Raw genomic sequence first — 72,089 nt, 5'->3', positions numbered from 1 at the left:
TCATATATTTACTTATTTATACTAGGGTAGATAATGCAGAAATGGTCAAGCTTTTCATTTCTGACCCTTGGTTCTTACAGAAGGAAGATAATAATGCACTATTATATAATTTTGTTACGCAAAGATTTGCTTATCTTTGTTCTTATAATGTTTATAACACTCTGTTTGATACTTGATTCTTTAAGATTGATCTAGACAATCTATTTTGCGGAAAGGCTATTAAATAAACATATTAACACATCTACGTACTGATTCTGATAAAATAAAACTTATTTGTCAAATATTAGGACCTACATCATTCATATATGGAATTGTCTATCGATTTCTAAAAATCTATCTAGTGCAGAAATAATTTTCATTCACTTATCTGGACCATCGTTTCCATATTATTCCATACCAGAATTGACTTCTGGTTTTTACTCTTCCTCCCAACCTTGAGACTATTATTCCAACTGTCTCCCCCGAGCCATTTCCTGTAAAACTCAAGAACCTCTGCTATGAGAACTTTCGATCCTCATTGTTATCTAGTCCTAACCAGACATAGCCATTTCCACACTACCTGACTCTTCAGCACAGTTCCTCCTTCTTCTAGATCTTAGATACCCCTATCCTCTTGATCCTTGGAATAAATCTTTTTAGAAATTGTTTCTACAGGTAACTGATTCTCAAGTAAAAAAAAAAATTGTTTACCAACAACTGTATGTTTTATTACAACATAATAAAAATACTCAAAACAGTAACTTTTTCTAGATAAAATTAAATAGTAGGTGTTTTCTGCAGTAAAAATAAAATATTCACAAGATTTGGGGATATCCCATCTTCCCCCCCAAGATGTAACATCTTCCTGATGTTTTTCCTTCTAAAACAATCCTGGAAAGGTTTCCTTCATAACCTGCTCGTCCTCCCAGGTGGCCTCGTCTGGGCCAAAGTGTTGCCATTGCACTTTAACCTGGGTGATAACTCGTTTCCGCAACATTACTTCTCTCCGATCGAGTATACCCTGAGGTTCAACCAGGAACTTGCCTTTCGGTTCGACCTACACATATCAGTAACAATGCCAATTATTATTTAATTTTGTTTTTAATAAACTCATAATAAGAGAAACTTTCACAAATATCTTACTTGAATGTCTTGCCAATTGATAACGTGTTTAGGGTCATAAATGTATTTCTTAAGTAAAGAAACATGAAATACATTGTGCACACGAATATGGCTGGGTAAGGCCAGCTGATAAGCTACTGGTCCGATTCGAGCTAAAATTTGGAAGGGCCCGCAAAATTGGGGTGCTAATTTAGCATATCCGTTCCATTGCAAGGTGCTCTTCTTTGCTCGAACTCTAATATAAACATGGTCTCCCACTTGGAATTCTCGGAAGCTTCGCTTCCGATCAGCAAAGTTCTTTTGTCAGTCTTGAGTGGCTTTCAAATTAGCTCTGACCTTTTTCACCATTCCTTCCATTTCCTCCAACATATTGGGTCCTAACATCAACTTGTCTTCTGGTCCACTCCAACTTAGGGGTGTCCTACATTTTTGGCCATAAAACACTTCAAAAGGGCTCATCTTTAATGATGTATGGTACCCGTTGTTATAGGCAAATTCTACCAAGTGCAGGTAGTCCTCCTAGTTTGATGGTTGTTGCATTACATAAGTTCATAACATATCTTCAACTACCTAATTCACTCGCTCCATTTTTCCATCTGTTTGAGGGTGGTAGGCGGTGCTAAAGTGTAGTTGAGTACCCAATCCTTCAAATAGAGCCTTCCAAAAGGCATATGTGAATTTCACATCACGATCAGAGATAATCATCTTGAGGATCCAATGCAATTTAAAAATATTTTTCATAAAAATATTAGCAATATACACTGCTTTATAAGTCGATTGAACCGGTATGAAATGGGTAGATTTGCGCAGTTTTTCTACCACCACCATAATGGAGTCATTTTTCTTCCTAAACTTTGGTAGTCCGGTAATGAAATTGAGGGCTATGGTTTCCCATTTCCATTCCGAAATCGGCAAAGGGTGAAGTAATCTTGCTGGGTGTTGGTGCTTAGATTTTATTTGCTGACATTCCAAGCATCTGGATAAGTATTCCACTACTTCCTTCTTCATACCAGGCTAGAAAAATTTGTTTCTTAAAGAAAAAACCATTTTCTGGTATCCTAGGTGGCCTGCATAAGGGATCTTATGAAATTCATCCAAGATTAAATCCTTAAGCTGTTTTTGGTTAGGTACATATAGCCTTTTCTTATACACCAACAATTCATTAGAATTTACTTGATATCCTGCTTGTTCATGCTTGTTCAGGGTCTTTGCTTGCTGCCATATTTTCTTGTATGCTAAATCGTGCATAGCGCATTCACGGATCTACTCATGAAAGGTTGTTTGAGATTCACTGAAAGAAAATTCATAAAAACAATTCACCTTGCGGCTCAAAGCATCCACAACCCAATTTTCATTACCCTTTAAATGTTTTATTTCAAAATCGAATTCACTTAGGAAGTCTACCCATCGAGCTTGCCTTGCATTTAAAGTGGGCTTCCTGAAATAGTTTGTTAGACTATGATGGCCAGTCATTAATAGGAATTTCTTACCCATTAGATAATGTCACCACATTTTGAAGGCGTGAATGATTATTGTCAGTTCCAAATCATATGCCGAATACTTTTGTTCATATTCTTTAAGCTTTCTTGATTCATAAGCCACCACACTATTGTCTTGCATTAGTATGCTGCCAACACCATCCTTGCTAGCATTCGTACAAACTACGTATTCTTTATTGGGATCAGCAATGCTCAAAATGGGTGCGGTGGTTAGTAGATGTTTGAGCTGATCAAAGCTCTACTGATAGTCGAGGTCATTCTAAAAGTTTTCCCTTTCTTCTGAAGAGAGGTAATAGGATATGCCACTCTAGAGAAACCTTCCACAAAACATCTATAATATCCAGCTAGACCCATAAAGGATCTTATGTCAGCTACATCCTTAGGTACTGGCCATTCCATGATGGTTCTTATTTTCTCTGGGTCTACCATGATTCCATCCTTGGTGATGACGTCTCCCAGGTATTGTATTTTCTCCTTAAAGAAGTCACACTTGATTTATTTGGCATACAGCTGGTGTTCTCTTAGGATTTGAAGAACAACATGAAGGTGCTCCTTATGTTCTTCTATGCTCCTAGAGTATATCAATATGTCATCTATAAAGATTAATACGAGCTTGTCTAAGTATTGATGAAAAATATTGTTCATGAGACACATGAAAGTTGTTGGGGCATTAGTCAATCCAAAAGGCATAACTACAAACTCGTAATGTCCATAACGAGTCCTGAAAGTTGTCTTTGCTATATCCTCCTCTTTTATTCGGATCTGATGATACCCAGAGCGGAGGTCGATTTTTGAGAAAACAGTTGCTCCCTTGACTTGGTCAAACAACTCATCAATACAAGGCATAGGGTACTTATTCTTAATGGTCAGCTTGTTTAACTAATGGTAATCCATGCACATACGTAGGGTTCCATCCTTTTTCTTCACAAAGAGAACTGGGGCTCCCCATGGGGATACACTCAGTCGAATATACTTTTTATCTATCATCTCTTGTAACTGCATTTTTAATTCAGTCAGCTCCAGAATTTTCATGCAATACGAGGCTCAGGAGACTAGAAAAGCTCCCAGGATCAACTCAATGGTAAAGTCGATGTCTCTTTTCAAGGGTAGACCCGGGATTTCCTCAGGAAATATATCTGGGAAATCTTGTACCACTGGTATGTTTTCAAAGGAGTCAGACTTATCCTTGGAATCAGTTATTCCTACTTGTATTGCATAAATCTGGCACCCCTTCCTGATGCATTTTGCTAACTAGGAAGTTGTTATAGGTCTTATCTTTAGAGGTCTTTGAATACCTTGCATTTCTTATCTTTCACTTTTTTCATCTTTATAATTGATGGTTTTAGTTTTACAGTTAATAAGTAACCAATGCCTTTCCAACCAGTCCGTTCTTATAAGAATATCTTAGGACCCTAATGGTAATATGTTCAAATTTGCTATAATAGACTGATTAGATATCATTAAAGGGAAATTATCTATTTTAGCCAAAACTCTTCTTTTGGCCCATGTCGTTAATTGTACTAACCAGGGATGTTTAAATTTAACAGTCTGTAATTTACATTGTTCCATAATCTTAGGGCTAATATAACTTAAAGTAGCCCCAGGATCAATTAAAATGGAAACAGGGTGGTCAAAAATTTTACCTTCAAATTCAACCATGGTTGGCTGAAATTCTGCTCGATGGTCTTCAAGGGTAGCATTAATCTTAGGAATGCTTCTGGCTACTTCCCCCACTGTAGATGCTTCTTGTATTTGTGAAATTTGATTAGCTCCTCTACGTTGTGGGCAGTTTTTGACGTAATGAGGGCCTCCGCATCCCCAATATTGTACAGATGGTCTATTGACTTTTTATGCTTTAGTTCTGCCAGCTTGTTCATTCATTCTTGTTTCACCAGGTACTTTAAATTGATGCTGACTCTTATTTGAATTTTTGTTGGACTATCCTTTAAATACTCCTTTGTTGCTTGGACCCTTATTTCTCTTATAATTGGAAACAAATTTACTCCCCATTTTGTCAGTCCACCTTTTGCTCGGGTCCCCCTTTGGTTTGTTATGCTAATAACAAATGCGAGCTTTACGAATGACCTCATCCATGGTTTTCGGATTGTCAAACTCCTACCGTTCTTTCATGAACAGCAAAAGACTATTGATAAACCGATGCACCTTTGCTTTTTGGTTATAGATTCATCCATGGTCATTTGGCCTAATCGGAGATCGTGAAACTCCTTTGCCTTATCATTGTAAAATCTCTCTGTTAGATATTTTTCCTTAAAATATCTCTGAAACTTTTCCCAAGTGATACTTTGTTGGCTAACTCCGCATACTGTCTTTACTTCTTCCCACCACAATGTAGCCTTCCCCTATAACTGGAAGATGGCCAAGTGGGCCTTCAGATTATGGTCATATTCATACAGCTGGAAGTATTTATTCATGTTAATGAGCCATGCTTCCATTGCTTCTTCCTGTTCCCCATCGAAGAGAGGAGGCTTAATTTTCTGAAACTCTCCTTAAAGTTCCACTTTCTGTCTTTTCGGTATATTGTGATTGGACACATTATCTAATTCTTCTTCGTGATTTCCTTCTCCCCCCTCTGTTTCCACATTTTCAGTCCGAAATTCTTGCTCCCCTATCATATTCTCACGTTCTGGGCTGGGAACTAACGGCCGATGGTTCTATCTATCTGATAGGCTCTTCGTGATTTTCTCTTGTTCCTGCATCAATCTCTCATTGTCTGCTCACAATCGAGCCATTTCATCCTTTAATTCTTGAACTGTTACTATAATATCTGGATTGGTATTTCTGGGTTTGTCGCCTAGCTGCACCCACACTTCAGGGTTGCCCTCTTGAAACGTTGTGAGTCCGGTTCCTATTACGGACCTATGTGGTAGACTTCCAGTTCTCATACTTTCAACTTCCTTCTTCCTACATGCATATTATAGAGTATTGTTATTACTAAATTCCATGGGTCTCAGTTTAGCAACCTGATTCGCTCTGATTCCATATGCCACACATCCTCTAAATGATAAATACCATATAAAAAAAAATTACTTTACCGAACTTTACTATAGCATGGATAACCAATTTAATACGTCCTAACTATATATATGTTTCTTGACTTGTTAATGATTTACACATAGATTTATTATGCACTAGCCTATTGATTTAATAAAGTGACACGTGTCTTGCCATGTCAGATTCATGCATTGATCTTTTTGCTGCTTACACGACTTAAAGGGTTAATGACTCTAGTTGTCACGTCAAGTTGATCTTGTGCATCCTTATTTCCTTAATGACCGTGGTTGCATCGAACTAGGCGACTGTGCTCACTCGTGATTTTCTTTTATGGCGGTACTGCTACATCCTCTTATCGGGATTTTCTCCTAGATTAATGGTTTCTATGTAGATCCGAAATCGAACGGTGGAGATGAGTCCTTCAAACCATTTGCCTTGGGTAGAGGGTTACTGTTACTCATTTCTCTATTGTTAGCCTTGGTAACTGCGCTGACTGAGGGAGCTCATCTACTCCTTTGTTCCTCCTTTCGAACAGGATCCCTGGTGCAATGTTGCGGAGTTGAACATTTGTACAGGTATCAACCCAACTCTTACAAGTTTGTGGTTACGATTTTGAACTTAATTTGTTACCTTGTATACAGGGAGCTATACTCAATTGTTTTACTGATTTTTCTAACCGGTCCAGCCTCCTGAGTCCAACATCAATCTAGCAGAAGGCTTCCTAAGTTCGTCCTAACCAGGTAAGGACCTATTGCTTGCATCTATGCCTCTGATGTAAGCATTAGTTTTGGTTGTATCGTTGAGGGGATTCTCATTCATGTCCGTAGTTAATGTGACAGGTTCAGGAGGCATAGGTGGCGGTGGCTGGATGGAGCTTTCTCTTGGTTTCTATCTGGCGACGGTCTCTGGGTAATATTGCCTTAAGGGTCATGCTCAATGTATAGAAATTTCATCCTGTTTTGTTTTAATTTTTTGGAGCAGTCGACAGACATGACTATAGTTCCAATTTCTTTCTTAGCCTTCCTGGCTTTTGTCTTTAATTTATTTTGATGGCCTCCTTGGCCCTTGGTCTAGATTTGTAAGGACTTCAATGGCCTCTGGTCATCAAGTAACAATATTTTGTTAAGAGGGTTTTTCTCAGAAGGGTTAAGGAGGGTTCGAGCCCTACAAATGCTAGACTCTGTCTAGTAGCTATTATAAACATTCGGTATTAATGTAGTTTATCTTGTTGTTCTATTTTTCTGGTTCTTAGATTTATTTTGAGGCTAGGAGGAACATGACCTCCTCTACACTGTTTTTCTTGTATATATTTATGTTTGGATTCCGTTGTGCATAACGTCCAAGCCCCGCCTGGGTTATAATAATACATACGTGTTTAAAGTGGAAGCAAGGGAGTGTTGCTCTACTGGTTCGACATTCTTCTCAATTCTATGGATTACTAAAACTTTGCCCTTCATTCTTGTTTAAATACTGTAAAGTTGCTTCTATGATGTTATTCAAAGAAAATCGTTTGGCCGTATTGGTAGTTACGATTGTAATATTTTCTTTTTCCAGAATACAAAATAACTCTCTGTTTAGCTCTTTACAGTTTTACTTCTATATTTTCATATTGTATGACACTTGTGAGGTTTACCTGATGTGGTAGTTTTTGTCTTGATTTTCCCTTCTTATATTACTCCTGATATATTTACTTATTTATACTAGGGTAGATAATGCATAAATGGTCAAGATTTTTGTTTTTGACCCTTGGTTCTTATAGAAGGAAGATAATAATGAACTATTATATAATTCTGTTACGCAAAGATTTGCTTATCTCTGTTCTTATAATTTTTATAACACTCTGTTTGATACCTGATTCTTTAAGATTGATTTAAACAGTCAATTCTGTGGAAAGGTTATTAAATAAGCATATTAACACATCTACATGATGATTATGATAGAATAAAACTTATTTTCCAGAGATTAGGACCTACATTATTCATATATGGAATTATCTATCGATTTCTAAAAATCTATCTAGTGCAGAAATAGTTTTCATTCACTTATCTAGACCATCGTTTCCAGATTATTCCATACCATACCATAATTGACTTCTAGCTTTTACTCTTCCTCCCAACCTTGAAACTATTATACCAACAGTCTCCCCCCGAGCTGTTTCTTGTAAAACTCAAGAACCTCTGCTATGAGAACTTCCAATCCTTAGTGCTATCTAGTCCTAACCATACATATCCATTTCCACACTGCCTGACTCTTCAGCGCAGTTCCTCCTTCCTCCAGATCTCAGATACCCCTGTCCTCTTGATCCTTGGAATAAATATTTTTAGAAATCAGTTTCTACAGGTAACTGTTTCGCAACTGATTCTCAAGTAAAAAAAAAGATACTTACCAACAATTGTATGTTTTATTACATAATAATAAAACTACTCAAAACAGTAACTTTTCTAGATAAAATTAAATAGTCTCTTTATTCTACCACTATAATACCCAATGAGTTTAGAGAAAAAGATGGTAGAAATCTCTCATTTAAATAGTTTTTTTTATGTTTTTTAGAACTTTAAAACTTTTAAAGCCATTTTATCAAATCTAAAATCTTATATATTAGGTTAGAAAACTCTTATATATCATATTAGGATTTTAAATATAATTTTGTTTATTTTTCTCATATTCATAAATTTTCTTTTATAATTCTATTTTAATATAAACTTTTTAGTCTTTTTAAAATTCTTGAATCTATTAATTAACAATATTTTCTTCATTTAATATAAACATATTGAAACAATATTTTCTTCATTTAATATAAACATATTTTCAATCTTTTTATTGAATAATAATCATAATTATTTTTAAGTTTTAATATATCATAATTGTTATATAAATAAATAATTACAAAAAAATTGTGTATTTATTAATATAAATGATTATGATACAAGTAAAATTTGTTTTTCCATTTATAAAAAAATTCCATGGGTAGAATTATATCTACCTCTATATATATAATCTCATGTTAATTAAAAAAATAATTAATTACAATAAATAAATTTAATTATACAAAATTTTATATTGCTAAAATATCTAATATTTAATCAAATTAAATTAAATATATATATTTTAAAAAAATAAATAAATAAATAAATATGTGATACATAGGAGATTTGAATCTTAATTTTCTTAGTTTACGCAAAACTTCATAACATAGAGATAACATAGAGATAGTCTATTGCACTGCTCCATAAACTATATTATTAATATCCTTTAGAATAATTTTATAAATCAATTATTATTTAACATTTTATTTGTTTTATTCCATAAAAATGTAATATATATTTAAAACCATTGATAACATTTATTAAAATTAAAATATTAAATTTATTTAAAATAACCCTTTTTTCTATTAATATATATATAGATATAGATATTAAACTTTTAATTTCCTCCAATAATACAAAAACTAATTTTCGTATTTCTTTTCATTCGGATTTTAAAATTATATATTATATATTTTTAATTTATTCCAAATTTAAAAATTAAAAAATTAAAAAAAAATAATAAAGATTTCCTCTATAACTCTATAAAATTTTGTACATGTTCAGCTTCGATTATAAAGTCCACCATTTAGAATTTAAAGGATTGCCCGAGTCTAGGATGTCTATAGCTTTCAGAATACTAAAAATTCCCAACATTAATGGAGTCACTCTCCCCTTGAATAGATATTGTCCCCATAGGATTGCAACATGCACCAATTAGAGTATTTGCCTATATTTACTTCCAAGTGAAGTTTAGAAGTCCAAGGTACCATTGCATTGTCCTCGCTTCTATGACAAATGGAAATGTTGCTTGAATCAGACGTTACCATAAGTCAAATTTGGATAAATATTGATATCCCTTCCCAAAATTATTAAAACCAAATTTGTGGACTCATAGGAGTCCATGCGCGTGTCTACCTAACACCTCTATTAAAACCACTAAGAACCTTGGCAGATGAGATGGATGTTTTAGGCACGATAGCAAAGTGTGTTTGTTATGCTTTTTGGCATTTACTTGTATGATTTTTATGGTTTAGGCGACATATGATGTGAGATGGGTAAAACTAGTGATTTGTGTTTATTTCTTTTGGATAGTGTAAAGAAAGAGAAATCTAGTCTTATATGTTTGTCATTTTACATATGATATGGTGATAGATTTTTCTTTATAGTAATTATTGTTATTTTAATTAAAGTATAACTAGCATTTGCACCTGATGTTGCAAAAGAAATGCTGTAAGGCATAGAGTGTGGAAGAATAGGGACATGTAAATGGGCATTGTTGAAAAGAAGGGTGGATGATAAAGAGTTGCAATTGAAATTGTTAGTTATGTGTATGTTGAATATAGATATTTTATAAGTAATAGTGTGTAAAAGAATAGTGACATGTGAATGGACATTGTTGAACGCAAGGGTGGATGATATTGAGTTACACTTGAAACTATTAGTGAGTGTGTTTTGAATATGGATAAGTAATAGTAGTGTGTGGAAGAATAGCAACATGTGAATGGACATTCTTGAAAGCAAGGGTGGATGATAATGAGTTATAGTTAATGTCATATAGAGGTTATCCATTATTCATGTAGCAGTTGTTGTTTATGTGAACATATTTTTGTACATTATTTTAAGTTTTTTTTGTATTTGGAGATTTTGTTTTTCCATATGTTACATATTTAAGAATGAATTGTCACTTTTAAAGAGGGCACACAAGGTCGCTAGCTATCACAAACCATCGTGAGAGTAAAAATTAAATGTCCTTTTCCTACTACATGGTTCTGTCAACTAGGTGTTTCGAAAAATACAAGTGAAAGCCATCAAACTCCTTGCTGAAATCAAACTCTCGGTGAAATTTTCGTAAATATAGGGATGCACAAATTCCTTAACTTGCCAAAACTCTATTAAAATGACATTTTTCACTACTAACTTCATATGAGATGTCATGAACTTTCTTTTGGATAAAACCTCGAATGTGTTTTTAATATCCCAATTCAACTCTCGTGAAATTTTCGTAAATATAGGGATGCGCAAATTCCTTAACTTGCCAGAACTCTATTAAAATGACATTTTTCACTACTAACTTCATATGAGATGTCAATTAAACTGTTTTATTATTATTATTTTAATTTAATGTTTCATTATGCATACTAAATCTTTTTTTCATATAAAACTAAATTTAAATGTTTACTCATTTACAAATACTACAACACACCCCTTTTTCAGATTGATGTTTATAAGTAGTAGGCCAAAACTTGCCAAATTCTTCAATTTCTTTTCCAAAATTTCAGAGATGCCCAATTGAAAACCCTGAATATATTAGTGTCTGATACGAACAAGTTTCGAACACACTGGTTGTTGGGGTACAGGGTTTTGTGTAAATTGCTACCAAGCAAGGAAGAAGTCAAAAGTGGATTGGTATTAAAACCATGGCCGCAACTGAAGGACCTGTGTTCTTGTCCCCAAATGAGACACTGCAACTGACATATGAGGGTGAGTTTTATGAGGTACTCATAGCAAGAGCCCAGCTCTCCGCCATAGCAGACAAAGGGGGCATACCCTCATCTACAAATACTGTAAAGCAATTGTAGCCACATTTTGAATATTGCTATAGGGGCTTAGAGCATACTATATTGCAAGCTGTAAAGACTCCACATTCAAAACAAAATGGAAAGATAAGATGAGAAACATATTGGATCATAAAGCAATAGAGAGTATAGTGGAAGCATGGGATCCTTATAATTATCGTTGGTCCTCCTTAAGCCTTGCTAGGATTGGTGGCTTAGGCAAGAAGAGTGATTTTCTAGGTATCATTTTCATTTTGTTGCTCCTATGCGGCTTCTTAGATTCAGAATTTGAAGGGACCCAACATGGGAAAAGTGTTGTTTGGTGGCTTGGGCCTGTAACACATAGATTGGTACTCATATTGGGCTATGCATTTATATACACCCTTTGGCTCTAGTTTTCCAACCATAAATCTCTCTGACAAAAGCACTGTCTTGACTGGAACCCTTCTTATGGTGACAATGACAAGAACTTCATGCAGAGACCCCACATTCTTTACATAATTCTCAATAATCAGTGGTAAGCCGGAAATAAGGTCACTGCAAAAGAAACAAATTCCTGGTACACGTGAATTCACCCTGGCAAGCAATCCATTCAAACCTTCTATGCTGAGTTTTCTCCGTGCTAAATATTTATACTTTTCTGCCTTCCATAGTTCCAAGAGAACATTATGGTCAGAAAAATTGCTGCAATTAGGAAGGGACACCAACCTCCTTGTGGTACCTTATTCAATACAGATGATAGATAAATGCCTTCAGAGATATCAAAGAACAGAGTGAAGGGTAGTATAAGCAAAATATTTGGTGTAAACGATGTGCGGTGCACTATTTGTCATAGATTATCCTTCTAATATTCTCACCAGTGAAGGAAACAAGTTTTTCCAAGCCCCAAAAGTCAATAAAAACAACATATTATCAATACAACAATGCAAAGGTTTCTATCTTCCTATATTTTACATCACAACTGAGCATCAAGGGCTGGCACTTCCAAAGGAGCGTGATCAATTCTTCTTAAAATTCGCCACAACCAAAACAACACCATCAAGACCAGTAACAATATAAGTAAGAAAAATAAAATATCTAACCATATATATGCTATTATTCTCCGCTAGTAATCCATAAGTGGTGACGTTTCAAGAGCTGATGCGAATTCAAGCAGCAAGCTAGCCAATGTTGTCAATTTGCTGTAAAACATTTGGTAGACAAACTTTGAATCTCAAATTCACCAAACAATGAGTAGTATTATATATCTCTAATTATCTCCATATAGCCCAGCTCACATATCCACTATCAAAACTGAATTAAATTGAAAACGCTATCAAAACTTTTATCTCTTCCAAAACATAATTTAAAAACACATTGTGACATCTTGTCCACTTTTACCTATCTAATGGTAACCTAAAAATCACAAAACTTTGGTATTCTTCTTCTACAATGCCAAGATTTCAAATCATGATTCATACGTAGATAATCTACCATAAATTTAAAAATGAATGCATATTTAAAACATGGTAAATGCTTAGAATTTTCATTATATACTGAATATTAGTACATTATGATATGAAATAAGGCAACATTTTTCATCCCTGTGGTGGAAAATAAGATCGAGGGAAGCAGCTAAGAGCCATGGACTGTTTTATGATTGAGAATGTTACTGTAATCAATGCTTGACTGGCTACAATGGCTGCTAAAGTGGCAACAATGAACATTAACCAATACACAGGCTGTAGTATTGCTTTGTAAAATGTAGAGCCTATGTCCCCTGGGTTTTTTATCAAATAAGTCACTTGTCTCGTATATGTGATAAGCAGAGATGGGTAAACCAACACATAGAAAGAAAGCTGCAACGAAAAACCCAAATTTCTCATTATGGTACTAAAACTTGAGGATGAAGCATGCAGGTATGATGAAATACTAATAATTATGTACTTGACATGTAGCTTGGACCTGGATTGATTTCCTGTTGAAATGGCCCAAGTCTGCAAACATGGCCTCGGCACCTGGATCCAGTCAGAACAAAGCACTGATGTTAGTGTTTCTATTTGTATAGCTTTAACATAAATAATTGGGATGAAGTTACGAATTTTGTTTGAGAAAATCATTGGTATGGATTTATCAATTGAGTTAGAAAATAGTTCCAAGTATACTATATGATAAAATGAGACACATATCATCATGCGAATAATCAATACCTGTTATACATAAGACTACACCTCCAAGCATCACCCATCCTTATTAGTGATATTCATGAAAGTAATAGTATATATAATATGGGTTGAATGCCTTGAATGCTCTAGGATAATATTTCACAATATTATACTGTCCTATCATGATGTTGGTCACGAACCAGGCAATCATTATGGGTGAGAACATGAAGCTAACTTTACTTGTACCGAGTACTTACAATCTAGATGAAACACCAATGTATTCAAAATGCTTCTCTAAGTACTCTAGGTGAAATTCATAGCACTCAGTGCCATTCATTTCGATACAAAGACAAAACATGATTTCCAACTATGAAAATCTGAATAATGAGGAACTGGTTATCAGAAATTATGTAACTTGTCTAACATCCCATGGCATAAATATCCAATTGTGGATCCTCTTTCCAACAACTTAATTAGTCTTCTCACTTTTGGATTTGGGTACAACCTTGTATGGTATCTTGATTGCAGATTCCCTGAATATTTAGGGGAGCAGTTTAATATTTGACAGCATTTTTTATTTCGATTTCAAATTCCCGAAATATTTGGAGGCGTAGTTAAATTTTTTACTAAGTGTTTTATCTGGATTGCAGATTCCCCAAATATTTAATAATCTAGCAGACATAAAAACCGTGAAATTTTTAACCGTGCCCATATCCTTGTCCATCCAATTGCCAAATATTCAGAAAATCGGAAATCAAATAAGCTCCAGGATATGGTCGTGGATGCTATTTTCCAAGCATTACATGGATACAACAAGAAGTCTTTACACCGGCTGGCGGGCTGAAATGAATGGCAGATAGAGAAGATAACCTTTGATCATCTTGAAGGGGAAATGTAGAAAATATTCTGTTGACTTAGCCTGAGCATATTCACACTGATAGAGATACGTACGATTTGACATAATCTTTAAATGTTCAAATGAGTCATGAAAATAACTGAATCATTTTAAATAAGAATTATCGAGGTCTTTAATGAACTGTCCATATATATCAAAGCATTTCGAGGCCTATTAGAAGTGCACTTGAGAAATATATATGTATAGACACACTGTTTTCTTTTTAATTGAAGTGAGGTTGGGTGTATTTCCATAACAATGTCTTCCCTGACGAAGTCCATGCAATTTGTGGTTAATTTATTCACTACCCATGTAATTATATCTCTGATTATCACCTCACTTCCGCTGAATTGCAAGGTAGCACCTGCAAATGCCAGAGTGGAGTCCTTTCCAGGATATCATGGCAATATTAGTTATGAGATATATGATGGGTAAGTGCCATATCTATCCAAGGTAAAGTATATGTATTCATGAATAAATTCCATGTTCAAATGTAACAATAATTGAAAGTAACAAATTCAAAGTGCCAGATTTTTCACTGGAAGGAATATTTATTCATTAACACAGTCATGTTCAAAAATAGCATGCATGAATTTGCTCTTGTTTGTAAATAAACAATTAGCTGTGTATTTATGCAAACATTAAGAACATAACCAAAGAGTTCATAGGTTGTAGAATGTTCATAGCTTGTAGAATGCATGCTTATATGACAAAGAAAGACAGAAAAACATAAAAGATATACAGATATCTAATTGTTATGCACAGACTGTGAATATGTTTGAACAGAGTTTAATTTCTATGGATACTTAATAAATTTGGTGACAATTGAAGCTAAAAAATATTAAAGTAAAAATTGTTGCATGGAGAGTTCAAAATATGTAAAAGAGTAGGAGCGAAAATTGTTATATGGAGTGCTTAAAGATGTGATTCTACCACTCTTATATTCTATTGGATGACCAATTAACTGCATGAAAGTCTTTGTGTTTTCTTCATATTCATGCAGGTATGTGACAGTTAGTGAGGCCAATGGAAGAGAACTTTTCTACTATTTTGTGAAGTCAGAAAGTAATCCAGAAAATGATTCACTTCTTCTTTGGCTTGAGGGAGGTCCTGGTTGCATCTGTTTCACTGGATTTGTCTATGAGATTGGTCAGCTATGGGAATTCTTGCTCTTATTGTCTGTTTCAATGCTCAAAGTTGCTATTTACTGAATGAATTTTGATCTTGTACATATTAAGTTTTCAAATTGTGTAATCTGGCCATGGGAACGGCTTGTTCAAATGGCTAACTGTAAGCTCACTTTTACCCATGTTGTTGGAATTGGCACCCAAAACTGAGTGAACTGCTGTTATAATTAGGCTTATGCAATACTAAGATATCATTGTAAACCAAAGAATAACGGAAACCGATAAATTATGGATTTCATACTCTTGAAACATTACCTATTCAATGTTCAGCATTGATCGTGAAAAGATAATGCACTTGCTAGACTTGCAAGGCTAGGCAGGGTGGGAGGCTATTTTGATGGAATCCTTGTGTAGAGAAAAACATAACATAATAGTGATTTTTAGAAATTTGTAAAATAAAATGATAGAGATCTTCTAATATTTATCATAAGTTTTTCTCCTATTGCAGGTCCACTCAGTTTTGATCTCAGTAACAATTCTGGGAGTTTGCCCACGCTCATCCCCAATCCACACTCTTGGACTAAGTTTGAAGTTCAAGGCTCCTGTCTCTGCCACTATGGTTATAATTACATGTTTTCAATTAGGGCACCAAATTTGTTTCCCTCTTTCAAACATTCGTCAAGTGAGCATACTAGATTATGTCACTGAAAAAGCATCTATGTTATCAACTTTTATGTTCTGTTGCTTTCATCACTTTGGAATTTTCCATTATTAAATTGTTTCTCATCCAACTTGGACTTAACTTGGATGCCACTGAATTATAAATTTTTGTTGTAATGGATTAACCTTGAATGGTTTTGCACATGTAGGTCTCCAACATTCTTTTTGTTGATTCTCCAGTTGGGACTGGTTTTTCTTACTCCAATACAGCTACAGATTACAAGACTGGAGATTTTAAGGCTACTTCAGATATACATACTTTCCTCATAAAGGCTTTCAGTTCTATCACACTATAAAAAAATAGTTTACAAGTGTATAGATTTTTGTGAATCTTAGTACAGTTTATAATCTTGGATGCAGTGGTTTGAAGCATTCCCTGAGTTTCTATCTAATCCATTTTATGTCCGAGGGGAATCTTATTGTGGTATTAATATTCCAATGGTGGTACAGGAAATAGTAAATGGTAAAGAACACACGACCCATGTTTTGTTATTTAGTTGACTTCTTGGATTCTCCGTTTTTGGAATAGGCTGGAATTTCTTTGTGGCAATAGGAGTCCCATAAGTTGATTTGAGGTTGCATTTCAGGAAAACATATGTTCTAGACATTGTATTTTTCTTAATACAATTTTCTTTATGATTGATACTTTGATGCTTGACCGTTGCAACCTCTCTTTCTTGGCTATGACAGGAAATGAAGCAGGTATTAAACCAGCCTTGAACATTAAGGTCAAAACTCTTTGCTAATAATTGAAATTCATAGCTTTCTTCATTCAGGCCTCTCCAAAATATATTGGTGACTATGAACAACGTTATGTTCGTTAGGAATTTTACTAGATGGTCTCATGGTCTGACTTCTTGCATGGCTAGTTTTTCAGGGTTATCTGGTTGGAAATGGGATGGCAGATGAAGTATTTGACAACTCAGAGGTGCCTTTTGCACATGGAAAGGGACTTATTTCTGGAAAATTATACCAGGTGTGCACCCTGCAACGTTAAAATAAGAGACCATGAAATCATAGGCACAATTTATATATTCTCCATAGACAGATGGTAGTTCCAGGGATGCCATTCAAATCCTAGTCTAACATGATATTATTTTACGAGTTGTTTACTCTAATGTTTAGAGAATGTAAATCAGTTGGCGTTTCAGCAGCTGTTTGATATAGAAATTCTACATACTTATGTTTGTGCAGGCAGTAAAGGAGGCTTGCAATAGTAGCTATTTGTATTCCACCAATGCTTCTTGTGAATCAAACCTATTAGAAGTATCCAAGGTAATCCTTGTAGTCCTTTTCCTAACTTCTATCACAACAGTTGATTTTGCTAAATTCAAGATTTAACATTATTCCTTGCAAATTAGTCCTGATTTGGTCTTTTGAAAAACTAGTTTTGATGGGAATCAACCATGGCAATATTCTTGAACCCGCCTGTTACCCCCTTTCTGAGAAGCCGGAAAGCATAGGTAGTCAAAAACGCCTAACCAAGAGGGACAAAAAATTAGAAATAATTGATCAGGTTGTTCGATCAACGAGCAGAATCTCTAATCTGGCGGTTCGTCTACAACATGCTTACCAGGATAGGCAATGCCCTGCTGTGGTAAAGTGCAACAGGTCCCCTGCTCCTCACGCGATGCAATCGATATTTCTTGATCAGGAAACCAACTTGAACTTTTGAATATAAGGGAACAAATGGCATGTTGATTAATGTCAAACATTGAGGAATCCCAACTTTGGAACAGCACGACATTGTTTATGTAAGCCCCCATCACTGTAAGTCAGGTTTATACTAATTTTATATTATTTCAGAATAAAGTTTTGATTTAATTTAATTATAATTTTAAGCTAGTACAACATCAAGTACCCTAGAATGTTTCCCACTACTAGACGTTTTTTGTTGAAATTGCTTTACACACCCCAGAAATGCTTTGCAGCTAGGCCTTCCAATTGATATGATTTTTCTGCAATTCCAGATGTCAAGTTTCTATTCTAGAGTGATGGAGATGCAACATTGTGTGTTGGTGGGAATATCGTCAAGTTTCTATTCTAGAGTGATGGAGATGCAGCATTGCGTGTTGGTGGGAACATAGACTGGTACTCATATTGGGCTATGCATTTATATACACCCTTCGGCTCTAGTTTTCCAACCATAAATCTCTCTGACAAAAGCACTATCTTGACCGGAACCCTTCTTATGGTGACAATGACAAGAACTTCATGCAGAGACCCCACATTCTTTACATAATTCTCAATAATCGGTGGTAAGCCGGAAATAAGGTCACTGCAGAAGAAACAAATTCTTGGTACACGTGAATTCACCCTGGCAAGCAATCCATTCAAACCTTCTATGTTGAGTTTTCTCCGTGCTAAATATTTATACTTTTCTGCCTTCCATAGTTCCAAGAGAACATTATGATCAGAAAAATTGCTGCAATTAGGAAGGGACACCAACCTCCCTGTGGTACCTTATTCAATACAGATGATAGATAAACGCCTTTAGAGATAGCAAAAAACAGAGTTAAGGGTAGTATAAGCAAAATATTTTGTGTAAACGATGTCTCGTGCACTATTTGTCATAGATTATCCTTCTAATATTCTCACCAGTGAAGGAAACAAGTTTTCCCAAGTCCAAAAAGTCAATAAAAACAACATATTATCAATACAACAATGCAAAGGTTTCTATCTTCCTATATTTTACATCACAATTGAGCATCAAAGGCTGGCACTTCCAAAGGAGCGTGATCAATTCTTCTTAAAATTCGCCACAACCAAAACAACACCATCAAGACCAGTAACAATATAAGTAAGAAAAATAAAATATCTAACCATATATATGCTATTATTCTCCGCTGGTAATCCATAAGTGGTGACGTTTCAAGAGCTGATGCAGATTCAAGCAGCAAGCTAGCCAATGTTGTCAATTTGCTGTAAAACATTTGGTAGACAAACTTTGAATCTCAAATTCACCAAACAATGAGCACGATTAAATAGCTCTAATTAACTCCATATAGCCCAGCTCACATATCCACTATCAAAACTGAAGTAAATTAAAAACGCTCTCAAAACTTTTACCTCTTCCAAAACGTAATTTAAAAACACATTATGACATCTTGTCCATCTTTTACCTATCTAATGATAACCTAAAAATCACAGAACTTTGGTATTCTTCTTCTACAATGCCAAGATTTCAAATCATGATTCATATGTATGGTCTATATAGACTCAAAGGTCATACATGCTCATTAGTCTCCACCCTAGATTGATGAGCAACATGTCTGCTAAATAAAAGCATAGATAATCTACCATAAATTTAAAAATGAATGCATATTTAAAACATGGTAAATGCTTAGAATTTTCATTATATACTGAATATCAGTACATTATGATATGAAATAAGGCAACATTTTTCATCCCTGTGGTGGAAAATAAGCTCGAGGGAAGCAGCTAAGAGCCATGGACTGTTTTATGATTGAGAATGTTGCTGTAATCAATGCTTGGCTGGCTACAATGGCTGCTAAAGTGGCAACAATGAACATTGACCAATACACACACTGTGGTATTTTAGTTCTTTCTCTGTAGGCCAATTGCCAATCAATTTACAAATGAAAGCAAGGTCAATGAAAGCAAGGCTTTCATTCATCTACGATGATCCTCCAGACATTTGGGTGGAAATATAAAAGTAGGGTTTTGTGGAGCTTTAGGAATCCTAAAGCAAACTGGTTTTCCATTGCACCCCAAAAACAGGGGATGAAACTCTTGGTTTATCATATCTGATTGAACTTGAAAGGGAACTTGCAACAATGTTTTTGAAGGAGGAGATGTTGGTCCCCTCTTTCAATGCACTCATGTTTACGCCCAACAAAACAAAACTATAATCCAAAAAAGAAGGCCAATATGTACAAGAAACCTTAACTATGAAACCTCTATCAAACTCAAACCAGGAATCGAAACCGGGGAGTAAAATTTTACTGAAACCACTCGAAACCTACCCAATTCTCCAATATCTACTGTGAGCTATTCGTGGACAAAGTATGAAAGGGCCGACTCAAAGTATGAATGCTCATCAAGATTGAGAGAGCAAGTGCCATGCTTCTCCCATTCGTACCCCCAGAATTTGTGTCCATCACTGCTAGGACAGCTTAAAGAATCCCAATATTTGTTTAGCTCTTCCTTCAGATCTGAAATCTGCAAATTCTCTCACAATACATAAAATCCGGCCATGATCATATAAGTCAAAAGTATAGAGTGAGCAGCACCTTTGAGTAATCGAATTCTCTGGAAGAATCATAGAACTATGGCCATTTCCCGTCGCAGCTCTTCCTTCAAATTTGAAATCTGCAAATTCTCTTACAATACATAAAATCTGGCCATGATCATATAAGTCAAAAGTATAGAGTGAGCAGCACCTTTGAGTAATCGAATTCTCTGGAAGAATCACATAACTATGGCCATTTCCCGTCGATGTAATTGGGCCAGAGACCATGAATGGAAAAGTCGGAAGCAGGATTTCTTGTGCGAGGGTAACAACATCCTCTACGAGTATCACAGTATGAACCAGGCCACTGCATTTACAAGCAACTGATTTCCATTAACATACACTACGAGAAAGAATACTGAAGCAGAACCCTGTGACATGAACCCTGGCTATGCCAGAAATCGACCGTGCTAATCAACCGGTGAAAATAGTTTTTGCTTCCTCTTCCTTTTGTGATCGAACAGTTCAAATTTTCTCAATCGTCTAACATATAATCTAACGGTATTTAAGAGTGACAGATAGACAATAAGAGGAGTTCATTTCAGACGGAACGCCTTACGGCGTAAATATAGTTTAGCAAGGCATGTTTTGATTAAGATATGGTTTTTTTATAATAGCTTTGTTCATCAAAATATTTATCTTTAATAAATAAAAATATTTGCAATACTTGTGCCTTGAAAATAAGTTGGAGAAATATTTTAACGGAAAAAACAATTATAAATAACCAAATCGTAATAAAGATATGGTTTGATTATACTATATATTAAAATGAAAAGCATCTGATGCAAACACCACATCAATGATGGAAACCAAAGAACAATGATTTCTCACACGCAGCAAAATTAGTGATACACATAAGATAATATGTCACTCCTAACTTATTGTTGAACTCCACCTGTATATGAGATAAAATATCTCACACAATCCATCACACACTTCCTCTTTATGATAAAAGTGATCTTAGCATCAATTTCCATACATGAATTGGTGGATTTCATTTCATTTCATAGTGTATGTAGAGGACAGAGGCAATAGATTGAGGTTCTTTGTCAACTCGCAGAAGCTTGCAGAGAGAGAGAAAATATTGCCAAACAATTGGATGAAGTATCTAGGGAAAGGAATGACATACTCCATCAAAATGAAGAAACTTGGGAAGAAAATAAAGGGATTCCCAAACAATTAGCTGAGGTTTTGAGATTGAATGAAAATGCAGTTAAGCAGAAAGATGCAAGACTTTTGGAGGCTCTGTCAGAACTTGAATTTGAAAGGAAAGCACAAAAGTCTGCTGAAGCAAAGAACACATATTTGAAGATGGCATTAAACCAAACGAGGGTATTTTCCCACAAGGAACTTGGAAGAATCATGCACTAAAAAAACCCTCACTTAGTATCGTCCCTGGACCCAGTCCTCCTCTATCCATTAAAGAACCCCAACACTTGAGAATTTAATTATTCTCATTTTCTTTGTCTAATGTTAAGGTCAGATTGGGCTTTATCAAGCCAGTGAAAGTAGGGTCACAATCAGGGTTTTCAGGGTTTTATTCTCTTTAAGTGACATGTTAGGGTTTTATTCTCTTAAGTAACATGTTTGCAACTTTGTCCCTTGTGGGCCAATGCACCTCCACAAAGAGGGCATTCAAATAACATAAGCCATCATGTGTTCCACCTTTTGATAGGTGGTAGATACTCAGCAGATTAAAGCCTGAAAGAAGAATTGTAAAGTCATTCTCTTACATTTGAGTGTAGTACCCTTTTGAAGCATAACACTCCTGAAAAATCAATATAAAAGCATTTCTCTAGACAGAATGCATCAAGAATTCGGAGGACATAAGCATCTAGTTCTTCAGCATGATTGATTATTTTCTTGTGAATGGGTTGAATGTTTGCAGACATAATCATTTAACTGAAAGAGGAGGAAATATTTATGTGGAGCCAAATCTCATCACAGGGATATGTCACTATAGTAAGGATAAAGTATCATATTAAACACCCACTTAGACCAATTTGGCCTGTTGGACATGTGTTAAACCCCTTTGTTGATGGATGGAAACCAATTCCAGGTAGTCAAACACCATCCCTCACACATAGACATACCTGCTGGGATTTATATTATGGGATGTTTACATGGCAGCATCCTGTCCCAACCACTAAGCCAACTAGTCAAACAAAAGATTCAAAGACAAACTCCAGTAACATAGCAAGTGTCAGTGAGATTGAATATCAAGGTTGAGAATCTGTAGAAAAGCCCACAAAAGAATAGGCTGAATAGATTGACAATTGATCCTACACAGGCATATTCAAAACACTGAACAACCCAAATCAACTGAACAAAGGCACTAAAGCAGGATAATGCGCTCTCGAATAATATATATGTTCTAGAACTAACTCGAGTAGCAAAATCTTATTGCTTTCACTAGTGAGCCAACTTAATCATTCTGCATCCTGGGGAGACGCAAACCCTATGGGCTTTCATACCAATCAGAATGAATAAGAGACAAAAGGCTTTATAAATTTCAGGAAGCCCTAGACCTAAAAAACAGTAAGAACAGGAACAAAAAAAATGTCTGGAACCCAACCCTCCTCCCATCACCCCCAACCCCCAAATGGATACTAAGAATAATAGATATTGAAAAAAAAGATAAGAGTTTTTCTTTCCATTTTGCCCATTACTAAGCAGTAACTTCCAGTAGGATCTTGGACTTTATAGAGTAAGCACCATGTTGTCTGCATAATGCAACTTGACATTTCCAATAAAAAGATTAAAAACATTTCATCTTGTCTCTGAATAAAACGAAGAATGAATGAAGAAAAGTTACCGGATAGTTTCCAAAGGACCCACTGCAGTTTTAGCCATGGCCCCGGACAAAGCTCCACTGGTAAACTCTCTAAATGATCTGCCTTTGAATAAAGTCTGCATGCATATCAAGATTAATAGGTGAGAGAAATTGGGATTCCCATATCAATATAAAGAGACAGAGCAGTCGGAGGGTCAGCATTTTCTTCAAGTAAAATTTACTGCGGTGGGTTTAGTATGAAATTCTCTCTACTCGGTTCAGTAAATAATACTTAAATAATTGGGATTGAAATTTGAAATTGAGGATCTCCAGTGTTCTACTCTGGAGTCTGTACCAAGGGTAGAAAAGCATACCTACTTGGAATGCTTTGCGCAGATCAGGAGCCTGAAAATTTTCTTTGCTGGGTAGTTTGTCTAACTTTGCCTCCATACTTTTCATAATTAAGGGATCCATGGTGCTCAAAGCCAATAGCTCTATGACTTGAAGTTATGGGATTTTCACACCCCACCTCAAGTATGGATTGTTAATCTCAGAAACCCAAATGCCATAGAGGAGACCCACAATACCCATTGCCCGCCTGCATGGTGTCATTCGACCCTTGCTCGGCAACCCCAGACGAACCACATTGCGCTCAACAACATTCGGCTTTAGGAATCCGTTCCCCGCCTGCATCGAGAGGTCCTTCGAAACAGCTGTGAATTGCAAGGATTGACATCGCAGAGAATTGAACTTGAAACCTCTGTGTTTGCCGTGAAACACAGACGAGGACTTGAGCAAGATTGGGACTGATACATTCGAGCAAGTGCTCGGGGAAGGAAGCAGTTTTGTGGTGAAGCCGCCGCTTTGATCGACATTACAGAGTCCCGATAGTTGAACCGTCTTCTATAAATTGTTACCAAACTCTCAACTCAACAATGGAGATCTGTCAGTTGCGATTCCGATAACGTTTCGGTGGAATCAATCTGATGGCTCAAACAATTTTAATCGTCTAACAACTAAATCAAGCCCTCACAAATGGACACGTAACCTCAAAGGAGAGTTGGTTTCAGAAGGGAACGCCTTACGGCGTAAAAATGGGTTAATAAAAATGATAAATAAAATTTTAGAATCAGAAATAAAAAAAATAAAAAAATTAGATGATATATTAAAGGATTGTTAGATAAAAAAAATATAAAGATGACATATATAAATAGAATTTTAATTAAAAAATATTAATAAGCAGTTTTATAATTAATTGGGTATAAATATTGTATATAATTATTTAAAAAAGGAAAAAAAATTAAGGTAGTAAGAAATAATATTGTTTGGGGAGTTTGGAAATTAAGATATAGATACCTAAAAAATTAAGAATAGGTGAACTTAATTAATAAATGAAATAGTTTTTTTGATCAAATTTTTTTCTAATTTAAAATATATTTTTGAATGTATAAATAAATTTAAAATATATATATATATATATATATATATATATATATATATATATATTGAAATATAAATTAAATAATCACTAAATATATAAAAATAAATATCTACAATATTTTTTTTTTTAATAAAAAACAACCGTAACAAATTCCAAAACAAAAATTTTAAATATACAAAATAAAATGGTTAAAAAAAATTAAAATTTCAAAATATATGGAACTCAAAATATTTAAAAAAGAAAATTCAAACCCAAAATATCCCTAAAAGGGGATTTTTATGACATATTTTTGTTTATGGCACCAACATAACATTCATCAAAGAAAAAATGAAATCAAATTAAAAAAAGGTTAAAAATGAAAACATAAATTTTATCTTTGATGTTTGGATAATGATAAGATATTTACAATTTAGTTGGAAAATGGATTAATTGTCATAGTTCTTTTTGGTTATGAATTTTGTTTTTCCAAGAAAAAAATCATACTTTTTATTAGCAATAAGAAAATTATATGTTGTATCATTTGCATATGAATATGCAAAATCTCATAAATGGACCAAGCCATTCTATCCAGTGCAATGTTCATATAGACCATCTATATATACACAGAAGACATAAATATATACAAGTAATAATATAAATTGTTCATATAGTTCAAAACATAAAAACAGAAAAACGCTTATAGCCGCCAAATGATCATGGAAAATCATTTGGATTCTACCCCAACCAATTCAATGAATGGCTGATGGAAGTATTGATAGATCTCCAAGTCCCGGAATTCTTGAATATTCACTGTCCCCTGTGTTGTTGCGCGACCTCCTTGGAAAGAATGTCAGTGATCAAATTCGTTTCCCAGTATATATGCGAGCATACAATAAAATCAAAATGTGATTTTAAAGTGATGACTTCATCCAGTAAACCCCTGAGTGTGTGCACGTGACAATGAGATGCAGAGTTGATCCAATTTATAACAAGATTAGAGTCCCCAAATATCTGAATCTTGTTGTAGTTTTGTTCCAGTGCAAAAATGAGAAGGTGTATGAGACTGTTGAGTTCAACAAAATTGTTGGTGCCTCTCCCCAATCCCATTTTGAGCTTGAAAACATGTGATTCAGTAATGTGAAGTACAGCTCCACCCCCACATCTAGTGTCTTGAGCCGACCCATCAAAATATGCCCAAGGGAGGTTCTTATCAATAACTTCAGGAGTGATGACACGAGCGGGTTTTGTTGTCAGTTCCTCAGGAATCAATTGATATAATGCAGCAATGTGATTTCATGTAGTTGTCCATTGGATGGGAGCATCCTGAAAAATAGATCGATTCCTAACCATCCAAATACCCCAGCAAACTAGCAGAGGGAGATTCTTGATTTTCTATGATGCTGCAGAATTCCACCAATATTTCCAAGCAATTGATAAATGATTCCCATTCCATCTGTGCATGATGTTAAGGGAGCTAGTAATCTGTAGCCACACCTGACTTGTCACTGGACAGTGTAGGAATAGATGATCGATATCTTCACCTCGGTCTTTGCAAATACAACATCAAGATGGAGGTCCATGAAAGGCACGACGATTTAGGTTATTCTCCATGGGAATTCTGTTTGATAGTATACACCACATGAATAGACGAGCTTTTTTTGGTGCCTTAAGCTTTCATAGCGGACACCACCACCAAATTGCCTCCACTGGTTCCTGTGCTGATATGATAGAAGTGTATCCATCCCGGGGGGTGTATCAATCATGTGATGTTGCAGCCCAAATGTTTTCATCCTCCTGAATAATAATCCTAATATGAGCTTCTTCAAGTACCCCAATGAAACGGTTAGATTTTATAAGTGTTAGTCTGTCCGCTTTGAAAATCCATCTCTGTTGCCATATGTTGATACGCCCTTTGATTTTTGCAATAAGCCATGTCCAATCCGCTATGCAATAATCGTTTGACTTGAGCCTGAAGCCAATATATTTGAGTCTTCCATCCATTTCTTGGCTAATGAATTAAAAATGATGAAGTGCATGTCTTTTCTCATTTTGTTAAGAGGACACCAGGATAATGGTGGATTTGTTGAAGTTGGCTCCATACCTGTAGCTTTACAAAACAAGGATAGAATATTCTTGAAGTAAGTAGTATCACAGATAGAACCATCTAAAAAATAAGTACTTCATCTAGAAATAATAGATGCGAAAGATAGGAGACATATGTCATCTTGACACCACCTAATGACCCTTCCATACGAGCTTTTGATATAAATATACTTAAACCTTCCATGATCAAGAGGAATAATAGGGGTGATAAAGGAAACCCCTGTCTTAGTCCATGTTCAACATGGAAAAAATCAGATGCAGCCCCGTTAATGAGTATGTTATATGATGCAGATGTGAAACAACATATAATCCATTTAATGGATGAGCGAGGAAATCCAATATGGGTCAGAATAAGCTGAAGGTATGTCCAACTAGATCTGTCAAATGATTTTGATAGGTCAACCTTGAGTATGATACTCTTAGAATTATTGAGCTTAATAGAGTGGATCCCTTCTTGTGTAGTCCCAATGGCTTCATGAATCTGGTGGCGATTGAGAAATGCAAATTGTTCTTTGGAAATCATCTTGGATAAAATAGGCTTGATACAAATTGCAATAATTTTTTATATAATTTTGTATATGCAATTACATAAGGATATAGGACAATAATCATCAAATGATTGAGGGATATCATCTTTGAGTATGAGAGTAATAAAAGTCGAATTGAACCCCTTGTGCGTCTTCCCCAAAAGTTTTCATTCCTCAATTGCAATTAGGAGATCAACACGAATATGATCAAAGAAGGTAAGGAAGAATTCCATAAGCCAACCATAGAGTCCCGGGCTTTTATCTCTTTTAAACCACTTCAGAACCGCTTCGATCTCCTCCAAAGTAACCGGCTCGTTAGTGTCTCGATATCCTCTGCCTCTACAAATCTAGGTAATGTCCTTGTTATGTGGAGTACCTCTGTAATGTTAGCTTCTCTAGGCACCCTAAACATATGGGAGAAATGTCTAATACCCACGTCGACAAGCTGATTGAAAGTATCGGCTTCCCTTCCAGTATGGTCTCTTAAATTCCAAATTGTATTACTTAGTTTCCGCCCCCTGGCACATTATTTAAAGAATTTTGAACTTTCATCCCCATCCTTTAGCCATATAGCTCTCCTCTTCAATCTCCATGTCTCCTCTTGTTGTCTCAAGAGGAAAATCTTTTCTGTTTCCAACCTTATCAGATGTTCCTTAATTTCCATAGATGAATAACTAGCAATGCCAGAGCCCTCCATCTCCAATATGTCGGATTCAATTTTCTGAATAGTAGTGTCATCCCTTCTCTTTTTATATTTTATCCTAACTTATAGTCCTGAGTTTAATTCGAGCTAAATTGTTGGCAATCACCACAGTTGGTGTGGAGTTGTTGTCTTGTCCATAGTGAATCTAGGATTCCATAACTATTTTGTGAAAGTCTTCTTCTACAAGCCATGTCGAGTTAAATTTGAAAGAGGAATTTGGCTTCTAATTGGAATTCATAATTTCCAAATAAATTGGGGAGTAGTCAGAGATACCCCCCGATCCCACCCATTGGCTAATTTTTTCCAGCTTCTCCAGGAGAGGTGCTTTAATAATAAAACAATCCAATCTTCTAGCCAGTGCATCCTCACCTGTTCTCATATTCTGCCAAGTCAGCAGAATCTTGGTCGAGTCAATGTTCATGAGGTTATTGTAGTCCAACAGGTGTTCAAAGTATTCCATCAAGGGGTGAGTCTGTGCCCTATTACCCCATGATTCGGCATGACCCAAGGAGAAGTTCAAGTCTCCTCCTATGATGATATTTTCATTATTCATAAAAGATGTAGTCATGAACTTATCCCAAAATCCCTCCCTTTTATGATAGGGTCCATATATATTTATCAATCTGAGAGGTACATCAATTTCAATGGCTGTAATGTTAGCCCCCAAAAATCCTTCACCAACCCAAATATTGTTGATCTTGATAGTCTTGTTATTGAAACCCAAAGTGCATCCCCCGGATCTCCCTCTCACATCCAGAGTATGGAAAATCTAGCCTGGGAGAATGTTCGACAAAATAGTGTTGATAATGCCCCCTTCTCCCAATGTCTCTTGAAGCAGTAATACATCAATCCTAATCGAGCCTAATAGTCTTCTGAGCATTGGTTTCTTGTCCAGGCTGGCCAAACCCCTGCAATTGAAAGAGAGGAACCTCATGGGTTAACCCAATCAGGGTTTCCTTGTGCTCTAAGAACCTGGTCAATAGGAATCTGAATATCGGTCGCCACCTCGAAACCCACTCTTTGGATGGCTTTAGAAATATTGGATCGTTTTCCCCTGGGCAATTTCTGAGCTCTAGTGGGGGGGTCCTCTCCCAATCCGAAAGTGAGGGGTCTAGGGTGGGCCTGAGATCTAAGGTTGTACCTATGAGAGCTATTGCAAGAAGAATCCTCCCTATCAGGAAGAATTGAGAGAGAATCCAAGGTAATGGTAGGTACAATAACCAGATCAGTGGGGGGAGCCAATGCAATAGGACAATTAATGGGACTCAATTTACATGCATCTAAACCCAAACCTGAAGCTACTAAAGATAACATAGCAATGCCAGAATTCATAAAATTATGAGAAGAGGGAGGAGAGGAATTAAGAGTACCCGGTAGCATTTCAAGTCCATTTGAGCATGATAGAGTGACCCGAGCATCAAGAGTCCCGGTGCCCGCATGATGAAGATCCTCCGAAGCCACCCTCTGCCTCCTCTGGGGTTCCGCTGCTATGTTCTACTCAAAGGTCGAATCAACATCTGTTTGTGTCTGAGTACCAGTAGTAACAAATCTTCTCGGGGGCTCGATATGCATATTTGTAATCAGCGGACAATCCATTTACAAGTGCCCCACCTCATGACACCTTCTGCACCGGAATGGGATCCCTTCATAATCGAGGATCTGCCATCTTATTATCTCCCTGAGTTGAAGCCGATAACTCTCAACTAAACCCTCTCTAGCATCTAGGTGTACTAGAATCTTGGTAATGGCTAAACTTCCTGTTTCCATATATGATCTATCATGGTCGAGATAGATTCCTAGGTCGTCCCCCATGCACCTGAAGACCTCTTCCGACCAAAATTGTAGTGGCAATCCAGGGAGTCTAACCCATATTAGAAGTTCCCCTAATTTCTCTTTCTCTAGGTTGAATAGTGGTGACCACCTCTTGAGGAGAACCGAAGTCATCTCGATATGCCAATATTTGGATAGGACCCAATTGTCTTGGTCTCGTTGCGGAAATATAAGTGCAAACTAGCCTCTCGTCATGGTAAGAACATCTGACAGCTGGTCTAGCAAGTGACGTCAGATTTCCATTGTTCATCGCTTCAACCAAGCAGGGGTATAATTCCAACCTTGAACCCTACCGACAAGCACAGTGCTCTCAATGATGGTTGCTTGTGCCATACTGATTCCTTCTCCAAATACCAGCAAACACCCCTGCTCACACACCTTGGTACATTTTTATTTTTTCTTTCCCCCTGGCCTCTGAGAGTGGTCTACCAGGTTTTGATCATCCTCCACAGGTTGATACTCATCTGAGTCTAAAGCTCTAGTGTCCTCATTACCTTGTTCTTGACGAGGAATTGCAACAAAACATCCTAATGTTCGCGTCGCGAGAGGAGGTCTCGAGCCTTGGGTGTCAGCTCCTGTTAAGCCTTGTACGTTATGCCCTGAGTTGACAGAACCATATGTGTCGGCCCCATAATCGCTCATTCCCCCACCCGCCACAAATGACACACCCTGTACATTTGTCTCTTTTCCATGTTGCTTGAGTTCCCAATATTGTAGTTCTGATGTCGATGGAATATGCAGAATCAGATGATCTTGGTCCTCCTGTAGTTGTAGAAATTATGCATTCACAGTTGAGCTCGAGTGAGTAAACCCTAGGGCATTTAAGGAACCCTCCACATCAACCAGCTCTGAAATATAAGCGTCAACCTAGACTTCTGGTTCATGGGGTGGCTCTAGTGAAACCCTAGTTTGGTGTTGATGTGGCTCATCCACCCATATTTGGGAAGCCTCCATTGTATCTGAGGAATAATCAACAAGTTCCTCGTCCATGCAAAAAACGACATTATCACTCTCACCATTTCATTCTCCCTATGCTCTGCTATGGACAACACCCTCCAACAGACACTAGCCCAGTTGTTCCACCGACTACCTCCATCGTTCTATCCCCTTGTCTATTAACCCGGCAATTTCGCGTGACCAAGTGTGGTTCCAAAACGCCACAGTTAAAAAAAAATTTGAAGCTTCGTGCATGGTCTGCCAACAACATTGTCGTTTCCCCTCACCCTGCTTCCACTCCCAGGTTCACGGGAATCTCCATTTTCACACCATAACTATGCTAAGGTTTCGTTCAAAAACCACATATCGTTTCGCAAAAGTCCAACGTCATGAAATTTGTTATAATTTAATAATATTTCAATATATTATAATAATATTAGATTATAATTTTCGAACACATTGAAAAAATAAATATATTATTGAATTTCATTTAACAAAAGGGCTCTCACGTAAATTAAATTCTTATTCTCTTTCCCAATTTATTATTTTGGAACTTACAATTTTCCACACCAAACAACTCAAAGAAATTTATAAATAGTTTGGTAACTTGAAACATGGTTTTTAATTTATCTTTTTCCTTTTGTTGGTTTTTACAAAAGTGTAGTGTTCTTATTCACATCATTATATGAAGAGTTCCAACTCAGCGATATCAAGTGTTTGATGATTATTCAAATTCAATAATAATTATAGAGTTTAAACTCAACAATATCAATTGTTTGATAATTATTCAAACTCAACAATATCAATTGTTTGAATGATTATTCTTTATAAATAATAAAGTCATTTATTTTTTATTAATTAAATAAATAAAAATAGTTTGTTTCACAATTTTAAATTAATTTTAATTGAAGTAATCTCTAATAATAATAAATTAGATAATATGATTTCATTTTATCTTTCTTCAAAAATAAATAAAAATAATTTGTAAAATATTTGACGATTAATTTTAATTGAAGTAATCTTTGATAATAGTAAATTAGATCATATCTTTTGAAATCACATATTTCAAAAATCCTAATTCATTCACTTATCAAGATACATTAATTGACATCGTTCATTTATTAATCTTTGTTTTACTAGGGATTATAACACTCGCCTTGTGGTCAAAGTCCCTTGATTTTTGATTAGTTTGTCTAGTTTTTGTGGCTTTTTCATATTATTAACCAAGATTTTTGTAAATTGAAAATATTTTCCTAATTTTTTAGAATCTTATTTCTTTTTAGTTGGTTGAGCGAGCCTTGATGTGACATAATTCCCTTGGTTGAAGGTTATTTAATTTCGATATTTGTCACTACTTGATAATCATTTTTAAATGAAAAATAGAATAATTTTGTAAATGGTCATTATGTCAATCACTGCTCTGACATTCGCTCTAACATAGTGCTCTAAGCAGGTACTTTACAAACGTGAGGTGGGGGGCATTCCATCGATGAGTGCTTTGACACTAACATTGACACTGATGCCAACATAGGGACTCCTAGTGCATTTACCTCTCATTTCATTTTAAGATTCTTTCATTGTAAACTTTTATAGATTCAGTTGTGCGGAAGAACGTGTGTATGGAGACGTGAATATACACAGAATGAAGATGTGTGAAAGAGGGGGTATTTGTGGGCGAATGAGGGTGCAAAGAGAACTTTATTCCTCATACATGAAATTATTTTAAGTTTAAGTAGAAACTTAGTATCCAATATTAAATGAAGTGTATTTTTAATGTGTTTGGGAAAAACATGTTGTGTGAAAGAACAAGTGTGCAGAGCAAGAAACAAAATCTTTCATTGGTAATGTTTTTTATCTCTGCATACATTTCCCCTTTGCACACTTCTTTTGCATACCTCTTAAAACTACATATTAATCAATTAATTAGCAGTTTTGGCTTATTAAAGTTTGGGGCATGAAGAGTTCGGTTTAAGTGTATATCAAGTGTGAAATAAGGGTGGGTGATTAACTCAATCTGCTACTATGTCGAAGTGGGATAGTTTTATTTGATATGGAGATGCAAAGGTGATGTGGCAAAAATACTTTATCGATGATACAATGTGTGGTTTTCAAAACTATGTTCGATGATTCTGATTGTTTAAAAATTATATCAAAGTAGAAACAACGAATCTTGGTATTCATGATTCCTGAGTACTATATGCATTTGTGATCTCACATTTGTGGATTAAATACTTATGATACAATTTTAACTGAGATGTTTTTTTAATGCATGTAAGGAAGAAATGTTGTATGGAAGAATGAGTGTGTGGAGCAATGAACAGAAACTTTCTTTGGTAACTTTTCGTACATCCACATACATTCCCACATACCTCCCTCCTCCACAACACTACATATAAATCAGTTAATTACAATTTTAGGCTTATTAAAGTTTGGGGCATGAAAATTCTGGTTTACGTGTATATTGGGTCTGATATAAAGCATGGGAAATTAATTGTCCCTACTACTATGTCGACGTGGGCTTGTTTTATTTGAGCTTCCTGAATGTTAAGTCCATTTGCGATTTCACATTTGTCAATTAAATAACTATTATCTAATATTAGATGAAGTGTCTTTTTAATGCGTATGAGTAAGAAGTGTTGTATGGGAGAACAAGTGTCCATAACAAGGAACAAAAACTTTCATCTACAATGTTCGTACCTCTGGATACATTTCCCCTTTGCACACCTCCCTCCCACACAACATTATATATTAATCAATTAATTGGCATTTTTGTCATATTAAAGATTGGGGTATGAAAAGTTTGGTTTACATGTATATTGGGTGTGAAATAAAGGTGGGAAATTAACTACCTACATTACTATGTCGACGTGAACTTGTTTTATTTAATACTGAGATGCAAAAGAGCTTTGGAAAAACTGCTTTATAGATGATTTGATGTGCAGTTTGCAAGACTATTTTTGGCACCTCTGATCATTCCATCGTAATCAATGGTTGATATCGAGTGTGGAGTCCCTCTTCTAACCTAAATCAACTTCATGCACCATGAATTAGTGGATAATAATATGTAATGTTTTTCAAAATTTATTTGGCAAATCCATGTGTAGTCACGACATTGTTCAAGTTCTTAATAACAAGTACTCGGATAACTTGTTTCGCTACTAGCTAATGTTTTAGTTTGACTAGATTTGTGTTCAATATTTAGATGTTTATTTTTATGTTTCTTTCACACCAATCCTATTCATTTAAAAACAATATCAAATTAGAACCAATGAATATTGGTAAAATAAGGGTGGGTGATTAACTGTCTACACTATTGTTGAAAATGCAGCAAAAAAATCTCAGTTTGACTTTTCCTTGGACAAACTAGAGAAAATTTGAATTTTTATTTCAACAGAAATATTGGAGGTAGTTAATTGAGGTGACATGGAACTTGCTACTCATTTAACTTAGTTAACTCGATTTGGGGAAGCTTGAGTTCAGTTTAGTATGATTGATTGCTAATTTGTAGCAATCTATTTCAGTTAAATTGAGTTATGGTCAATTAAACTAGTTCTAACTGTTAGAAGAACTAGTGGAGGTCAAGTTGTGGAAGTGGAACTTCAACCACACTCAATGATCAACCAGTTAACTAATCAATCAACCTAAAATAACTAATGCATGCAGAGAATTCAAGTTACCCAGTTGAGATGGAGATTCCAAGGCAATGTATTATCAGTTGTAGACTATTCCAATGTGTATAGGTGGTGCATGTAGTCAAAGGAAGGACCTAAAGTAATTGCACAATCCAATTGAGGGAATTTCCTAAATAATAGGGCTAATTTCCTCAAGGACAAGCACAAGAAAATAGGAGCTTGGAGGGCTTGAAAATTGGCTAAGTGTTCTCTAGGGTTAGTCAGTCAGGCAAAGGGATATACTATACACTTGCAGGTTGTGCTCAGGCTTGAGAAAACATATGTGTTCATCTTTATTCTCTGATTATTGCAATATAGATAGGAAGGGGTTTTGAGTAGTTGTTTTCCCCTAGATAAATCTTCGTGCATGTATGATGTTTCCTTTTGCATGTATATGATTTGTATTCTAGATTGTGAATTAACTTCCGTATAGTAGTAGAGTAGGTTCAAATCTTGTGATTTAGTAAATTTCATCAGTAGTTTCAAATCTACACATTAATTTCTACATGGTATCATAGCAGGAGTTGTAGTAGAGCAGAAATTTCGAAGTTGTGATTGCAAGAGAATCAGATTTGTAGGATCAATTCTTCAGAGCTAGAAGGATGGATTTATATGGACTAATACTCGAGTATTCCCTTAAGGGAAGCTTGAATTATGTTACTTGGAAGGACCGCATGGAGGCAGTGTTAGAAGATAATGGATTGAAAGAATTCACAGATGATGCTCAAGATCTAGCAAAATGGAATAAGTGTGTAGCCAAGGTGAGGAGAATCATATTGGAGGGAATACAAGATTATATTGTCTCAAATTTCCATGAGAAAGAGACTATGTATGCAATGTGGAAAGCATTGGCAAATTTGTTTGAAAATAGTAGTGACCATAGGAAGCTGGCACTCAAGGATAAACTTTGAAATATCAAGATGTAGAAGAACAAGGCTATTCTACAGTACTTGAGTAGGTTCCCATAATGTCATGATGAAATTGGTTAAGTTGGTGTTATAGTCGCAAAAGATGATTTGGTGAACCTAGTCCTTCTAGGCCTTCCCAAGAGTTGGCACAACTACCAAGATTCGATGAATGGGAGGGAGAAACTACAAAATTGGGAATGCCTATGGCCTGATTTAGAGATGAAGAAAACTAGAGATGAGACTTCATCCAAGGGCGAAGATGAAGAAAACTATGCCTTGGATGGAAAGGAAAAGAAGATAAAAGAGAATAAATCCCAATCCAAAGAAAAATCTAGTCAAGGGGGCAAGAAGAGAAACTTGTCCAGAATCAAGTGTTTTCACTATCTTGAATTCAGGCACTATGCCACGAAGTTTCCACACAAGAAGACCTCGGGAGGAACAACATGTGAAGCTGTAGCTTAACAATTCGAGCTTGACTTTAATCTCATAGCATGCATGGCCAACATAGTGATGGGGAGCGTGTGGTACTTGGACAACGATGCCTCGTTCCATATGATGGGGAATAGAGAATTTTTCATTGATTTGGAGGAGAAAGATCTCCAGATGCACATCGAGATGGGAGATGATGGAAGGTACAACAAAACCGAGATTGGTATAGTCACCTTTCAGAGGGAAACGGGCTCAACTCTCAGACTCAAGGATGTGATGTTTGTTTTAGGTCTAAAGAAAAATATCATCTCTGTTGCAGTTTTGGAAGACCGTGGTTATGATGTGTTCTTTAGTAAAGGAAAAACATTCCTGAGGCACATAACCACGAGACAGGTGAAGCAGAACGAGGCTCGTGTGAAGAACTTGTACAAGCTAGATGTGGAGGATTGTGTTGCATTGAGCACAAAGGCAAAGAAGGTGCAGAGCCACGATATCGGTGAAATTTGGCATAGAAAACTTGGCCATTTGCATCATGGCGCTTTGAAAATCATGCAATAGATAACAAAAAACCTCCCTAGAGGAGCACTAGAGTAGCAAGATACATGAAAAGGGTGTACCATGGGGAAGTACACAAAAGACACTTTCCATGATCAGGATAGCAGAGCACATGTAGTCCTTGAAAGGATCCACTTTTATTTCTGTGGACCTTTCTCGATAGCCTCCACTGCTAGGCACAAATATTTTTTCATTTTTAGTGATGACTTATCACGAAAGTGCTGGATCTTCTCCATGCAGAAGAATGATGATACTTTCTCCAAGTTCATAGAATTCAAGGCACTCATTGAGAAAGAAATAGGCAAGAAGTTGAAGGCTCTTAGGAGTGATAATGGAGGTTAGTACGTGTCGAATGAATTTATAAAATTTATGTGCAAAAGATGACATTCAATAAGAGTTGACAACACCCCAGCATTGTGGGAGCAACATAGGCGATGTTGCATAATTAAGGTCTACCTCTACATTTATGAGGTGAAATATACAAAACAACAATCTATTTTAAATTATCAACATAAAAGAAAAAAAAAAAATATTATTTTCAAATTTCATACCAAAAATATAATTTATTTAAAATTATCAGCATAGAAATTTCATACTGGAAATAAAATTTGAAATAAAATTATCAAACATAGAAAAGTTAAAATAAATATAACCCTCCAATGTAAAATATAAACCTACCCTTCCAAGTTGATCATATAAACTTGCCATTCAAAGTTGATCCCTCTTCCAATCTCCCATTGAGGAGTATGCTAATTTATATTTTGATTATGAAATTAAGAAAAGAAAACATGAAAGCTTTTTATATTTCCATTATGTCATTATGTTTTCGTGCCCTTCATCATTTCCAAATACACGAAGAATCCGCAACCTATCATCCTAAATGTTTTTTCAATTACTTATATCGCCTTTTATTACATAAGTGCAACCGGAGACCGATATATATACCTCCGTTGGAAAAACCAAACCACTTAAAAGTGAAATTCTTGTAAGTCGAGACATCATGTCCAGTATCTAAACCGGCTCTCAACTATTTCTTCAACTCATTGTCATCGTACCATGTCCACACGATGTCTTTGAGACCCGGCCTAAGATTTTGGCTACAGAATTTACTGTATTCCAACATATCCCCTTCTATCTTGCGAAGTTCCAGTAGCAAGATCGAGGGCGTGACTTCGAAAATCTCGACATCCAAACACAAAGGCCCCTTCCACCCTTGCTCGGAACCCTGTAACTTCAACTTACAGTCCTCTGACTTCTTGAAGTTGAACCGGAATAGCCTGGCGATCTCTTCCAACTTCGACATTATGCATGATGCCGGCTGAATCGATGAGAACCTCGACTCCTCCTCCTCCTTAACAACCCCATCCTTGAACAAGCCTGAGAGATTGAATGCTGGCGAGAGGGAGATGATGTCGAAGGCATTGAGATAAGTCGGCTTTCAAGTGAAGTAGACCGAGCTGACATTGACATTTTTGTCCTCTTGCGAATGCTTCAAGCCCGCCAAAACCAAGGGACCTCCATCAGCTGCACTACGGTGATCCTTGTCTGCAAATTCAGGTTTAACAACCGAAGGATGACCGTTCAGACTTCGGAGGAAAACCAGGGTGGGCACTTGAATTGTCATGCCCCCAACCTGGCGGTAGTCTTTCAACCGCTCTTAGTGAGGTGCAGCACCACCGAACACTTTCTTTTCACCAATACTTATGTTCGTGGACTACGCCTAACCACTTACTCCTACTTAGTTTGTGTTTCGCAACCAAGTATTATTTTGTTATCCTTTATACCAATGAACACCCATACACATTCATTATCATCAACAATTATAAATGAAGACAATTGCACAGTATAAAGGGATGGGCAACTCCCGGAACAATGAGCCGACCCGAATAATATATTATACAATATTTTACAACAGTTACAAAGCTTTACAAGTATACTTGGAAACCCCAAGTTTCATACTTAGCCAAATTTACAATCTTTGGCAAACTCGGTTGCCCAGCTCATCGGCACCTCCGCACAGTCACCGCACGACTCACCAACCCTTCGTTCGCCTCGTCGCACAATCGTGTTGTTTTCCCAACTTGGGCGCGCCTCCAAGTCGCCAAACACGGGCGCCTTTCCCCGAGACACACCTCCATTCACAATCTCAACACATCACCAAATCACCGTGCACACTTGCACGATGGGCGAGTGCTCACCCAAGTCACCCAAGAACCCGTGCCAAGTCGTCGCACAAATCGGGTGCCACACACCCATGCACACCTCACTCCAACTGGCGGGCGACCCTGCCCGCACCCTTCACCCAAAACCAAGACAAGCGGCTAACTCCGTGCAGCCTTGGCCAAGAACGGGCGCATCTCCAAACTGTGCCTCTATCTCTTATGCGTCCACCTTCTAGTTCTGCACCTCTCCTTCACTTGAGCGAAGATGTTTCTGTGTTGAGAGCTTGTCCAAATGAGCTCCACGCAATACTAATATATACCAACCGTAGGGCGAGGTCGTGGCTTGCCCAGCCGACCTCCCCACGCCCACACTTCATAACAAAAGCCATTAACCTCATGTCGGCCTTTGTCTCTAGGTGTGGTCAGCCTTATCATCTTTCAAGTCATGTCTCCATGCATATATACTCCAGCTCGCCCTCCCTTATGCGCATTATAACTCTATCGCATATCCAAGTCGGGCTCGCACCTATGCCGGAACGTTGTTCGTTCATCTCTAATCGCGCACCCTCTCCATCCGGTCGCAGTTGCACAACGGTGGAATTGTAGGTCATTACATCCTCCTCCACCTGAAATCATTGTCGTCCTCGACAACATACCATCCTGGTAGCCATCCATCAAGATCAACATCAATATCTGTCTCGTCCTTGGTCCATGATGTCAACTTCTCCACACACTACAAACATCTCTGCAACATATGTAGAACTCCATCTCCACCATGTGTCGTCGTCATCCTGTGAACTATCCTCCTTGTCTGCCTATTGCCAGCATCTCTCCGTGCACTTCCAGACCCCATGTTTGAACTAGTTGGGTAGCTAATCCAACTGTCACGCTCAAGCCATGAGAGTGAACATCCTTATGCCTTCACTGGTCTATCTCGGATTCTGCCACATCCCGGACTCCCCAAGAATCTCACCCATGCTCAGGTCCATGGAAACTCCATCTCATGTGCAACATGTCATGATGCTTGATGCTAAGTCGTCCCTGCACCGTCTGCCATACCTGCTCAATCTATTTTAAGGACACACTGCCATGAGCAGCTAACAATGAGCCCCATCTTCTTGTCATCTAAGAAGATGTGGATGGGGTAGAGCCTGAAGGCTCACCCTCAGTAATCATCTCAATCCATCTGTCAGGATCTTCTATCTCCATCCTCTTAGATAAGTGACCCGATCCTCCCCCCAGACATTCGGCCTCACATATCCCTCATCATCATCATCATCATCCTCGACCAATTCTAGCCTTCTTGACAAATCCAAGATACTATCTGAAAGTGTCATGATGACTAACGACTGCTCGGTAAGCTTTGTCTCAACCATAGACAATCGCTTACTCATGTCTTCCATCCGCTTCTCATCCTCCATTTGCATCACTGCCAACTTACAATCAGGCCTTGTCACTCCAATGGTTGGTACACCAATGGGTACATCTTCCCTTCCATCGTAAATGTATAGCTTCCTCAAATGTGGAACAATCATAGCATCAAATTGTTTCATGAATTCCATTCCCAGCACAGCTTCATAGTCATCAATCTGCACTATAGTGAAGTCGACCTTCCCTGTCCACTCACCTAGTGTTGTGTCCACTTTTTTAGCTATACCAAGAACATTATCAGGAGGAGAATTGACTGTCTTCATCTGTGCCTTCACCAGTACAAATTTCAGCCCAATTCTTCTCGCAGTATCTTCACCCATGAAGTTGTGAGAGGCCCCACTATCCACCATAGTGAGTATATCAGCACCTCCAACCTTCATCTGAACATACTCCAAACTATTCCTCTCAGGATCCCTCCGAGAGACCACCTATGTAGCAGCAACAACACCAAGTATCTGCATCATCCCCACAGAAGCTTCTTCATTCTTCGTATTAGATTGTGCAATCGTAGCCACTTTCGGTTTAGAAGGACAATTCTTCACCGTATGTGGTCCAGCACATATCCAACACTTCAAGGCTTTCTTCGTCTTCGAATTATCATCTGATTTCGAAGCATCCTCTTTCTTCTTGTCTTTCGGCTTATCGGACTTCTTCTTCCTATCATCAGAAGTCTCATCATAATGCTCCACCAACCTGTCCACAACAGCAAAAGCTTCCTCAAGTGTTCTAATCCTCTACCTCTTCACTTCATTGCGTGCCCAAGGCTTCAGGCCAATAATGAAATTGAACACCTTGTCCCTTCCCGCCATGTTAGGAAGTTCCAGAACCGCACTTGCAAACTCCCGTTGATATGTCTGAAGGTTCCCGATGTGCTTTATGAACTTAATCTTCATCCTTGATTCACACGTTTCATCCTGAGGACTGAAATGGGTCTGCAAAGCTTTCTTCATCTCATCCCACGAAATAATGTCACCAGCACTACCATTGGCAATCTGATCCATCCTCCTTCGCCACCACATCTTAGCATCCCTTGTCAAGAACTGAGCAGCTACCTTAACCCTCATCTCATCATCAGATAGACCCAATTGTTCTAAGTACTGCTCCATGTCCCATAGAAAGTTTCCAAGAGTCTTTGCACTGCTTGTACCATCATAATATTCTGGTTCCTTGACTTTCACATGAGGCACTCCTCCACTTGAGTTATGCCTCACGACCTTCTTCAACACCGCAATCTCATCTCTGGCTTCGTCAAGAGATTTTCGCAAGTCCACGATCTCTGCAAGACCTTGGTCTCTTGCCTCTTCAACCTCCGTGAACCTTACTTCAAGTTGTGTACACATAAGATCAGTGTACTCGTGTTGAGTCTGGAGTTCATCGAGCTCTTCCTTCATCTTCGAATTGGCCTCTTTCTCCTTATTGAACAAGTCCATCCTCTTAGTCCAGAAAGCTTCCAAGTCCTCCATCTTCTCCAACACTTTTTCCGTAAGTGCCATAGTAGCATCCTTCGTACCGTGACTAGACCCAGCCTGAGATTCAGCTGCCATTGCTAACAGCTTCCTTCTTCTTTGCAATCTAGTTTCGACCATCCAACAGCTTCACCAAGATGCCTGCAACCTGAACCAGCTCTTGTTCCACTTGTATGTGAAACAGCTTCCTTCACCTGCAAGTACCTGCTTCACTATCTTCAATTTCCAAGTGTCTACACACCTGCTTCACCTAGCTTCTTGCAAGACTTCTCCAAGTCTTCAGACTAGCTCTGATACCACCTATCATGCCCCCAACCTGGCGGTAGTCTTTCAACCGCTCTTAGCGAGGTACGGCACCACCGAACACTTTCTTTTCACCAATACTTATGTTCGTGGACTACGCCTAACCACTTACTCCTACTTAGTTTGTGTTTTGCAACCAAGTATTATTATGTTATCCTTTATACCAATGAACACCCATACACATTCATTATCATCAACAATTATAAATGAAGAACACAATTGCACAGTATAAAGGGAGGGGCAACTCCCGGAACAATGAGTCTGCCTAAATAATATATTATACAATCTTTTACAATAGTTACAAAGCTTTACAAGTATACTTGGAAACCCCAAGTTTCATACTTAGCCAAATTTACAATCTTCGGCAAACTCGGTTGCCTAGCTCATTGGCATCTCTGCACGGTCGCCGCATGACTCACCAACCCTTCATTCGCCTCGTCGCATGATCATGTTGTATGCCCAACTTGGACGCACCTCCAAGTCACCACACACGAGCGCCTTTCCCCGAGACACACCTCCATTCACAATCTCAACACATCACCAAATCACCGTGCACACTTGCACGACGGGCGGGCGCTCACCCAAGTCACCCAAGAACCCGTGCCAAGTCATCGCACAAACCGAGTGCCACAAACCCGTGCACACCTCACTCCAACTGGCGGGCGACCCTGCTCGCACCCTTCACCCAAAACCAAGACAAGTGGCTAACTCCGTGCGGCCTTGGCCAAGAACGGGCGCATCTCCAAACTGTGCCTCTATCTCTTGTGCGTCCACCTTCTAGTTCTGCGCCTCTCCTTCACTTGAGCGAAGATGTTTCTGCGTTGAGAGCTTGTCCAAATGAGCTCCACGCAATACTAATATATACCAACCATAGGGCGAGGTCGTGGCTTGCCCAGCCGACCTCCCCACGCCCACACTTCATTGCAAAAGCCATTAACCTCATGTCGGCCTTTGTCTCCAAGTGTGGTCGGACTTAACATCTTTCAAGCCGTGTCTCCACGCATATATACTCTAGCTCGCCCTCCCTTATGCTCATTATAAGTCTATCGCATATCCAAGTCGAGCCTACACCTATGCCGGAATGTTGTTCGTTCATCTCCAATCGCGTGCCCTCTCCATCCGGTCGTGGTCACACATCGATGGAATTGCAGGTCGTTACACAAAGGCCCCTTACATCGTAGGTTTTTTAATTACTTATATCGCCTTTTATTACATAAGTGCAACTGGAGACCAATATATATACCTCTGCTAGAAAAACCAAACCATTTAAAAGTGAAATTCTTGTAAGTCGAGTCATCATGTCCAGTATCTAAACTGGCTCTCAACTATTTCTTCAGCTCACTGTCACTGTACCATGTCCACACGATGTCTTTGAGACCCGGCCTAAGATTTTGGCTATATAATTCACTGTATTCCAACATATCCCCTTCTATCTTGCGAAGTTCCAGCAGCAAGATCGAGGGCGTGACTTCGAAAATCTCGACATCCAAACACAAAGGCCCCTTCCGCCCCTGCTCGGAGCCTTGTAACTTCAACTTACAGTCCTCTGACTTCTTGAAGTTGAACCGGAATAGCTTGGCGATCTCTTCCAACTTCGACATTATGCACGATGCCGACTGAATCGACGAGAACCTTGACTCCTCCTCCTCCTTAACAACCCCATCCTTGAACAACCCTAAGAGATTGAATGCTGGCGAGAGGGAGATGATGTCGAAGGCATTGAGATAAGTCGGCTTTGGGGTGAAGTAGACCGAGCTGAAATTGACATTTTTTTCATATTGCGAACACTTCAAGCCTGCCAAAACCAAGGGACCTCCATCAGCTGCACTACAGTGATCCTCGTCTGCGAATTCAAGTCTAACAACCAAAGGATAACCGTTCGAACTTCGGAGGAAAACCAGGGCGGGCACTTGAAGTCTCCCTTGAAAATTTTGTTATACATCGCCATCACATTCGTGTCTTGGAACGGCAGGTAGCCCGCCATGAGAACGAACAGTATGACCCCGCATGACCAAATGTTGGCCCTGGCACTGTCGTATCCCTTTTTGATAATGACCTCCGGCGCGATGTAGGCCGGCATGCCGCATGCCATACACAGAAGGCCGTCCTGCATGAACTGTTCAGGCAGCACACTGAGCTCGAACTCATAGATCTTCACGTCCCTATGGACATCTAATAAAATGTTCTCTGACTTCAAGTCCCAGTGGTACACACCCCGGATGTGGCAGAAATCCACCGCTCCTATCACCTGTTGAAAATACTTCCGCACTTCCTCTTCCTTCAGTCTCCCCTTGTAAACAACCCTATCGAACAACTTGTCGCCCTTAATGTACTCCATCATGATATAAATATTTGATTTGGTCACCATGACTTTGTAGAGCCGAATGATGTTTGGGTGCCGGACCAATCTCATAACCCAGATTTCACGTTTAATATGCTCCATCATTTCAACATTGAGGATCTTTTCTTTATCCATGTTTTAATGGCGACGGTCTTGCCTGTCTTGAAATTTCTGGCGTGGTAGACCTTGGCAAATGTCCCTTGCCTGAGCAGGTGCCCTAATTCATACCTCTCCATCAGAATATTGAGTTTCATCTTATCTACCAAACTGAGAAATGGTCATAAAACTATCTCCTCCACTGATTTTAATGGACTGGGTCTGTGCGGTATGGGAACCCTCTCCATTACAAGCTTTGGTATAAACTTCAGGGCGTCTGAGCATTAATCCAAAGAGAAAGTGCAGATTTATGGTAAACGTTGGTAGTCAAAACTATGGGAGGCCCAACGTTTTTTATATCACTGGGCTAAACACAAAAAATAATATATTGATGTAACCATATAACTAATTTAATTAAAGAATATATTATTATTGATGCCATTTATATCCATATGATAGATTTGATTATTACTTCACATGGCTAAATTCACTATGCAAAATTTTTTAATTTAACTTTCCCTCCCATGACTCTAACAACTTTCTTTTTTCTTTCTTCTGACTTCATTTGTCTTTTCCTTGTACTTTTAGTTTATTTCATTTTTCTTTTCTTTATGAGTCTCCTTATTGGGTTTCAACAAGATGTACCAATCGGAGTAAATTTGTACATTTCCTTGGAGGTGAAGTAACTAAAATTCTACGGTACCATTCCATTGCCCCAATCGAAACTTTGCTTAACTGCTTGCAACCTAAAGTCCAATATTGATGACATCCTCTTTTTTTTTTTGGGTCAAATAAGAGTGGATCTTTCTATTAACCGAAATAGTTACATTACATATTTTACAAGGTAAACCAAACTTCCTTGTGTTTACCAAAAAATGGCCCACATGACCTAACTGAAGCAGAATTGGCTTGAACCTTTAACACTTGGAACCAACCCCACAATCGGTATATATGGCTAACCCAGGTAAAATAATATAAAAAAACACCCGACCCCACTACCTAAAAGTTCAGAATTCAAAATAATTACATTCGCGACCATAAAAAGGCAGGTCTGCATTCCCGGTGCATCCGACCCTCCACCATTGATCATCCCTTCGTGGATCCAACGGTCTACATATATTTCAGGTGGACATGTAGCTCGAGGAATACCCACCCGAAAAGCGGTATCCTCTTCCTTCTCGCTGCTACGTGTCGCTTGCCGAGTGGAATCGGAAGCCATCCTCTGAATACCAGTTCCCACTTATGCCCCTTCCGAAATACCACTTGTGGTATAAGAAACCACTTCCTAGCAAAAGGAATTTCACGCTTTACCGCCGAGCGATGATCGTCGATGCACCCTTCAGATGCTTCCCGCTCCTTGGATGGATTTACGATGGATTTATGCTTAAACCCAATTTTCTCTGCTTTTCATTGAATCACTGTGTATCCATTGATCCATTGAATCACTGTGACGAACCTGCCACACTTCCAGAATTTGTCCTTACGTCCCTACTTCCTTCGTTTCCCTCCTTTGATCTCAACCTTTCCCATTGTTCCATATCTTTGGCAGTCTGACCTGGACAATCCTCTAACAGTTTGCCTGGGGGTATCAACTCCCAGATGTACCGGGTGTCCCTTTCATTTTTAATCACACCTTCATTCGCCAAATGAACTGCTACCATGTTAGATTTTCTTTTCACATGGACAAAGCTTATAGTTTTTAGGATTTGCAGGTGGGAGTAGATACGGTGAAATATTTGCGAGAGCCTCCAGTGTTTCGACACTTTATCCGGTGATGTACCATTACATATTTTCTTGGCTGCTCTGATAATCAGTTCTGAATCTACTTCAATGATGACATTATGAGAATCTGAATCCACCAATATTTCCAAGCATTGCTCTAGGGCCATGAGTTCCGCCATGTTATTAGTTGTCTTTCCCAAGTGGCCATGAAATATTTTCTTATTTTGACCCTGTTCATCTCTTATAACACCCCCAAGACTAGCTAACCCTGGGTTTCCCTTAGATGCTCCATCTATATTGACCTTTAAGAAACCATATGGAGGAGGCTTCCAAATGTTTATATCTGAAGTTATTTGGCTCACTCCCTTGATAATGCCCTGTGGGCTTATGGATTGAAGACCCAAATGTAGAAGAATACTTGCATCTTAGGGCAGAGGAGGGTCCTTAGGAAGTGTCCTCAACAGGCTACTAACTGTGTCTTTGAGCTTCCTTAAAATTTGGTCAATTATGTGTTGTGGCTTTCTTGCTTTGTTCTTGAAAATTCGACTATTATGCTCTTCCCAAACATTTTAGATGACAAAGCCTGGAACCAGGGTCAAAGCTCTATTAATAATTTCATTCCCTAAGAAGTTTTTCCTCCGATTCTTCAAAGTATTGGAGATGCTGAGTCTGTCCCTTTCAGTTATCTTAAAGATTGAGGCCACCCATTCCCACACGATGGAAGTGAATGGGCAGAGGTTAAGAAGGTGATCCATCGTCTCCTATTGTGAGTCACAAAGGTAGCATTTGGAAGGTCCAATGAATCCTTTTTTCAGGAGATTCTCCCATGTTAAGATTTTCCTATGATGAACTAGCCAAATAAACAGTTTTATTTTCATCCAGTGGAGGCTCTGCCAAAGATTCTTCCAAACTTGATCAAGATTAGGATATTTAAATCCTGTTACTACTTGTTTAGCTTCTTTGAGATTAAATTTTCCTTCGTTGTTCTTTTCCCATCTTAGTTGGTCAAGCAAGGAGGATACCAGAATTCTCCTATAATCTAGATCCTGGGTAAGAGAGTCTACCTAGGCCCTCATAAGACTCTTTTCATTATGGCCTAGATACTTCCAAGTTCTCCATTTTCCATTGTTCCTTTCCTGGTCCCAGAAGTCTTTTACCATAAGTAGACCTTTGTTATCTGTGTCATTCTTGAGAGCTGCTAATTCATCCTTGTACAAGTTGGGTTCCTGCTACCAGTTATCCTCCCAAAATCGTGCTAGGTTCCCAGCTCGAATATCCCAAAAACTATGTTGTTGAACAATACTTTTATTGTCCTAGGCAAGCTTCCAAATGTGGGAGCCCTTTATGTGCCCGGAAATTATGATGTGATCTTTCTCCTGCCAATTCTTTGCATATTTTTCCTTCCATAGCTTAGCCTAGGGAGTAGCCGTTTCCTTGATCCATTTCCACCAAAGTTTGGCTCCCGAGACCTTGTTGATGGTTTCCGGATCATGAAGCCCCAAGCCACCGTGGCTCTTGGATTTACAGATCTTGTCCCATGCTACTAAAGCCAATTTTTTTTTTACCTCTCCTTTGCCCCATAGAAAGTCCCTTTGTATGCTCCTAATCTTTTGCTTGACTCCTTTAGGAGCAGGAAGAGTTGAGAACATAAATATGGGAATGACCTGCAGTACAACTTGTGTGAGCACAAGGCGCCTCGCCAAATTTAAAGACCTGCATGTCCATTTTCGGATCTTTTCCTGCAATTTATTTACAATTGGCTCCCACACTTCCTTACTAAGAGGTTTATCTGTGAGAGGTATGCCCAGATACTTCGAAGGTAGTTGGTCCCTTTGAAACCCAAGAATTCTGGTGATATTATGTTGAATAGCAATGTTAGTGTTAAAGAAAAAAACTTTTGATTTGTTGAGGCTTACCTCTGTGCCAGCAGCCATAGCAAAATCGTTGAAAATCTGTTTAATCGTTTTGGCTTCCCTGACAGTGGGTAAGCCCTGCAACATTGTGTCATCCACAAATTTTTGATGTGTATTTGCTACTCCATCCAAGGTGAGTTTGATGCCCTAGAGTCTTCCTTCAGCATTAGCTATTTTAATGCTCTACCAAGCCCTTTCATCATGAGAACAAAGAGGAAGGGTGAGAGTGGATCCCTTTGCTTTAGACCTCTAGAGGGTGTGAAGAGTCTTGAAGGAGCACCATTAAGTAGTATGGAGAAACTAGTCGTGGTGACTAGTGCCATAACCCATTTTATCCAATTGTGGTTGAAGCCATAGGATTTTAGAACTACCCTTAAATAAGACTAGCTTAGCTTGTCATAAGCTTTCTCTAGATCTAATTGAATGATCATACCAGCTTGTTTGCTACTTTTGAGAGAGTGTACCACCTCATGAGCTTGGATAATATTATTGAGGATTTGTCTTCCTTCCACATATCCTGTTTTCTCTTCTGAGATGAGAGCCGGTAAAAGTGGCTTGATTCTATTGGCTATAACCTTGGAAATAATTTTATACACCACATTACATAAGGCTATGGGTCTGAAGCCATTTGGAGTCATGGCATTTTCCTTTTTTGGGATCAAAGCTATGAAGGAAACATTAAATGCCCTCAGTACCTTCTTGGATCTTCTTGAGTCTTCCACCACCTCAAGGATATCCTGTTTGACTGTTTTCCAACATGCTTTGAAGAAGTCTACATTAAACCCATCTGGGCCTAGAGCTTTTCCATTTTGCATTTCATTGATCACCTCACTGACCTCGTCTTCTGACACTAGCCTGTTAAGATTTTGGTTGTCTTCTTTGGTGACCAGCTGAGGGATGTACTATGTGAAATGGTTGATGAACCTGGATCTATCCTCCAGGGGCTCCTCTGCAATACTGAGGAAGTGTTGTACAAGGAGAGATTCCATGTCTTTGTGAGAGAAAATTTCTCTCCCTTGAGAGTCTTTGAGCTTTGTAATTCTGTTGTGTGCCCTGTGATCCATGGTGGATTTGTGAAAGAACTTCGTGTTTCTTTCTCCCTCTTTTATCCACTGTATCCTTGACTTCTGCCTCCAGAAAATCTCCTCTTGTAAGCACCGATCTTCCCATTCTTCCTACAAAGTTTCAGCTAGCTTTTTCTACTCCTTGGTAAAGCCCTTTGCGATGTTGATCCTATTGATTTCCTGGAGTTTCTGCTCAGCTTCTCTATTGGCTTTGAAGATATTTCTAAATTCCTTTTTGTTCCATCTTTTAAGCTTGGCTTTGATATTTTTAAGTTTCTATTGGAGAATGAACATTTTGGTGCCTTGAATGTTTAGATCCTCTTTCCACCATTTTTCAATATTACTCTTGAATTTAGGATGAGAGAGCCAGGCATTCTCAAACCTAAAAGGTTTGTTTTTTGGTATGCCCATAAAAGTGGCTTCTAGTTGAACAGGCCAATGATCCAAACCTCCAAAGGGAAGAATAGAAGCTGTCATGGTCGGGCCTAAGAGAAAGAGTTCCTCTGAGATAATAAATATGTCTAATTTAGAGGTGACTTGTGAAGCCCCTCCCCTCTTGTTGTTCCAGGTGAAGGTCCCATTTATTGTTTCCATGTCCACTAACCCCACATTCATTATGAAGTTTTGGAAAGCTGTGGAGTCTCTACTTAGCTTCCTGTTGCCCCCTTTTTTCTCTGTAAGAGATTTTATCATATTGAAGTATCCTACAATGATCTAGGGCATATTAGGGTATCTTGTTCTTAGTTCCTCAAGGGAGGTAAGAAGCTTGAATTTATCTTCTTGCTTTTGAGGGCCATTTACATTTGTGATCATGTATATCTCCTTATCCCCTAAAGGTTGACATACCAAAGAAAGATAGTTCCTAGATGCCTCAGCATCTAGTATTACAAATTTTTGTGGATCCCATAGCGTGAGAATCCCCCCTCCCCCACTGCGTTTTTTGCTTTAAACTCTAGATATTCATACTTGATTAGCCATTTATTATGTATTTCTCTAATCTTATCCATCAAGCATTTTGTCTCCTGAATAAACACCATATCTGGTTTTTCTTCTTTTATTCTATTACTGCTCAATTTCTTTGTTTCCTTCTACTTCCTAAGCCTCTAATATTCCAGGTTGTGAGCTTCATTAAGAAATATTAGTAAAGGAGTAGCTGGTAAGATCTTTCATCTTACCTGAGTTAATCAATAGTTTTCCACATTGGTTCAATAGCTCCTTCTGTCTTTTTCTTCCTCTTTTCCTACCTGGGTGCTTCGGAGATAGTTCTTGTGTCTCCTCCATCATTTTGATCCCTTTGTCTTCCTAGATTTCATGATTTATTTTGATTCCATTTCCTTTCGATTGTGATCTCCATAGGAATATTTGTTGAACCCTGTCATATTCCTCTTTCGGCAGGGAGTCCACTCCTTTGGTCGTTCCTTGTTCCAGAAATTTTTCTAGATCTATATTTTCCCTCTCTAGAATCTCCTGCAGTTCATGGTCCTCCGTTCCTGCCTCACTTGGAGTCATCTCATGGTCCTTATTTATCTCCAGCAGTTTTTCTATGATTTCTTCCATGCTTTCATCTCTTTCCTTCTCAGTGATAGTGTTCTCCATTTCCTGGTTTGTTTCTTTGTTTCCTTCTTCTTCTTCAAGGATCTTGAAGCTATTATGGCTCGGTTGTTTTTCCTCATTGATATTCTTTTGTGACCTTTTTCCACCTTTCCCTTTGCCCCCCACCTTGGTGAAACCCTTAGGAGTTTTATCCACTGTGGTTTTCACATTTCGTTCCATGTTGTTTGTTGGGCAGTCTCTATATAGATGCCCATGCTCATGGCATTTGTGGCATCTAAATGGGATGTGCTCATAGTCCACCGCCTGTACCCATTCTTCATCATATACTTCTAAAATTATCACTTCCGGAAGTGCTCCTGATAAGTCCATTTCCACACATATCCAGGTGAAGGAAGTGTATTTTCCTTTCAAAGTCGCATCTGAGATCTTTAGAAAGTGCCCCAGCTTGTTGCCTATTGTTTTCAAAGATTCTAGTAGCCAATAATCCAGAGGAAGGGAGTATAGTTTGATCCATACTGGTACCGATGTAAATGTCTCGCATTTCGAAACAAAGTTCATCATACAAGGCCGCATGTAGAGGCCTACTGTAGCATAGAAATATGGTCCTCCTTCAAACACTCTGTCTCTATCCTCTAGGCTTGTGAATACTACTGCGAAGAAGCCCTTGGATCAAAAATGAAGATGTATTTCCCCCTTTGGCTTCCAGTGGCTCCTTATCCATACATGCAGCACCCTCTCCGTCAGCCATATCCCCATGAATTTGCATATGACCGCATGTTCCGTCATATGATCCCTATGTGCTTGAATCGCTAGGTCACTTAAGATGACCCGAGGAATGATATTCAACTTAGGTTTGCAAACCCCAGCTGTCTTTATAGAAGTGGGTTTTTGACTGCTGCCCCCTTTATCCTATTCCTTACTGGTTTCCTGTTGATCCCCTTCCTGTTCTTGAAGTCTGTTTCGTCCCAATATATCCGTGTTACTTGCCACTGTTGTCTTTTCTAGCAGTTTCTTGAACCTTTGCTTTCTTGCATATTTGCTTCTATCCGTGACTACCTGATTGTAGGAGGGAGCATCACTCCCTCCTGCACATCCTACCATGGTATCCAACATCAAAACCCTATCTCTAAGATCAAGTTGCAGAGCATGCCTTTTTTGCCTCTCAGAATTCCCTCTTCTTCCCCCTTGATGACATCTTTCAAATATGAATGTCTTTCCACAAATCATTAAAATCGAATTTTAAACTACGGCTTTAAAATACTAACGTCCCTCCATAAATTATTTAAATCAAATTTGTGGATTTTTCCAAAGAGTGTGGGGGCCTGCCTACTGAACACCTAGTAAAACCACCTAACACCTTACCAAATGAGTTGTCCACATGTTGTATAGATGATATTAGTGTGTGTTGTTATGCTTTTAGAGGTATGATTTCGATGGTTTAGTCGAGACATGATGTGATTTCAAACTGGCAAATTTTGTAGCAGCTTGTGTTTATTTCTTTTTGGATAAGAAAGAAAGAGGGAAATTTGATTCGTGCTATTGTAATTATTATTATATGAATAATTGTTTTTATAATATAAAATCATATTCAAAATTTATAAATAATAATTTAAAATTATATTTATATATAAGAAAGATGATGAATATATTGTTTTAGAATATGATTTAATAATTTATTAGGTGACAATATAGCACCTAAAGGTTTTTGGCACTTATGAAAGCTTTTCTAATAGATTATTAAGGATGGCAAAGTTTTTCTTTAAGAATGATGATGAGTGAACCATGAATTATCACTTTGATAATGATTATAAGAAAAAATATTAGTTAATTCATTAGGATGATTATAAGAAAAAATATTAGTTAAATTATTGAAATTATATGTGTAAAATTATGAATTATGAATATTTAGTAAGTACATATATGTATAAAATTGCTCTAAAAAATAAAAATATTTAGTAGTCAATATAAAAATCAAAAGTAATTGGGCATGATGTTATGCAACTAGCTCAAAAAATAAAATAAGATATAGATCAATGACTTCAAAATTAGCCTCTTCGAGGGGGCAACCTCCTTTACATTACGCAAATGAAGAATTCTTGGATGATACAAATGACAGGACCTCCTTTCTATATATAGGAGTCTAAGCGGTCACAACATAATCAGAGCCTACATAACAATAATATTGTAAGGGTACAACAATAACAATAGTGGGCTTCTATGGGGCACAATAATAACAATATGTGGACTACATGGGCACAACAATACAATAAGGGGGTTGCACTAATAACAATAAGGAGTTACACTAGTAGTTTAGGGACCTAACATGCCCCTCTCCTCCAAAAAAGTGTTGTCCTCAATGCTTGAGTAGTTTTGGATGCTTCTATATAAAATTCTCATCCTCTCATGTGGAATCTTCAGCGGGTAAGTTCTTCCACTTAATGAGATACTCTAAAATTGATCAATTTCATAGCTGTCGAGTTCTTGATTCTATGATTGCTTCCGATTCCAATATGATTGTTCCTTCCTCATCAAGTTTTGGCAATATTGTTTGAACTAGGATCTTGTAACCTATAACCTTCTTTAATCATGAAACATGGAAAACTAAGTGCACTCGGGAAGATGCAGGAAGCTCCAATTTGTATGCCATAGTACCAATCTTTTGCAACACCTTGTAAGGACCATAGTACTTTGGTGATAATTTATTATCCTTCTTAGATTTCTTGAGGCACATTTTTTTGTATGCTTATAGCCGTAAAAATACCCAGTAGCCTACATCAAAACTTCTTTCGCTGCGATGTTGATCTGCTTGATGTTTCATTCAATTATGCGCCAAAGTGAGGTTATCCTTTAAGAGTTGGAGAACTTTTTTTTGATGCTCGATGTGATCTTCCACTACATGAACCTTAGAATGATTGTCCAAGAATTTTTGGAGATCTGTAGAAATAGATGATTTCGATGTTTGAACCTCTAGTGAACATATTACGCCTCATTGTTCTTTCTTTAGAATCTTTTTCACGCCATTAGAGATGATTATCTTTCTTATTTTCCCTGCGATACCCCTTAATTTAACTTCCTTTCCTTCCCAAAAAAAATTCAAGAAATGTTCTTGAAAATTAAAAGCTATCGTACACAAAGATTGTAACCATTGGACTCCTAGTACAACATCAACACCACCCACTCGAAAGCATTGGACTATTCAATACATATTCTCCCATGGATAGCTTGATATTATGGCACATTCCAGAAAAATTTATGGTTCCTCCATTTGCAACCATCACTTAACACACTGGTGCTAGATATAGGAAGGAATTCAATTCCTTGACTATCTTACAATGAACAAAATTATGGATACTACCTGAATCAATCAACAGTATTACCTTTTCCTTCTTGATATGTCCTTCAATCTTGAGAGTTTGAGGAGTGGTAATTCCTGTCAATGCATTACAAGATATGGTATGATTCATTTCTTCTTTCTCTGGGGTTGGTTCCTAGTGTATTCCTATTCTTTTGATGTTTCTTGTTCCATTTCTTCCTCCTCTTCCCAATCTATGTAAATTAATTTCTTCTCAGCACACTTATGACCTTTAGTGTATTTGCTATCACAACCATAACAAAGCCCTTTTGGTATTTATTCTTCCAATTGTTGTGGTTTCAATCTTGTAGGTTGTGGAAGGCTAGGAGGGACCACACTTCCATCTTTATAGTTGTGAGTGGTAGGCTTCCTTGTTGCCATAATTTTACTTTTGATTTTTCTTTACCAACATGAAGGTCTTCTCCAATGAATCAGGTTCCCAAAGGCGACCCTCATGTTGGATGCTATCCTTTAGATTCCCTATGAAGACATCAATCCTACGCTCCTCTGGAATATCATTTACCCTTATATTCAATTTTTGGAAGTCCTCAATGTGCTCCACTATTGAACCCTTTTCTTTGAGATTTATCAATTGGCTAAAGAAGGTGTTGCTCTTTGTATCCTCATAATGTGCTAACATTTCCTCCGTAAAAATTGACCAAGTGACAATTTTCTTTCAAGAGAAAATCCATCGATAACGTAGAAACTGATTGGGTTCCAAATATAAAGTTGCAATGTGTACCTTTTGTGTGTTTTTCACATTATGGAGATCGAAATATTGCTCCATATCAAGTATCCATGTTACGGGATCCTTTCCATCAAACTTCATCATATCGATATTTGGAACATGGTGGGTCTTCAATCCAACTTTAGAGTCGATGAAATCATGATAAACATCTCTTTTGTTCTCATCATGAGTTTCCTCTACTACCTTTTCGCTATTTGGAAGTATTTCTTACAACTTTGTCAAACCTTCCATGTCTTTTGTCAAATATTCTATGTTACCTTTCATTTTTGCTTCTATATCATCGATCTTAGATTCCATGACATTATTCAAACCATACATCTTAGCTTCAATTCCATTCTTCAAACCATCTATTATAGACATATTTTGGCGATGCAACCCCAAACTCATATGTCCATAAACTAAGGGCTCCTTAAGTCCCTAAAATTGTTGTTTCACACCCTAAAGGATCATGGTCAACTGATTGCATCATTTCCCAAAAGTTCCACTTGAAAAACTACTCAGAACTGGCCAAAACTAGACCATACAGACTACTCCATGGGCAAGGTGCGATGCATACTGACTGCCTAGCTGCCCAGGTGCGACGCATACTCAAATGGCCTTCTGTGAGGTGCGATGAGAGAGAATAGACAAATGGCAGAGATAGTCTTCAAGTTGGATGATCATGGAATCTTCTAGAAACTTCTCTTGTGACACTTGCCTCTCTGAATTCGCCCAGGGATGAGTAAGAGATCATGAAATCTCTAAGTGGAACCAAGAACTATCAGTGGAATGACACTAATCAAAAACCTAGATTTGACTCACACCCTTGCAAAACATCTATAAATGGATCCCTCATCTAAGAGTTCTAGAGGCTGGAATTTTGAATTTTCTAAGGAAGTTTTGTTGGTTTGTTGGTGAGAAGAGACATTACATTGTTGGGTGATTTGCTTGTTCATGAGGTGAAGAGGGCGTCTACAACTGGGAGGATGATGCTGGATAAGACAGTTGGGTTGTAATCCTCTCTTACATTACTATTAATAAAGTTCTTTGAGTTTTCCTCCATATGATCTCGTATTTGTGAATCTTATTGTTTATAAATGCAATTGTATGGTCATTGTGTTTCTGATTCCGCATTGTTTATGATGTTTTAGATAGAGAAGCTTTGATAGTTTATTGTTACTTTGACTCTATAGGTACTCTTTGAAGCGGGACAAATAGGAGAGGAGTGGTAAATTCTATCAAGGAAAGGAGAAATCAAGCTAGGATCAAAGCGGAAGATCCAGGTTGGTCCTCTTTTCTTCTCTTCCATCTATCACATTTAAAGGAACTCTTGAAAAGCTTTCATTGTTTGTTTCTAAGATAGCTACTCGTCTTAGTGGGACTAGCAATTCGAATCGACACTAGTTTTCCCTGAAACAAAATGGTGACTCCGTTGGGGAACGAATAGTTTGTTTTATTTGTTTATTGTTTGCTTTATAAACTACAGACGGAGCCTGAAGTTAGCCAGCTAGCCTTCAAAACACCTTTGTTATGCAATTACGAAGTAGATAAACGCTGCTTCAGTCAATCTCCGGGTTGGTTTATGAACTGAACATCTGACTTACAAAGCATCCTAAGTGCCCTTGTGGTAGCTTAGAACCTCATCAGATCCTACCCTTATTCTTTGTGTTTACTATCCATCATTACTCAGCCTAAATCATTAAACTTAGTTGCAAGTTTTGAGCAAAAACCAAGCTCAGTTTCGCTCCCTTGCCCATCACACTGTCTGTAACTGTGCAACCTAGATGCATTGCACCTCCCGTGTGTTGCAGGTGAGATGCATCCCTGTTTCCCTGTGTTGCAGGTGTGATGATTGAGTGAACTGTTTTTCTTCTCTGAAATTTGGTTTTTTCTCTTTGTTTTCAGCTTTATTTAGTAGTTTTGTTGTTCATGATCAATACCTTCTTGTTGTAACCATCTTCCTTCACATTATTTCAGCCTCCATCAGTTAGGAATTGTAAATGTTTTTGTGTATTTGTCAATCATTTACAATCTTCCTTTGTTGAAAGTAGCCTAATCGAACTGTCATTTTTGATGCAAGTGTCGTAATTGTCATTCTGAATCAAAAGAAGAGTGTCATAAAGTCTTCCTCTTCTAGATAGTTGATTGTACTTTTGTCATTGTGCTTGATTTTGAAATTATTAGTATTGAAGTGTCGAAAACAGTTTTTCAATTCGAAATCAAAAAGTGTCGTCTTAGTCTTCCTTTCGTTTTGAAAAGAAAATTGTTAGTATTGTTGCTTTGAAAGAAAATAGTTTAGATCTATACTTAGCTTTCTTGTTGTCATTCACACATTAAGAAAGCAGAAAACAAATACATGCATGTGCATCTGCATTTTGACTTCCTGCAAAATTTGATTTAGGAAAGTGCATTTAGTGTGTGCTTTATGCTCTCTGCAGAAAGAAAAATCATTATCTTCTTTCCTTTGTAGCTAGGATTTTCATTTCTAAAAGAACATAAACAACTGTTTATCACTTTAGATTGCATATTTAGGAATTTCACATCTACATCACATGGTAAACCTTGAAAGACAAACTTCTAAGCAAGATCAACTCTAAAATAAACTTCAATGAACATAAAAACACTTTGGAATCTAACACAACACATCTAGAAGTCTAGGTTAGAGACGTGTTCCGACCTCATAAAACCTGGTAACTATCGTTTTCAGTGATTCCTCCTCTTTGATATGACAAGTGCCAGTACAGACTTGTGCTCCTCGTACCGTCGAGTATATATTGGGAGACCACAATAGGTTGATATCCTTTATCCTTAGGAATCTATGTATGCGCCCTATCAATCATAATGCACTAAACACAACATTCGGGAAGATTGACTGCCGTAAATAAGTCCTTGGTAATTTCTCTATCATTTATCACCAAGATGTATTTTGCAATTTTACGATCAATTTGGTGATTACCCTCTGTCTAGACTTCCAGAGCAGTCACTTTCGTTCCTTTTCGACTCCTTAAAAGAAAAGGTCCATCTGAGCACTTGTCACTTTAGGCTCATTAAAAATCGAAGGTGACTAGAGTCACCTTTAGCTTTTTCTCAACTCTTAAAAATTGAAAAATCAAGTTGCGTCAAAGTGTCTTAAAATTCATTTAAATCGGAATAACATTTTTCCCCTTAAATTTCTGAGTTGATCAAGTAATCCGCAATCGTGGAAGAAAGTCAATCAAAACCCCGTCATTCGCGAAGACTAGCGAGTCAACTGTCTTTGACCCCGGAAACAAAACCATCCCGAGCAAGGCGTTCTCGTTTAACTGAGTCGAATTCACCTGATTTATTTGAAACTTGTGTTTCAACATCGTCAGAGACTACAGTTACTCCAATTATTTCTGGTACATATTCCTTTACAGAAGAAGTTTCGCAGTTACAAGAGGACATTAGAACTGATCCTAGTGTAATGGTAGACACCTCTATTCCTGAAACAGCTCCACCTAGGACTGATCCAGAAACTAAAGCTCACTTGCCTTAACATCTAGAAGTTGAATTCCAGAATTCAGAAGGTGTCACCCCTCCTGTATCTGTTACTGCAGAAGCTACACTTTCTTCGACTCCAGAAATATTTTACGGACCTGACGGTCTAACTCTTCCACTTGGATTAATTGCTATAGAAGAGATAGTAGAGGATCTTCCACCTAGTACTCCAGTGCATTTTGGAACTGGGATCCATTTACATCCTTCTACTACAAAAGTTAGTTCTTTTTCATCGCAAGTTCCTGTTGAATCGCTAGGAAATCTTTTGTATAGACTAAACATGTTTGAATAACCATCAACATCTAGGACTATGTCAACTGACACAGCTACGGCGAAGCTTTCTGCTGCTGTTCCTACAATTATTGCAGGTATACCATATCTCCCGGCTAGTTATCAACAATAAGCCGGAGTCCAATCAGGGATTGTTTCGATGACATGGTCTATTCCTATTTCTTCATCCGGAATCTCATCTGGTATTTCTTATGTTGAAACTCAACAAGTTGATCCAATTTGTCTTCAAAGGCCAATCTACCCTTTAAGTACTGGATTACCACCATATGGGGGGCAGTATGCCTTTTCATTTTTCCCTCCTGGAGAACAACCATATGAGAGTTTACAACAAAGTTTAGGTCAAACTGGAATTACATCCAGAAGTTGGGTACCATTACTACCTCAACAACCAAGGGTTGTATATTCAATGCAACCAGTCCATCCTGTGTCGAATATTCCCACTACACCTGCTATTGTGACTGTATCGCAAGTACAAGCGCTACCTGTTGTATGTCAACCTCAAGTTTCTCATGTTGCAATACAACAACCTCTCGTCTCAGCGATTCAATCACAACCTCAAGTTAGTGCCTCCTTATCTGGAGCAACTCAGGCTCAAACAGGTACTATGACTCCGCATCTTGGTCAATCATCCAGTATTGGACAACAGCAAATGGTCCAACAACCATGGCTGGTTCAATATCAACAACCACAATTCCAGCAATCATACCAAGGACCTGAGCAACAAGTCTTTGTAAGTAATGGGCAACCACATTTCCAAAGCGGTTATCAACAACCATACTATAATGGTTATGCCCATCAACCTTATCAAAGTTACCAGCATCAAATACATTATGTTGGTATGCAAAGACCTACTGCTCAGGCGATTCCATCTTATCCTGGGTATGCTTTGCCTAACCTGAATCAACAGTTGCCCTTTGTAGCAACGCTAGAATTACCAGATCTAAACTGTTTGACGAATGATCCAATTGCTTACGCCCCTTGGTGGCCTGTGATTCCTCATAAACTTCCCTCTGATATTCCTAAATTCAATGGAAATCCAGGTGAAGATCCATCAAATCATGTAATGACATTCCATTTGTGGTGTTCATCCAACACCCTGAATGATGATTCGATTAGGCTTCACCTTTTTCAGCGAACGTTAACTGGTCCGGCAGCTAAATGGTATATAGAATTTCCTAGAGCTTCGTTTGATAACTTCAGCACCCTTGCCACTACCTTTTTAACCCATTTTCAGTTACCCATAAGGTACGAAACAGGGACAGAACTCCTTACCAACTTTAAACAGACGACAGCCACTCACATATCTGATCATATTCATGAGTGGCAGCATCATCGAAGAATGGTGAAGACGTACGTTCCTAATCAACTTTTAGTTGAATGGTTTATAAAGTCATTGTTACCCTCTATTACAGAGGATGTGGCTAAGGGAGGAGTTTTTACAAAAGAGCAAGTCATTTCTCGTGCACAATATTTAGACTTGATCTATACTCAGTCTGGCATGCTTTATGACAAAATTCCTGACACTCCTAGACCAAAATTTTCCGTTCCTCCTCCGCCCAAATGAAACAAAGACTCTCATGCGGGCGATGGTGTGATAGGTACGAAAAGCACGAAAACCGCAAAGGATACATCTAAGAAAGCCCGTATGGTTTCTAGTCAAAAAGCAGATGAGGAACCTCTCACCTTGAAGGTCAATGTCGTGTCAACCGACAAAGGTGAAAATGCTAAGCAACCAGGGGGCAAGAAAAAAGGGACAAACAAAAAAAAGAAACAGGAGGATTCGACTCCTATTTAACCTTCTGGAAACCCTACTAGAAACCAAAAACCTAATCGGCCATGTTTTACATGCGATGAGGACCATTACACAAAATATTTTCCACATCAAGCTAAAGTCAAGAAGTTTTTCAAAAAGACTTCAAATACCTCAGCAGTAATGACTGATCCGTTTCCAAATCCAGAAACTAACCTGGTTGCTAGTGACTGTGCTTCCCCATCCCAAGTGCTTATGCTATCCATCTCAAAACAGCAAAATGACGCTTTGATATCTATAAGGAATAAGGATTATGGAAATCCACAATCATCGAATGGCAAGGCTACAGATCAACCAAGCAGTTCGACAACAACTTCATCAGAAGTTTTTCCACCAATCATTCCTGAATTAAAAATAAAACTGCCTAAGGGAGTAGTACATAAATCGACGTTTAATCCTCTTGCTCGAGCAGCACATAATTATAATATAGTGGAGGATATGGCCCAATCGCCATCAGCCATGTCGACACTTGAAGTACTACAAAATTTCCCATCCAAAAAATAGGCTTTGTTATCAACGATAGGTGGGATTGATCCAGCGGATTCCAATCTAGTGGCCTTTAATCATAAAGGATACGAACCTTAATTACCAGCACAGCTCGCTTTCCTCATACAGGTAAAAGCCCTCAACAAAATTGTTCATTGAACAATAATTGATGAGGGAGCATCTACCTGTATTATGTCAATGAGTTGCTGGAAAACTTTAGGCTCTCCACCCTTGTCACGATCATCAATGACATTGAAAGCATTCGATGGAAGAACATACACGCCATATGGGATATTAAGTAACTTGCAAATCGAACTGGGGGGAAAGACAGTAGAAATTGAAGTCGAGGTCATTGATGGAAACCTTGACTACAACATCCTATTGGGCAGGCCCTAGATTTATGTTATGGCTGCTGTTGTGTCAACATATTTTAGAAAGATTGCATTCCCCTTTCAAGGCGGAATCAAAATCATTGACCAACTCACCTTCCTCCCTAACAGTTCTCAGGTTACTGGAAGCATTCCATTGATCCATGGAAGCTCTAAATCACTTCAAAATATCGGAGTAGGTCTCCTAAAAGACCCTTCCTTAATGGGTACTTTTTCCCTTCCACCTCTGAGTAATCTGGCAGAAGTGGCCACAGTGGAAACCTGTCACATGATATCTTCTACATCATCAAAGATTAAGAAGAATTCCGAACATTTTGTTATCATGGATCATCGCCAGGTATTTCCCCCAAGCCCTATAGAATTGTTGTAGCAATCAATATTCTGGGCATGGGCGGCAAACCCAAATCAACGCTTAGCAAGAATTTGGATAGATAGGTCTCTAGAGTATGGTACCTCTTCTAATCCTTGGTCGTATGTACATTCTATAGACGAAGGAATCATTCAGTCAATGATGATAGGAGAGACACCATGGGAAGATCACCACCATCATTCCCGGCCTCAAGATAACAATGAGGATTGCTCTAACGACCTTAATCATCCTTCAATTTTTTATTTTCTATTGAATATTGTAAATACGGTGGATTTACAGCAAAATATGTCCAATATTGAAGAAACTATTGCCATTAATATCTCAACCAAACCAGATGTTGTAGAGAATATACATGTTGGCAAATATTATTCTCCTTCAGAACTGGAAATTTACTGGGCTCTCTTTCGTGAATTCAAAGATGTCTTTGCTTGGTCATATGAAGAAATGCTAGGCATTGACTCGAGCATCGTTGAACATGAAATCAAGATGTATCCTGATGTCAAACCAGTACGGCAACGGCTTCGACCGGTTCACCCGAAGAAAGCCGCTGCCATTAAAGTAGAAGTTGAAAAAATTTTACATGCTGGTTTCATTTACCCCGTTCCTCTCACTGATTGGGTATCGAATATTGTTCCTGTTATGAAAAAGAAAGGAATGATTAGAGTGTGCGTCGATTATAGGGATGTAAATCAAGCTTGTCCAAAGGACAACTACCCTACACCCTTCATCGACCAGATAATTGATGAATGTGCCGGATGCAAAGTCTTTTCATTTATGGATGGATTTTCCGGATACAATCAAATCAATATCCGCCCACAAGACTAGTCGAAGACTGCATTTATATGTCCATGGGGCACATTCGCGTACCACAAACTACCTTTTAGTTTGAAGAACGCAGGGGAAACATTTCAGAGGGCAATGAACTACGCCTTCCATGACATCAAACACATCGTTCAACCGTATCTCGACGATTTACCAGCTCATTCGCGAAAGCGGACTGATCATCCATAGCATTTGAGAGCTATATTTCTACGTTGCCAACACTACAAGATATGACTCAATCCACACAAGTGCATGTTTTGTGTTGGTTCTGGTTGGTTACTTGGTTTCGTAGTCTCTAAGGACGGAATTCGACTCGACCCATGTAAGGTTCAGGCAATCATCGACATGCCTCCACCTTCAAATTTTCTTCAGATTCAGAAACTCCAAGGGAAAGAAAACTTTCTAAGGAGGTTCATTCCAAATTATGCCGAACTTGCTAAAGGTTATACACGTCTTTTGAAAAAATAAGTTCCCTTCAACTAGGATCAAGTTGTGCAAGCTTCCTTTGATGCTTTGAAAAGTTCCCTAGTAAAAGCATCATTGATGTATGTTCCCGATTATCAAAAAGACTTTAACCTGTATCTCGTTGCCACAAATTGTAGGTTTTAACCCTGTACAGAAATTACCTGCATACGAATTATTAAACAAAGAAAATAAACAATGCGAGAGCATAACCCATAAAACACATATGCACAGAGATTTTTCCCTGGATCCCAAAACCGGGACTACCAGCTTGATTTTTCATTATGTTCCTTTCAATGTTACAATACATATTTATACATGCCGAAGCATCCAATACCATGGACCGAAATCCATCGCGTCCAATACCATGGACCGAAAACCATCGCGTCCAAAAAAACATGTGTGAAAATCATGCACAAAACCATAGGTGGGTCCGCCCAACCTAACATATGGTCCAAAACCAAAATTTTCCGGGGCACTGCCCTGGACCCCATAAAGTGGGGTTACGGGTGCCCTTCAAACCCCCTATTAACTACGTGGAAAGAATATAACACAACCCAACAATCTCCCACTTGTTGTTTTCTTTCCACAGGGGGCCATAAGAGAGCTTAGTCATTTTTTTCAGCCCTGAGATTCCCATTGCTTCTCTACACCAAGAGAACTTCTCAGAGCTCACAGATTTTGTCAATGCATCTGCAGTATTCTTCAAAGTGTCCACCTTTACCAGCAACACCTTTCTGTCTTCTATCATATCCCTCACAAAGTGATACTAAACATCAATGTGCTTTGTCTTTGAATGATAAGCAGGGTTCTTTGCCAAGAAAATTGCACTTTGGCTGTCACAGTCTATTCTTATAGCTCCCTGTACTAAACCCATACTTGAACACAATCTCTGCAACCAAACTGCTTCCTTGCTTGCATGAGTGGCTGCCATGTATTCTGCCTCTGTAGTTGATAGTGCCACTACAGATTGTTTCTTACTCATCCAACTGACTGCACCTCCAAATAGGTTAAACACATACCCACTTGTAGATCTTCTCTGATCCAGATCTCCAGCCCAGTCTGCATCAACAAAGCCATGAATATCCAACAATCTGTCCAATCCTGGTCTTCCTTGGTAGCACAAACCATAATCACTAGTGCCACGCAAATACCTGAAAACCCGCTTCACTGCTGTCCAGTGCTCCTTCCCAGGTTTTGACATAAACCTGCTCAATACTCCCACTACATGTGCAATGTCTAGTCTAGTACAGACCATTGCATACATCAGCCTACCCACTGCACTTGCATATGGAACACGGGACATGTCCTCTTCCTCTTCTTGTGTCTTGGGACACTGTTCAGCAGATAACCTCACACCTACAGGAATAGGAACCTTCACCGGTTTACTATCCTGCATATTAAACCTCTGTAGTATTGTCTCGACATGCTTCCTCTAGATTAACCAGAGCTTCCTCTTTGACCGATCTCTTTTAATTTCCATGCCCAAAATATAGTTTGCAGCACCAATATCTTTCATGTCAAATTTGGAGGACAATTGGGTCTTCAAATCCTGGATAATTTCTTTGTCATTTCCAACCAGCAACATATCATCCACATATAAGACCAGATAAATAACACGGTCACCAATTAATTTAAAATACACACAATGATCTGCTTTGCTTCTGGTGAAGCCAAGTCCCCGTATAAATGTATCAAATTTCTGATACCACATCCTTGGTGACTGTTTTAACCCATACAGAGACTTCTTTAACTTGCATACCAGTTCTTTCTTACCCTTCACCGCAAAGCCTTCAAGTTGCTTCATGTAGATTTCCTCTTCCAAATCCCTGTGAAGAAATGCTGTCTTCACATCCATCTATTCTACCTCAAAATCAAAAGCAGCAGCAACAGATAAAAGTAATCTAATAGAAGTTACCTTGGCAATAGGAGAAAAAATATCACCAAAATCAATTCCCGACACCTGGGAATAACCTTTTGCTACCAACCGAGCTTTGTATTTCTCCACCTTTCCTTCCGCATTTGTCTTCTTCTTGAACACCCATTTGCTGCCAATGGGTTTCCTTCCAGCCGGCAACTCCACCAGATCCCAAGCCTCATTTTTGTGCAAAGATGCCATTTCATCAACCATGGCCTCTTTCCAGACTTTTCCATCCTCTGAATCCACTGCTTCCTTCACAGTTCTGGGATCATCATCAGTAACAGACAAAGCAAAAGCAGATGGACTATACCTTTCCGGTTGCCTTCTTTCTCGAACTGATCTTCTCATAGCCGGAGTTTGTGGCTCTTCATCTTCTGATTCCTCCTCTGCTGTAGAGTCTGATTCTTCCTCCTTTGGCTCAAACTCTATCTTCTCAGGTTCCTTTGGTTGGACTTCATGTTGAATAACATCTTTTACCTCTCTAAACACCACATCTCAGCTGTACACAACCTTCCGTGTGACTGGGTTCCAAAGCTTATAACCCTTTAAACCATCCTTATACCCAATAAAGATGCACTTTTCAGATTTACTATCCAACTTGGTTCGTTTCTCCTTTGGAACATGTACATATGCATCACATCCAAATACCCTTAGATGTGAAAGAGAGGGTTTCTTACCAGTCCATACTTCTTGTGGAGTCTTATCCTCCAACGCTGATGAAGGTGATCTGTTGATCAGGTAACATGCAGTATCCACCGCCTCTGCCCAGAATTCCTGTCCTAACCCGGCACCACTGAGCATGCTTCTTTCCCTTTCCATCAACGTCTTGTTCATTCTTTCTGCGACTTCATTTTGCTGAGGTATATATGGAGTAGTATTCTGCCGTGCTATACCACACTTCTTACAAAATTCTTCAAATTCATTGTTGCAAAATTCTCCACCATTATCTGTCCTCAGCACCTTTATCTTCTTCTCTGTCTGATTTTCCACCAAAGCCTCAAATTCTTTAAACCTGTCAAAGACTTCAGATTTCTTCTTAAGAAAATATATCCATGTATTCCTTGAGAAGTCATCTATGAATGATACATAGTACACAGACTTACCCAGTGATGGAACCTTCACAGGTCCAAACACATCACTGTGCACAAGCTCTAATATCTATTTCGTCCTCTTACCACCAGAGGGGAAACTCACTCGACTTTGCTTCCCATATACACAATTTTCACAGAAATCAAAATCCAAAGAGCTATTATTCATACCTTCTACCATACCTTTACCATGAAGTATTCGAAGGCCCTTCTCTCCAATATGTCCAAGCCTTTGATGCCACAACATGGTCTTCTCTCCAGAGACCACTAGATTCTCTACTACATTTTCAGGAACCATAGAACTATTGCACCCATCAACAACAGTGCTACCTTGCAGCTTGTACAGAGTTCCAATCCGAACTCCCCGCATTAATATCAGTGCTCCTCGAACCATCTTGTAGGTATCTTTCTCGAACACCGTCTTTACACCTGCATCATCCAACTTGCTTACAGAAATCAGATTTCTGGCCAATGCAGGAATATGTAGAACACCCGGAAGTGTTCTAACCCTTCCACCTTACAACTTCAACTTTACTTTTCCCCGACCAATGATTCTAGCCTTCTTATCATCTCCTAAGAAGACATCACCACCATCTTATTTCTCATACTCGCAGAACCACTCTCTATGGGGAGTGAAGTGAAAGGATGCACCTGAGTCAATCAACCATGCCTCATGATCTACATGTGTACTTGAAGAAGCCAAGTACACATCCCCACCTTCATCTGAGGTGGTTTTCGCCTCTGCAGAAGGAGAATCATCAGATCCCTTTCCTTTATCAGGAGCTTTAGATTTACAATCCCTTCTAAAGTGCCCTTCCTTTCCGCATTTCCAGCACACCACCTTTGTAGGTTTTCCTGGAGATTTAGATCTCCCACTCGATGACTTATTTTTGTTTCTGTTCTGGGACCATCCTCGTACAGACAAGGCATCACCATTCTGGTTTTCCATATTTTTCCATCTCATCTCCTCCGTCAGCAAGGCTGAGACTATTTCATCAAACTGCAAAGCAGTTGCATTGCTACCTATTGCAATAACCAGACTATCCCACGAATCTGGTAGAGAACACAACAGACTGATGCACTTATCTTCATCTGAAATTTTGATATCAACAGATAATAACTGACTTACCATAGTATTAAATGCATTCAGATGCTCTGTCACCGAGTCTCCATCTTTCATCCTCAGGTTATACAGCTTTTTCCACAGGAACAGTTTATTCACCAGAGACTAAGATTGGTACAAAGTCCCTAACTTGACCCACAAAGCCTTTGTCGTAGCTTCCCCTGATACATTCAGCAATACTGAATCCGAGACACACAATCGTATTGTGCTCTTTGCCTTCCGATCCAACTTCTTCCATTCTTCATCGGTCACTCCCGATGGTTTAGTACCCGGATCTACCGCGATCCACTGATCTTTATCCACCAACATATCCTCCATCTTGAGTTTCCACAACTCAAAATTCTGACCATTGAACTTCTCAATCTCTATCTTTCCACTGCTCGCCATCTTCTTTCACCACCAGAATCGATCTCGCAGATCTCCCACTGAACAGGGTCTACCACAGGCCCGAGCGAAACCCCTCAGCAACAAAGGCATCCCCTTGAAGCCAAAACAACTCTGATACCAAATGTAGGTTTTAACCCTGTACAGAAATTACCTGCATATGAATTCTTAAACAAAGAAAATAAACAATGCGAGAGAATAACCCATAAAACACATATGCACAGAGATTTTTCCCTGGATCCCAAAACCGGGACTACCAGCTTGATTTTTCATTATGTTCCTTTCAATGTTACAATACATATTTATACACGCCGAAGCATCCAATACCATGGACCGAAATCCATCGCGTCCAATACCATGGACCAAAAACCATCGCGTCCAAAAAAACATGTGCGAAAATCATGCACAAAACCATAGGTGGGTCCGCCCAACCTAACATATGGTCCAAAACCAAAATTTTCCGGGGCACTGCCCTGGACCCCATAAAGTGGGGTTACGGGTGCCCTTCAAACCCCCTATTAACTACGTGGAAAGAATATAACACAACCCAACACAGATACAACCATCATAATGGTTTTAGTACAAGAAGACAATGGAATAGAACATCCTGTTTATTATTTAAGCCAAAACTTAAATGATATGGAAAGTAAGAACTCTTACGTTGAAAAGCTGGCTTTAGAAGCTATTCAAGCAGTACAGAGATTTCAACACTATATACTCTTTCGCAAAACTACCATCTTGTCAGATTGCAACCCTATGACCTACATCCTATCGCGTCAATTGCTAGGGGGCAAGTATTCAAAATGGATAGCCATTTTGCAAGAGTTTGATCTGGAATTCACCAAATCCAAATCAAAGAAATCTCTGGTTTTCACAGAGTTACTTTGCGACCTCCCATCGTCGTCCAACGATTTAACATCTAAAGCATCGATCGTGGATGAAACATTGTTTCTGATATCATCAAGCGACCCGTGGTACAGAGATATACTAATCTATCTCCAAACCCAAACCTTTAGGCCTAACACCTCTCGCTCAGAATAGTGACGTACTCGATACCAAGAAAAAGACTACATGATCGTCGGTGATACACTTTACTGTCGTGGTGTCGATACAGTTTTGCGAAGGTGCCTCACGCATGAGGAGGCCAAAAAAGTCCTGAATGACTATCATTCAGGCGCATGTGGGGGGCATCTATCTGGCTATGCTACTGCACAGAAAATCTTGTGAGCTGGCTACTTTTGGCCTACTATCTTCAAAGATTGCATAATAGCAGTAAGAAGTTGCCATGCTTGTCAATTTTTTTATCGCAAAACCAGATTACCACCCGCACCACTGCATCCAGTAGTTGTTGTTGGGCCATTCGCCAAATGGGGCATAGATTTCATGACATGTAACCCCACCTCGGCCGGGGGGCATGGGTATATCATAGTCGTTGTCGACTATTTTACAAAATGGGCCAAGGTGATGCCTACATTAAACAACAGCGGTGAAACGGCTGAACTTTTCTTTTTCAATCATGTAGTCTCTAGGTTCAGTGTTCCACAGGCTATAGTCATAGATCATGGATCGCATTTTCGCAATCACATGATGGTTGAATTGACTACCAAATTAGGATTGTCCCACGATAGTTCTACTCAATATTATTCATAGGCCAATAGACAAGTTGAAGCGATCAACAAAGTTCTCAAGCGCATGTTGCAGAGAATGATTGGAGCCCACAAACGGGATTGGAATTTGATCTTGTACTCAGCTCTATGGGCATATAGAACCTTGGTGAGAAATGCAACCAGATTTACGCCCTTTCAGTTGGTGTATGGCCTAGAAGTTGTCTTACCGATTCAGTGTGAGATTTCATCTCTAAAGCTCGCAATCGATCTACTCCCCGAAACTTCAGAGGAAGAGGCTCGTTTCTTGGAACTAATCTGCTTGGATGAAACCCGTCGTGACGCCGCGCTGGCTAATGAAACACATAAGAAACGTGTCAAAGCGCAATTTGACAAAAATGTCAAGCCTTGTGTCTTCTCCGAAGGTGACCTGGTCTTACTCTACGATCAGGACTCTGATAAATTGGGAGCAGGTAAGTTCCAATCATTATGGATGGGCCCCTACATTGTTAAACAGGTATTAGCAAAAGGAGCCTACGAGCTGGTAGATTACGATGGAATTCCACTATCACAACCTCGAAACGGGTTGTATCTTAAGTGATACTATGCTTGATCAAGTGTAGTAATCTCTTTATATGCTTTTGTTTCATTTTTGTTTTCGTAAAGAGTTGTCATTTTGGTTAAGTAATCCACTTTGCATTTATTATAGATGTCAAACTTTTTGGAAAGATTCGTTGGGCACACCGACAGAGCTAGTTGTAGAACGTGGAACCTATCTTCTGCAGCTTGGGCCATCTTTTATCCAAGCAGCGAGTTAGTGAGTTTCAGGGGGATATGTATTGGTCAATCAACGAACAACATTGCTGAGTACAACATGTTGATAGAGCTTCTCTTTGATACCATTTCGCATGGCATACGCCGACTTATTGCCAAGCTAGATTCGTAACTCGTCATTCTACAGCTTATTGGCATCTATTCAGTTCGGAACCCAGCTATCTATCATATTTTCCTAAGCGTCAAGATTTTGGAAAGGTAGTTTGATTCCATTCAATATCAACACATTTCTAGAAACTTAAACACTTTAACTGATTCATTAGCAAATTATGTGTTAGACATACATTTGCAACATTTGTAAAGAAAAGCATTTTACATCAACATTTGCATCTGGATCACATAACTTAACCAAAATAAACTCCGAAAATCAAAAATATATAACTATTTATAGTTTCACATAATGTTTTGTGTACAAGGCAAAATCGGTCATGCGACCAAGAAACTCAAAAGTAAATGCAGAAAAGCATCCTATACTAATGATGCTGGTGATAACATGTCACCGCCTGTGCGATCATACGCAGGAGCCTAGTCCATCGACTCAGAACGCCAGTAGTATGGCATTGTAGCCTTAGAGGTAACTCGTCGGTCCTCACATCCTAGATACCAAGGGTAAGACCCTTGATCTGATCCTGCAATACTGACAAGGTCTTTGCTATGTCCAAATCATGAAGGACAACCCTCCCTATAGCTTCTCCTGCTGGAATGCCAGCTGCCGCCCTTGGGCGCGCCGCTGGTCTCACTGGCCCAACATCTGCACAAGTACATGAGTTCAATTAGTCTTGATAAATCACAAAAAACATTATAAAACTAATAAGCAAAGATATGGTCAAAATCTTTACCTATCACACCCCACTGCTCACCAGCCGACAATGCCAAATCCGGGTCACCTCGGAAGTCCATTCCGACATATGGATACTCTGAGAAGACCATATCCTGACGATCGAAACACTCAAAGAAGGCATCAGAGAAAGTAATCTGTGGCTGACCAGCATGTCTGGCAATGAGATCAACCCATCTCTGCATCCTGGGTTCCCTCGGTGCTGGCAATCCTAGTGAAATATGTTGTGGCTGCATCAGTGGGATCCTCTCTAATGCAAAGGCAGTCAAAATGGAACCGTATATGAAGTTCTTGGATCTTCCATTCTTTACCTTAGAGAGCTATTCTTTTATCACCGGAAGTACTGCCTTACAGCAGTTGAATACCTTTGGTTCTAGGCATTCTAAAGCATATTGCACATAAGATCTGTTCGCCAACTGAAGATTTGTGCTACCAGCCAATCTAGCAAAGGTGAATAAAATGGTCCTCAGAGATCGATCAGTGACGTCTCGAATATTGATCTTGCCATCTCTACTAGGCTGAGATCCATCTCTACAAAGCTGATGGATATAATCTCTCACCGATTCGCCCCCACGGGCGGATCCCGACAGTGAAAGAGGGGCACCACGCCTTGATAACCCCATCAAAAAGTAGATGTCCTCAACTATCAGTGGGATGGATTTACCTCTAATCTGGAACACCTGGTTGATCGGATCCCATGCATCGAGGAAATACTGCAACAAGCTGATTTTTTGCCTCATGCTAGATATACGAAAGAATTTGAGCAAACCACAGTTTCGCAATGCAGTAACAGTACCCTGATCATGTAAGGCAATCATGTCTTCTTCTTCATGCTCACGTTCATGCCACGTGATGACCATCTTGATCCAACAAATATCTGAGTCACAGACAAAATATGAATTAGGATCCAAATTTGAGCAAAAACAGGAAAAAATTTCATGAGAAATCATTGTGCAAAGTTTCCCTTCTGCGTCCATCGCACCCTACCTTTGGACTAGGTGAGATGCATATTGACTGGCAAATGCACAGCTCAGTATGCATCTCACCTTTTGATATAGGGCAGGTGCGATGATGGGAGAACGTTTTCTTCAAACCCCAGGGGCTCAGAAAAAGGGGAAAACTTGCTCAAAATCAGAAAAGGATGGAATGAAAATGAAGAGCTCAGGGTTAGCTCCTACCTGGTCCTGACGGTGCGGAGAATAGTCCACCGGATCTCCCGAAATTAGCTAATGAAGTTTGAGGCAGAAAACCACTCCAGAGCTCCAAATCCAAAATTTGAAATGAAATGGTAAAAATGAGAGGTAAAACTACTTTTTATGTTGCTATTCACATACTTCAAGTAAAATGTTAGTTTTTAATTCATTTTTCAAGCATATATATGTGTGTTTCTAATCAATTTGATGGAGCAATTAAGCAAGTTGATCAACTGAGAAAAGAATCTAACATGTTAAATGGTAAACTGATATCATTGACCAATATCAAGAGCAATGTTCCCGCAAGGTTCAAGCTCGTTAAAAAATCAACCTGCATTGAGCACATGTTGGCACAAGGTTCAAGCTCATTAAAAAGTAAACCCGCCTTTGGTAAATAACCTTTGTGATCGCTTTTCTATCTGCCCTTTTTTAACTTTGGTTGTGTTCCTTCCGTCACCTCCATTTCATTCAGCCAACCATATGCCTCCACTTGATTTTTTACCCTTTTGAGGAACACCTGCGATGAGTGATTCTGATTGCCACCCTCTTCACACTGCCATGTTTTGAGAAGTTCCAAACTTACCTGGAACCAGCTGCTACCCAGAAATATCACTCGTTCCTCAAAAACAAGCCTCTTT

The 72,089-nt window shown here is 38.4% G+C and overlaps 2 protein-coding genes and 1 pseudogene across 2 annotated transcripts; 1 reads left to right on the top strand and 2 right to left on the bottom strand.

Annotated features, from left to right (window-relative positions):
• The first annotated feature begins 14,490 nt into the window (after positions 1–14,490).
• Positions 14,491–17,754, top strand: LOC149243290 (serine carboxypeptidase 1-like). Its single transcript, XM_089371168.1, has 9 exons — positions 14,491–14,663; positions 15,236–15,381; positions 15,868–15,950; positions 16,229–16,351; positions 16,440–16,542; positions 16,770–16,807; positions 16,957–17,055; positions 17,274–17,353; positions 17,466–17,754. The coding sequence occupies exons 1-9, from the start codon at positions 14,491–14,493 to the stop codon at positions 17,752–17,754; spliced, it is 1,134 nt and encodes a 377-aa protein (XP_089227294.1).
• A 5,352-nt stretch (positions 17,755–23,106) lies between these two features.
• Positions 23,107–23,681, bottom strand: LOC149243289 (putative mitochondrial adenine nucleotide transporter BTL1). The gene is made up of 2 exons (XM_089367787.1): positions 23,483–23,681; positions 23,107–23,241 (listed from the first exon to the last, which is right to left on the bottom strand). Exons 1-2 carry the CDS (start codon positions 23,576–23,578, stop codon positions 23,143–23,145), a joined length of 195 nt encoding a protein of 64 aa, XP_089223913.1. The 5' UTR covers positions 23,579–23,681; the 3' UTR covers positions 23,107–23,142.
• Positions 23,682–43,337: 19,656 nt separating this feature from the next.
• LOC149243288 (CBL-interacting protein kinase 18-like) lies at positions 43,338–44,143 on the bottom strand (annotated as a pseudogene).
• Positions 44,144–72,089: the final 27,946 nt, after the last annotated feature.

This window comes from Pinus tabuliformis, chromosome 8, assembly GCF_031772625.1.
Source record: "Pinus tabuliformis cultivar Carrire ecotype Pingquan chromosome 8, CPIR1, whole genome shotgun sequence".
Taxonomy (NCBI): Eukaryota; Viridiplantae; Streptophyta; class Pinopsida; order Pinales; family Pinaceae; genus Pinus; species Pinus tabuliformis.
The sequence above is the reverse complement of the archived record's forward strand: the minus strand, read 5'-3'. Positions and strand labels throughout refer to the sequence as shown.

Bases quoted from the DNA above. Each gene is read 5' to 3' on its own strand.
- LOC149243290 (XM_089371168.1), top strand. From the start codon at position 14,491: ATGTCTTCCCTGACGAAGTCCATGCAATTTGTGGTTAATTTATTCACT. The intron at 15,382-15,867 runs GTCAGCTATGGG...CTCCTATTGCAG, and splicing joins TGGATTTGTCTATGAGATTG to GTCCACTCAGTTTTGATCTC. The intron at 16,543-16,769 runs GTAAAGAACACA...TGGCTATGACAG, and splicing joins GGTACAGGAAATAGTAAATG to GAAATGAAGCAGGTATTAAA.
- LOC149243289 (XM_089367787.1), bottom strand. From the start codon at position 23,578: ATGGATCCCTTAATTATGAAAAGTATGGAGGCAAAGTTAGACAAACTA. The intron at 23,242-23,482 runs GTAGGTATGCTT...ATATGCATGCAG, and splicing joins ATCTGCGCAAAGCATTCCAA to ACTTTATTCAAAGGCAGATC.